The sequence below is a fragment of the Lycium barbarum genome, chromosome 2 (assembly GCF_019175385.1).
Source record: "Lycium barbarum isolate Lr01 chromosome 2, ASM1917538v2, whole genome shotgun sequence".
Taxonomy (NCBI): Eukaryota; Viridiplantae; Streptophyta; class Magnoliopsida; order Solanales; family Solanaceae; genus Lycium; species Lycium barbarum.
Window position 1 is genome coordinate 49,434,245 of NC_083338.1, and position 72,089 is coordinate 49,506,333.

Genomic DNA, 72,089 nt, shown 5'->3' on the forward strand with positions numbered 1-72,089 from the left:
CACCAAATTAGTGCATGTAATATATTTGGGAAGTTCATGGCCACAAAAGAAATATCTCACCATCTTGGTCATATCCTTGCCAATAATATCCCAGCATGCCTGAAAAAATCTATCAGTATATCCATCTGGGCCTCCAGCACTGTCAGCATTCAAACCAAAAATAGCCTTTTTAACCTCCTCTTCCTCTGGTGGTTCATGCATTTTTTCATTCTGAGCATCAGTGATCATTTTGGGTATGTGCTTAAGCATCTCAAAGCATCAAGAATATTTTCTTCACTGAATTGATTAGTGAAGAATCTAATGGCCTCTCCTGCTATATCATCCTCTGCTTCTAGCCATACTCCACCACTATCCTGAATTCTTTTAAGTTGTAATCTCCTCCTTTTTCCATTAACATGAGCATGAAAAAATTTGGTATTTCTATTCCCATCTTTAAACCATTGCATCCCTACCTTATGCTTCCAAAACTTCTCCTCAACAGCATAAAACCTTATCAAATCAGCCTGGACTTTCTGTAATTTCTTTCTATTCAAACTACTGGGATGTTGTTCAAATTCTTGGTCATGGATCTGGACCACCTCCTCCAATGTAGCAATTTGTTTGAAAATATCACCATAGGTTTCCTTGCTCCATATAGAAAGGGGGATGGAAGTTATAGAAGGGATCTGAGCTATATTTTAGAACCCAGTTATGCTTCACTACCTCCTGAAACTTGTGATGCTCCACCCAAAAATTCAAAAACCTGAAAGATTTTTTAATAGGCCTAGTGTCTTGATTTAGGTTAATCATGTTACACCTTGGAAAATTTCCCGTTAACATACGGTGAATAGGCTAGCGAAGTGCACGACGTATACGATGTTGTGATAAGAAAGAAATAGCATTTGATGATCCTAATCGAGATTCAAAGACATTTGACGTAAGGGAAGAAGGTTGTTAAGGAAAGTAAAGGATATGCTACGTGTCGGGTAAGAATTATGAGCGACAAGTTAACGACGGCTTAAAGATGTTTCAGAGACGAGTGATAACGTCCCTTAGATTGGCATTGAGGTGTTAAACAAGTATCAAGAAGGTTCCATAAGGATTGGAGATCAAACGAGTCAACGAGAATGAGTTCGGACAAACTGGGCATTATACGGACCAACATACTGGCCGTATAAATTATACTAGCCATATGTCTGGCCGTATAATCAGCCCAGAATGACACACTTCACTGGACCAGATCTACGGCCAGACATACGGCCCGTATAAAATGTACGGACCGTATGTTGGTTCGTATGTTCTGGTCGGGACAGAAATTAAAATGATATAAGGACCTCTCCCTCATTTAATTCATTTCATTTTCACTCCTCCACACTTCAAGAATTCTCTAGAATTCTCTCCACCCTTCCACCACAAGAAACCAAGAAAAATCTATGATCAACCATACCAAATCCACAAAATCAAGTGTAGAAAACATATTAAAGTTCATCTAAGCCAAGAAAACTCAAGGGAAGTGAGCTAGGGTTTTGGTGCAAGAAGAGAAGTTTCACTCAAGGATTATTCTCCCATCATCTAAGGTAAGTTTTATGATCATTCCATGTTGTTTGAAGTATTAGAAGGCTAAGACACTTGAATTGTAGAAAGATATAGAAAATGGGTCATAAATGTGGGAATAGTGACATTGTTGGGTAAAGGTTTGGATTGAGTCATGATTATTGGTATGTTGTGATAATAAGTACGCTATAAACGACATTTAGAACATGGAATAAGTATTATATGTGAGAAAATGCAATAATGAATTATGACCATGATTATGGAGAAATTGGAGTGAAATGGCGAAATGCGAATAATGTAGATGAATGATGATTGTTGCCTATGATATTGTGAATGTTGTTATCAATGTTTGGGAGTTGATATAGAATATGGGGAAAGTTGTATAAACAAAGGAAATGCTGCCCAATTTTATTTAGCTTTAGTAAGCACGTTTAAGTAATCAATTAGCTAATTTTCATGCGACTTCTTTTGAAGGTAGACACGTGGACATTGAAGGAGAACAAGCAAGCGATAGATTAGTTAAACGGAAAAGGTATGTGAGGATAGTCCTTTATTTCTAAGGCATGAATCCTGTGGCATGACTTTTCCTTCCTCTTCATGATTCTCCTACATTCCGGAAAAACTAAGAGTCTATGCTCATGAATAACCATGTGAGATAAGAGATATATTATGAGCCCAATAATGATGATGATGAGTTTAAGTCTAAAGATACTAGAGTTCATGAGATGATGTTCCTATATAGTTATGATGTTGTTCATTGCACACACTCACCTTATATACTATTTCCTTCAAGGTGAGGCAGAATGCTTATAAACGCTCCATAATGGAATTGAGGGTTCACGACCTTATGTCACCCCGATAGAGTATAACTGTCTTAAGTTTCTAGTCATGCATTATGGTAATAATATGATGAGAATATGATATGTACATGATGCTATTACACCGTGCCTACATGGCCGGGCAGACACCGCTAACGCGGGCAGCGTATACACTATGTCTAGATGGCATGGGCAGACACCACTAGTGGGCGGCATGAGATGATACCCCGGGCGCGGGAGGCCTGGACGCAGGCTAATGATTATCACACCATTCCGATATGGACGGGCAGCTTATACATTTATGCATACATGATATGATGATAACTATAAAGTAAGCCAGCATGCATTATTTCTTTATTAAGTGACAGTCAGATACAGTTGCTCCTTATTTGATGCTTCCTTTATCTCATTGACGTATTGTTATTATTTATGCCTCTCATACTCAGTACAATGTTCGTACTGATGTCTGTTTTCTTTGGACGCTGTGTTCATGCCCATAGGTAGACAGGAAGGTGATCTTGATCCAGATTCGTAGAAGCTAGTAGCTGATTTCAGAGCACTCCATTGTTCCAGAGGTGCCTTTGATTATTCTTTTGTGTACAGATGTATATTTTGGGCACGACGGGGTCCTGTCCCGTCCCTATGTCTAGCACTCTAGTAGAGGCTCGTAGATACGCAGATATGGGTTATATGGTCTCACGAAGTTGTTATTGTGTGTGTGTGTGTGTGTGTGTATATATATATATATATATATATATATATATATATATATATATATATATATATATATTATCATTTGGATAGCCGAAAGGCTTATGTATATTAAAGTATTTATGTTTTCAAATGAAAAATGATTTTCTTATGATTTGAGTATGATAAGTAATAGAACGAGTGGTGCTCGGTGGGTAGCCCCGGGTACCCGTCACGGCCCCTAGTCGGGTCGTGACAAATCAGCAATGGAGAATGATCTAAACCTTGCTTAATAAGGTGATCCACTTCTAGATTTGGATAAATGTTCTGCAGTGCTTGATTCCCTAAACACCTATCCAATCTTTTAAAAATGCAAGCCTCATCGGACCTTCCATTCCACCAAGTGAACATACTCCCAGTAAAACCAAGATCAGCTAGTTGACAAGAATTGATACAGTGCCTAAAATCTTCAGTCTCTGCAAACTGCACTGGAAGTCCACCATATTTTTCTGCAGCTTCAGTAATGACATTAAAATCTCCTCCTACCAGCCAAGGGAGATTTATATGAGTAGCAATATCATATAAATCCTCACACAATGCTTTTCTGGTATCTCTATCAGTACTAGCATAAATCACAGTCATTACAAAATCTTGTCCACCATCCAGTTGAGTAAGTTTGAAGGACAGTAGTTGGTCGGTGTCCTTCAAAATTTCCACTTGAATTCCAACTTCCACGAATATCCAAATCTTCCCATTTATATTGTAAGAAACAGTCTCCATATTAAACCATAGTCTATACATGTTAATGTGTCTAACATGCTGAAATGGTTCCATGCATGCTATCATATTGAATTGTTTTTGCCTATTTAATAAAACTACTCTTTCAAATTCCTGTTGAGTGTTAACAAACCTTATGTTCCAAATGGGAGAACAATTCATTGTGAAGTGGATTTGGCAAGTGTTTTCCTTGTTTGTACCCCTCCATTTGTCTTAGGGGGTACACTTTTATCTCTGTCTGTTATGCCTGTTTTCCTTTTTTGCCTTTGCATCTTGTCTTGGAAAATTATCAATTTTGAAAATTTCCTCAAGTATCTTATTTTCTTCCTCATCATCACCACCAATGTTCATCTCTTGTTCAGTTTCCTTTTCAAAGGATTCATATTGCCTGTTACTGCTCTCTCTACTGTTAGTGTTGTGATGACCTTCTTGAGAAACATTTTTTTCCCATCTGCCTTGTTTGTGGACTCTCCTGTGATTGCCACCTCTGCTCTTTCTTTGCTAATGTGATTATAACTGTTATTTTCCTTGCTAATAGCTGTATCAAATTGTACATCTTGGGTGTCTGCAATTGCTGATAAACCCATTAATATTGAGTTTGCAGGTGAACCAGTTTGACACCTCTGTGGTGCTGAAGTTTGATTATCATCAGGAGGTTTTTTAAGAGTCTGTTCTTCCACTGGGCTGCCACTTGCTTGTTCTCCACCAGTATCCACTTCATTTCCATATTGCAAGGAGTTCTTTTGAACCACTGAATCATTTTCCACCTATTGCTGCCTGTTGTATTGTATTGGACTTTCTTTGTCCAACATATTTCCTTCTTTTTCCTCCATATTGCTTTGTGTTTTTCTTTCTATATCTTATTGTTGCCCCTTGTTTATGTTTCCTTGCTGTTCAATTATGTTGGAACTATCACTCTTATCCTCGATGTTGCATTCTATGCCTTGATTGAACTTCACTGCATCTTCTTTACTGCCTTTTTCATGCATCTTGCCAAAAGCTTTCTCTACCCAAGGCTTGGTAGTCTTTTTAATCTCCCCACTGCTTCTGTTAAGTTTGTTAGAATCATCTTGCTTATCCTCTGTTAAATCCACCAGTGTGTCAAACTTGTTTGTGGTTGTTGGGTCCTTAGCATTGGTATTTCCTTCTTGTTGAACTGCTTCCTTGCCATTGCCCTTATTTTTCTTGTTTTGAACCACATTCCAATTCTCATACACCAACTTACCATTTATGTATACCCCATTCTGTGTTGGTTCAGTGATAGTTTGTTTCCCATTTGGTTTGCTGACTTCTCCCTTTGCTTTTCCTTTTTCTGCTTCTTTCTTTTCATCCTTGTGCTCCTCCTTTTTCGGCCTATGTTCTGGATGTAATACCCAAAATTCTTGTAAATCATGACCTTGCAACTTGTAATGCGTGCAATACTTCGGCAAATAGTCATATTGAATTTTTTGCCACTTTGATCTCACTTCCCTTGTCTCTTCATCCACACAATTAATTTGAATCCTTTTAGGTAGATCCTTTAGTAAATCAACTTCCACTTTAACCCTAGCACAACTAGGTCTTGTTCGATTGTGAGTGGCCTTATCAATTACTAAAGGTGTTCCAACTGCACTTGCTAAAGAAAACATTGATTCTTTATCAAATAAGTTCGTTGGCAATCCTGGGAATGAGATCCAAGCAATGGATATGGTTGTTTCCTCTTCGGGATTGAACTATGAATCCCACTTCAAGCATTTTACAGGAAAATATTTGTTTCTCACCCTTATTTCCCAAGCTTTAGACAATAAAGCAGCATAATCCTCCAACAATGAAAGTCTAAGCAATATGTGTCTCTCCTCTAAGTAGCCAATGGTGCAAGTTCCTTTGATCTTTAATTGAATCGGCAGTATCTTCCTTAATTCATTCAGATCTGGTCGTCCATAATAGAATTTTGCAACAATAGCAAATTGCAAGTTTTGTCTGACAGCAAGTTTCTCAAACTCTTTCTTTGTGTAAGTGATTGTTGGTTCTCCATGAAGAAAATAATAGTTTTCAGTCCAATTGGGTCCAAAACCTCTGGGTTCACTGCATTTTGTAACGCATTCGCATAGTTTCCAATAGTAGGATTGATGTTGGTGTTAGGTGCAGGCAACCCACCCCCCGTAGGAGGTTGGCCGCCGGCCGGCATAGCCATAACCGGCAAACGAATAGGTAAAGTTTTTAGGTTTTTCGTGAGTTTAGGAGTAAAGTTTATAACTTAATAACATCTCTAGTTATGAAATTGTGTAGTAGTAGACAGGAACCCAAATTAAAGAATCTTAATTCATAATCTCTGGGCTTCTTTTGTCATCATGTCCTATTAAAGTAAATTGTACTCCCTCGTGCTCAAAATAGGTGTATACTTAACCTTTTTGTTTTTGTTCAATATAAGTGCTCACTTACATAATTAAGTAGGAATTAATTTTATTTTTTTAGATTTGCCCTTATTTACTCAATGCAATTAATTAAGGGTAGTTTAGTCAAAACGTGTATATATTTTTTAGATGTTAGTATTTTTTTTAAGGGATGCGCTAAAGGCTAAATGAACACTGATTTTATACCGAAGGGAGAATAACTCGTTTATCAAGGTACCATTTATTATGACAGGTAATACGAGCCCCGAGTTGATCGATTCTTGTATCATTCATTGTGCAACTGAACGGAAATTGGGAGAGATACCTTAAATGGCAGTGTTGGAGAAAGTAACCAAAAAAAAAAAAAAAAGAGAAAACTTGAACATACTCCCTCCATCTCGTTTTGTCACGTTTCCATTTTGCACGCCTTTAAAGAAATTATAAATAAAAAGTGTTAGAAACTATAAATAAAAGGTGTTCTTTTTCCTAATTTACCTTAATTCTCTTCATAAATAAGGTTAAGGTAATTTTACTCATATTTGTAAGTTGTAATCATAACATCAATCAATAACACTTGTTTGACATCAACAACATATAGTCTGGTCTCACAACTGGGATTTGAGCAGGCTAGTTTATTTCTATCTTTGTGAGATAGAGAGATTATTTTAGACGGACTCTTGGCTAATCATAACGTCAACCGATAACACTTGTTTGAACTTTGCATAATTTATAATTTATATGTTATGTAACTGATATTGTTTACTTCAAGAATTATTAATGTTAAGGATAAATAAGAAATAAAATATTAATTCTATTTTTATTTTGTAAAATAATAATTATTTTAAAATAAATGCTTTTAATAACTTTTACAACTAATATGGGAAGAAGAGAGCACTAAAGAGTTTACAAGTTCCAAAATATTGCGTTGTTCAACAGCTACATGTCACTCCTACCCTCTTTTCCTCTCATGTCACGCCTCTTAATTTATTTACATGTACTCCCTCTACGTGTTTATCCACCGGAAAACTAAATTCAAACAAAACTTGAATAAGCGGCACATCACTCACACATATACACCTTTTTTTTAAAATAAAAAAAAATGTTTTTATTGCATAGGTTAGGGGAAGGGAAAATGGGAAAGGGGATTACAATGTGGGGATTACAATGTGGGGATTAGAACCCTCACCAACAAGGTGAAGGTTCATGTAGCCAACCAACTGAGCTACTAAGTCCCTATATATATATATATATATATATATATATATATATATATACACTTGCGTTTTTATTTAAGTGTTTTAATTTGATTAGACATGAAGTTTAAATAATATAAAAAAAGAAATCCTGTGATTCTAAATTAAAAATTTATATAATATATTAAAATATCTTTAAAATCTTAGGGTTATAAACTTGTCACGTAGATGATTGAATTTGTCAACTTAATAAATCTATAAGAACCATTCTTTTGAGACAAACCAAAAAGAAAAGCACACGCTTAAATTGGGACGGAGGAAGTATATATATATATATATATATATTAAAATATCTTTAAAATCATGGGGTTATAAACTTGTCACGTAGATGATTGAATTTGTCAACTTAGTAAATCAATAAGAACCATTCTTTTGAGACAAACCAAAAAGAAAAGCACACGCTTAAATTGGGACGGAGGAAGTGTATCTATATATATATATATATATATACGCATTCCTCCAACCTCCGCCCTTACGCTCCAAAATTAAATAACAATGGCCATCTCTAATCTTATTGTCAAGCCATTTCCTCTGTTTCAGCCCAAATTCACCATCCAAAGCAATAGGTATGATTACCATAGCAACAAACTAGCCTTGAGGTCTAATTTCCAATGCAACAACAGTCTAAAAACAAACGATATTAGTACTACTGCTTCACTTTTTAACCAACCTAGTCTTTTCAAAGATGAAGATTACAAGCTTTCCTGGCAGGAAGAGATCAAAAGAGCATACCCTTTTGAGATTTCCACTCAAAAATGGGATGATGATGATGAGAAATTCCAAGCATTGGTTGACAAGAGGTGTGTAGACAATGTGAGGATGTTGATAGTAGACTCAGTGCAATATGCAAAGGCAGGGCATGCTGGAATGGCTCTTGGGATGGCTGAGGTTGCATATTTCTTGTATGGGCATGCCATGAGATATAATCCAACAAGTCCAAAGTGGTTTAATAGAGATAGGTTTGTTTTGAGTGCTGGCCATGGAGGTCTTCTTCATTATGTTTGCCTTCATCTTGCTGGTTTCCAATCTGTTCAGGTATACACAAAATATACAATTTATTGACGTTAGGTTTCTCTTCTACTCCTTCTGGCTCAATTTATGTGGTGCAATTGGAACTCGAGACTCAAATTTCTTAATTTTGAGTTGAATTCTTACATAAAATCTTTAAATCTTTAAGAATAAAATTTACATAGTTCCCAAACTACATATATGTAACAACAAAACTTCCATAGATAAGGCCTAAAACCAGGACTTGTAGGCCAATCCACTCATATAATGGGGAGATGCATCTCAATTGTATCACTTGCCGTGTCAGTAGATGGCTGGTCTACCTAAATTGTGATATTGGAAAGTGTAAGCCCCCAACTCCGAGAGGACATGAATTTTACAAATCACACGCACCAAAAATCAAATAAGCTAAGTACAAATCTATAGAAATAGACTAGCAAATTGACGAGTTATGTTTGGCATTAGCATACTTCAACACCAGAAGAGGGCACCCTGTGACATTTCAGATCATTTCCTGTTTAACTAGTCAAATTACGCTTGATTTTTTCCTTACAAATATAGATGATTCCGATGGTAATAATTACCACTTGGATTCGAGTGTTGTTCTTTGTGCATGTAAGAGAGGATTCTTGCTTTACCTTTTGTCAGGATCAGTGAACAGTTTATTGGTCAAAATTACAAGTGAAGTATTGTGTCATTCAGATTGAAGACCTTAAATGCCTATGTAAGCTTGGAAGCCGGACACCCGGACATCCAGAGAATGTAGTGACCGAAGGCATCGAAGTCACAACCGGTATAACTAAATCCCAGTTTCCTTTCCATCTTTTTTGTGATAGAGCTAGAGCTATATTTTCAATTTGGTATAATCTCCATGATCATAATTTTGTCTCACAAGTAAGGAATTCTTTTATTCATGTTGAAGCAATGCACAAAAATCCCTTCACAGCAACTCATGTTAAAAACGTCCTTGAGTAACAACATTTTTGTAGCTTTTATCAGAATATATCTTACTCTTCTATTATCAATTAGTTGCTGTTAGAGTTTTGATTCACTGAGAAATGAAAGGCGGTTAATGGAAGACATACGTGGTGGTGCACTAGATTGTTAAGTTTCTTTTCCATCTTGCAAAAAATATGGGTACTCATATATTATCCGTCATTCAATCTGTAATTTATCTGTGCTCAGCATGAGCGGGTTGGGTGTTTATCTGTTTTTTGTCTAACCCATTTACAACCCGCTCATATTCGATCCGTCCTGCCCACTTGCTAGCACTAACGAAAGCGTAATACCACTAAACTAAAAGCCTCCTGGATAACAAGGAACATTTGTAGAAAGTTGTATGAACAGCCCTTCATAACTTGATATGAATATATTGGATTTTTCTTTGTAGGATATGACGATATTATTGTTTTCTCAGGAAACCTGATCAGCATGGTATCATAAGTTTCCAATTTTTGTGTTACACTACAGGCCCTTTGGGACAAGGTGTTGCGAATGCGGTTGGCCTTGCTTTAGCAGAAGCTCACTTAGGTGCTAGATTTAATAAGCTTGATGTTGCCGTTTTTGATCACAGAACGTAAGTTGGCTGATGACTTATCCTCTTTAATTTGTGGACGGGCCGAACAGCAATTCACTTTGATAATTTTATTCAGGTATTGCATCAGGGGTGATGGCTGTGCTATGGAAGGCATATCAAACGAGGCTGCGTCCTTGGCTGCTCATTGGAAGCTGCACAAGATTACATTGATATATGACGATAACCATAATACTATCGATGGTAGCACTGACCTTGCACTTTCAGAAGACATATCCGCACGATTTGAAGCTCTAGGATGGCACACTATCACTGTAGATAACTCGCAAGGGAATTTACAAGCGTTCAAAAACGCGTTAATCTCTGCGCATAGTGAGACCGGAAAACCAACTTTCATCTGCGTATGTATTGAGCCTAGACCACAATAGATATGTCAAGAAAATGTCTTCATTCTTCCAAGTTTCCAATTAATCCTTCCTACTGAAACTTTGTATTTTCAGGTGAAAACGACAATAGGGAAATTGTCAAAAAAGGAAGGAACATCAAAGCCTCACCATGGAACCTTTGATGATGATGATGTAAAGCAAATAAAACAGAAAGTTACATGGGATGATAGAGAACCTTTCCATGTCATTCCTATGGTTTACAGGTAACAATTTTAAGTGCTGCTGTTATGCACCTTATAATTAAAGACAAGGAAGATTGTGTTGTAAGATAGTTGTTATCAGGGAAATGCAAGCTCAAACAGATCTTGGTGTAAGGTTGGAGCAGGAGTGGCACTCTAAACTTTATTATTACGAAAACAAATACCCTGAGGAAGCAGCAGAATTCAAGCTTCTTCTTGCTGATGGGATGCTTCCCGGCTGGGAATAGCTCATTGCCGGTAAAATATGCATCCATCTAGTTGTATACCTCTTAGAAACTAATTCATCTGAAATGTGTTTGTGGTTGCATTCTCAAAGAAGACAAATACATATTCTCATTGGATGTTTGTGCTTGTTGTTTAAAACGTATCATAAGATATAGTATTAGTTATTTACTCTTCTTCAGTCGGAATACTTTATATCTAATATTTGGAACACTATCAACAGAAATTGTCCATGTCTGATCCCGTGGATGCCACCAGAGGATATTCAGGGAAGTGCTTGAATGCGCTTGCTAAAGTGCTTCCAGGGCTGATTGGGGGTAGTGCAGACCTTGCCAGCTCAAATCAAGCCTATCTCCATAATTGTGGAGACTTCAAGCAGCCCGATTCCCCATGGGGGAGAAACATTAGGTATGGAGTCCGAGAACATGCAATGGCTGGAATTTCCAATGGACTTGCATTGCACAGTGGAGGCCTTATACCATTTGCAGCAACTTTCCTTGTATTCTCAGATTACATGAAGAACTCCATCAGATTATCTGCTCTTAGCCACGCTGGAGTCCTCTACATTTTGACCCACGACTCGGTTGGAATAGGCGAGGATGGACCAACTCATCAACCAGTTGAGCACCTTTCTGGTCTTCGAGCTATTCCCCACTTGCTGCTCTTCCGACCTGCTGATGGCAAAGAGACTGCTGGAGCCTATAAGGTAGCAATTGAAAACCAAAATGTACCTAGCGTTCTTGCATTATCAAGGCAGAAGGTGGCAGCCAATGTGGAAGGAACATCGGCTGATGCAGTTGGGAAAGGCGGTTACATTGTTAGCGACAATTCTGAGGAGGAGCTACCGGAAATCATACTGATAGGAACTGGATCAGAGCTGTGCTTGTGCGAAACCAGCGCAAACGTGCTAAGAAAAGAAGGGAGGAGAGTTAGAGTCGTTTCACTCATGTGTTGGAGACTTTTTGATAGGCAGCCAAGGGATTACAAGGAGCTTGTGTTACCATCAAGCGTGTCCAAACGTGTTAGCGTGGAGGCAGGCTCACCGTTAGGGTGGAAGGAGTATGTAGGAGATGAAGGCATTGTGATTGGGATCGATGACTTTTGTTCTAGTGGAACTTATTCACAAGTATTCAAGAAGTATGGTTTCACAGAGGAAAGTGTGACCAAGACTGCCAAATCCTTGCTTACCAAGTGAAGCTCTATTACCACATGTATATAACTGTTAGAGGCGAAAACATACTTGGATGAGAGACAGGTGCAGTCTTTGACTCTTTTCGCTTAAATACTGGGAGAATTGGTGCTGGTCTTAATATGGTATAAGTACTTTACATACAACTATAGGAGTTTTTCCTGAATGCTTAGAAATGTTAAATAATATCAGCACAGCTCACCAGGCTCAATGTATATGAATGATCCACGTGTTTCGACATGTTATCCATCCTGAAGCGAGTCCACAAATCCAATCTTTTCCATATACTTTTTCTTGCTGAAGCGGATTTCACTTAAACGGGTACTGGTGGTCAGTCATATACGTGTCATATAGGATGTAAAGCTCATATTAAGTTGATGATGGCTGATTCAAGTGACAGAGGTTAAGCAGAATGGAAAAGAAAACATGGTATTACATATGTTAACGAGACAATAAAAAATAAAGAAAATATATTACTACTCCTTCTGCTGCAATTTGTTTATTTTATTTTCCTTTTTAGTATATTTCAAAAAGAATAGAATGTCACTTTCTATATTTAGTAATTTTTTACCTCCAATCTGATATGAAATATTTCAGACCGCAAATTCAAAATACATTTTGATATATCACACAAATCATATGTTTGAGACAAGATTCAAGAATTTTTTTTATTTTCTTATACTCTGTGTCGATTCAAATTAAGACACATAAATTGAAATGGAGGGAGTACTATTTATCTCGTAATACTAATTCAAAGTTACGATGTTGACAACTGAAGGAAAGCGTTAATCCAAGCAAATTGGATGATTAAGAGATTTCACTTCGAGTCCTGTTAGTATTTTGATTTTATCATGGAGATAGATTGGCATAAGCTTATTTTTTTTTTTCAACTCCTTTAAATAAAACAAATGCAAAAGGCTTGTTTTAATCATTATTTCCAGTAGACTTCTATCAATTCTTACACAACATCATATACAAAAGGTGTTTGTTACTTATGTGGCTGGCAATGCTTCTTTTGTATCTATAAGAAAAATAAGATTCAAGAATTGTGAGGTTGAAGGCTAATGGGAAGTCCTTCAACAGGGGTAGGCATTGGATCATATATAATTTTCTCATCAGGAATAAGTAATTTCCAATTATTGATGATGAGCTTCCTAGTAAAGAGAAAGTTACTGATATTCCAGAAGTTCAAAGGTGGCTGATAATAAGAGCAAGCAGACTGTAAAAGGGGCTCTCCGCCCTTTGACTCAGCTTTTCAAATCTAAACCTCCCTTTCCGCAAAGGTTGGTGAAGAAGAAGGAAGATGCTAAGTTCGAGAAATTTTATGATCAGCTGAAGCAGTTATCTCTGAACTTTCCATTTTTGGATGCTATCAAGGAGATACCTGGTTTTGGTAAGTACTTGAAAGACCTATTGACCAAGAAGAAGATGGTGCAACATGAAACCGTGAGTTTGACTCACACTGTGAGTTCTATTATTTCAATAACTACTATCTAGAAAAAGGGAGATCCTGGGGCGTTCATCATTCCTTGTTCTGTTGGGTACCATGATTTTGCTCGTGCTCTGTGTGATAACGGGGCGAGTATAAATTTGATGCCACTTGCTATCTACAAGAAATTAGGTTTGGGGATGCCAAGGCCGACCACTATGAGATTACAGATGGCTGATAGATCTATTAAGCGGTCGGTTGGCATGGTTGATGATGTTCTTGTACGTGTTGGTAAATTTATGTTGCCCGCTGATTTTGTGATCCTTGACTGTGTTGTTGATCAGGATATTCCTATTATCCTGGGGAGACCTTTCCTTGCTATGGGAAGAGCTCTTATGGATTCAGAAAAGAACAAAATAAAATTTCGAGTCAATGATGAGGAAGTTACTTTTCAGGCAAGTAAGGGGATAAAGTTACCAAGTGCTTACAAAAGCATTTCGATGATTGATTCTTTTGATGTTGTTGATGAAGCTGTGGAATTCAAGATGGAAGAAGAAAGTACTTGTCAATTTTGATGCTGAAAACACGAAGGGTTATGTGGAGATGCTTTATTTGCTTGTTTGGTTGGGCTCATATTCTTACCACCCAAAGAAGCTTAAACTTGATCTAGAAAATAGAACAACTCCTCCAGCAAAACCTTCTATCGTTGAGCCACCGAAGCTTGAGATTAAGCAACTCCCATCACATTTGAAGTATGAGTTCCTTGGTCCAAATAATACGATACTAGTGATTGTTTCAGCATTACTTACTGAGGAGAAGATCGAGAGGCTTGTGGAGATATTGCGTGAGTATAGGCGTGCTATTTGTTGGACCATAGCAGACATTCGGGGGATTCCTTCTGGGATCTGTAAGCATAAAATCTAACTAGAGGAGGATAGCAAGCCGAGTGTGGAGCATCAAAGGAGGCTGAATGAGAACATGCAAGAAGTCGTCAAGAAAGGAATCATCAAATGGTTAGACGCTGGAGTGGTTTACCCTATTACTGACAGTAAATGGGTGAGCCCAGTTCAATTTGTTCCGAAAAAGGGCAGCATCACAGTAGTGCCCAATGCAAAGAATGAGCTGATTCTGACGAGGACTGTGATAGGTTGGAGAGTTTGCATGGACTATCGCAAGCTTAACACTGCTACGTGCAAGGATCACTTCCCTATGCCTTTTATTAATCAAATATTTGATCAGCTAGCGGGGCGGTCTTACTATTGCTTCCTAGACAAGTATTCGGGCTACAATCAGATCAACATCGCCCTTGAGGATTAGAAGAAAATGACATTTACTTATCCTTATAGGACATTTGCTTTCAGCAGGATGCCTTTCGGTCTTTGCAATGCACCGGCTACCTTTCAACGGCATATGATGTCAATATTTTTTTATATGGTGGAAGACTTTGTTGAGGTCTTTATGAATGATTTCTCGGTGGTTGGTGATTCTTTTGATGATTGTCTTGACCATCTGGGTCGAGTGCTTAAACGTTGTGAGGAGACTAATCTGGTGCTAAATTGGAAGAAGTGCCACTTCATGGTGAAGGAAGGGATCTTCCTCAAGCATAAAATCTCTGAAAAGGGGATTAAGGTCGATCAGGCGAAGATTGATGTGATCTCAAAGCTTCTTCCACATATCTCAATTAAGAGTGTCCGGAGTTTCTTGGGACATGTTAGTTTCTATAGGCATTTCATCAAGGATTTCTCAAAAATTGCTAACCCGATGTGTAAGCTTCTTGAAAAAGAGGCTAAGTTCGAATTTGACGAGAAGTGTCGGAAGGCATTCGATGAATTGAAGGAGCGTTTGACCACAGCTTCTATTATTGTTTCTCCTGACTGGTCTCTGTTGTTCGAATCGATGTGTGATGCGAGCGATTTTGCTATCGGTGCTGTGCTTGGCCAGATACATAGTAAAATCATGCACCCTATATATTATGCCAGCAGAACATTGAATGCGACTCAGATGAATTACACAGTGACTGAGCAAGAGCTGCCTGCTATAGTTTTTGCTTTTGAAAAATTTCGAGCCTATCTGTTGGGGTCCAAAATTGTGGTATACACAGATCATGCTGCATTGAGGTACCTAATTGCAAAGAAGGAAGCTAAGCCACGATTGATTCGATGGGTGCTGTTGTTGCAAGAATTCAATTTCGAGGTGAAAGACCGCAAGGGAACTGAGAATCAGGTTGCTAACCATCTCTCTCTACTTGAAAAAGTCGGTAGACCTTCAGATGAGCTAGATAATGATGATGCATTTTCAAATAAGCGGGTGTTGGCGGTGTCAGTGGTGGTGGCACCATGGTATGCAGACATTGTCAACTACTTGGTAAAACGCATAATTCCAGAGGAGATCAAGTCATACCAAAAGAAGAAGTTCTTGCGGGATTCTCATCAATATTACTGGGACGAGCCCTACTTTTTTAGAACATGTGCTGATAACATCATTTGGCGTTGTGTTCCCGAGAGTAAAGTGATGGCGATTCTGAAAGCATGCCATGACTCTCTGGTTGGGGGTCATCATAGTGGTAACCGAACTGATGCTAAAGTTCTTGAATACGATTACTACTGCCCTACTCTCTTTCATGATGCAAATCTGTTGGTGCGGTCTTGTGATCAGTGCCAGAGACAAAGGAGTATAGGAAGGAGGCAAGAGATACCTATAAACTTTGTGATGGAAGTGGAGGTGTTCAATGTCTAGGTATTGATTTTATGGGGCCCTTTGTGAGCTCTTGTGGCATGAAGTATATCTTAGTTGTTGTGGACTATGTGTCGAAATGGGTAGAAACAGTGGCTTTACCTAATAATGAAGTCAAGAGTGTCATGGGGTTCCGAAAGAAAAACATATTTACTCGATTTGGTACCCGGAGGGCAATAATTAGTGATGGGAGTTCTCACTTTTGCAATAAAGCCTTCGCGGGATTGATGGAGAAGTATGGTGTGAAACATAGGGTGGAAGCTCCTTATCACCCTCAGACAAGTGGGAAAGTTGAAGTCTCAAACCGGGAAATCAAGAGTATTTTGGCCAAGACGGTCAATGCGAATAGAACTGACTGGTCCCGAAAGCTCAATGATGCTCTATGGGCTTACCGAACTGTGTACATGACCCCAATTGGGACTTCTCCTTTCAAGCTAGCTTTTGGCAAAGCTTGCCACCTGCCCGTTGAATTGGGGCACAAAGCCATATCGGCGTTGGAGAGGCTAAACATGGATTGGGAAGAAGCCACTAAGCTTCAGTTGTTTCAACTTAATGAGATGGATGAGTTCCGCTATCAGGCCTATGAGAGTGCAGCATTGTATAAAGAAAGGATGAAGCAGTATCATGACAAGAAGATCCTGAAGCGAGAATTCTACAAGGGTGATCCTGTCCTGCAATTTAATTCTAGATTGAAGCTGCTACCGGGAAAGTTAAAATCAAGATGGGTCGATTTTTTGAGGTGGTAAGTGTTTCACCCTATGGGACGATTGAATTGAAGTCCGGAGATGGAACTAGGACATTTAAGGTGAATAGGCAGAGGGTGAAACACTATCATGGTTGCATTGATGGGGATAGAATTGTTGATCGGTACGGGTTGAAACATCTCAGAACGAATGCTGACCCAGAGAATCCTGACCAAGAGTAAATTTGTGACACCATCCTGCCGCGACGTTAGATCAAGCGCTTCTTGGGAGGCAACCCATGTTTAATTTTTGTTGTTTTTTGAATTTTGTTAACTTAAATAGTGTGTGTGCAGGGTAACGTTTGTCTTGGGGCAGGATGACAAGTGTAGAAAAACTGGAGGAAACTTGACTTATACGGAGCGTATAACCCAGTCGTGGAAGGTAAGGAAATTAGCAAGGACACTGTTTGAGGACATCATTCAATACGATCATTTTCACGGACCGTGTAATTTTACACAGACCATATAAGTGATCGTATAAAAATGATGTACTCAAACAGTGAGAAGTGTGAGAACTTCAAGTTACACGGACCGTGTAATTTTATACGGCCCGTATAACTTCTAAAAATAAAAATAAAAGCCTAAAAAAAACGAACAGAGGGTTTTAAACAAAATCGCACCTGCCCGCCTTTTCTCCTCCCCACTTCTTTCATTAACTCCCACTCCTCTCCATTACTACATACGGCCACACTACATTAACCCACTATAATTCCACCTTAAATCTCCATAAATACATCCAAGTTTGTCACCAAAACCCATATTCACCATACCCGAAAACCCTCTGTTCAAGATTCACTAGTTTTTTCTTTGTTTTTCACTAATTTTTCCTCAAGGATACTTCTCAATATCATCAATACATAGGTATTTTAATGCTTCACTCTTTAATTTTGCTCATATGGGTGTAATTTAATTGTTGGGTGTTAATTTACCTATGGTACAAGTGAAATTTTCCATGGTTCATGATTTTTTTAAATGGGGATAAGTATAATAAGCTATTGTGAATTCGTGGGGTTGAGAAATAAACATTCTAATGGGTTGGAGGGAATTTCAATTGACAAATTTGAATTTTGGATTCCAATATTGTTATGCCCGCCAAAATTGCTCAAATTGGATACTAATGAACTGTCAAAATTTGAAAAATAGGTAAAGTCTGAGTAACCCAACTCCCGTAGGAATTAAAACCATGGAAGGAATGTATGTATGATGATTGGCTCTTACTGAAGTAAATTCATAAAAAAAATTGTGGTCGTGTAAGTATATGACCTAAAATATGAATTGTATAAAGTTATACGGACCATATTCTAGGTCGTATAAGATTGGTTAGATGGTAGGGGTTCTATTTTATAAGTATAAGCTGTTATACAGACCGTATAATTTTATACGATCCGTGAAAATGACTCGTACTTTGAAATGGAACCTATGTTGGTTCTATCTCACATAGTAATCACTTTATACGGACCGTATAATTTTATACAGTCCGTGAAAGACTTATACGACCTTAAAAAAAAAACCAAAAAGATGTTTATGTTTTCTTTTTTACTTTAATTTCTAAGATCCGTTATTAACAAAGTTGAATTTGCAGATATGGTTCAAAAACATAGTGTCAGAAGGGGTGCTGGGTCCCAAGATGGTAGGGGCCGAGGCCGAACCCAAGACGAACCAGAGAGAGATCATTACTTGAGAGATGAGACCTCCGACAATGAGGTCATACCAACAAAGAAGGTTCGGGGGGCTACAAATCCTCAACCCGAGACCATGACTGCTTCCACCTCGGCCCACTCCGAAGAGGGAGAAGAAGAGTCATTGTGTCACGACCCAAACCCCGTGGGCCGCGACTGGTACCCTAACTGGATACCCATACGTACCTATCTGATCGAATTCGAATCATACAAATTTTTTTTTTTTTTCGTTTCAAAACAGAAGTACGGAAATAGGCCGATACAAATACGGCACGCGCGCAACCATACGTATATATACATATATACCTGAACATACAGACATTTACAAGTAAGCCGATAAGGCTAACATACAGACGAAACCCGTAACCCACACATCTATCTACAGGCCTCTACAGACATACAAAATCATATGGCGGGACAGGGCCCCGCCGTACCCAGAATATACACACATACGGAGTACATAGAAGACAGAAAATATATACCAAAAGATATGCTCCGGGTCAAAGGAGCTCTTCAACAAGCAGAGTCGGAAACCTACGCGGGCGGCGTATCACCTGGTGCGTCTGTACCTGCGGGCATGTAGCGCAGCCCCCGAAGAACGGGGGTCAGTACGGAAAATGTACCGAGTATGTAAAGCAGAAACGTAACAGATATAAACATAGTCCGAACTAGAGTCACTGAAATATAACGGGCAAAATCATAAGTCAAACTAACGGACAGAGTTATGATCCAGACAGACATACAGAATCGTGTTACACACAAATGAACAGAATTATAGTTCGGACAGACAGACGGAATCATAATACGGACAGACGAGCAGAATCTGAATCCATACGGACATACAGAAGCAGAAGCCATACGGACATACAGAAATAGTCGTAACACACACGGACAGACAGTAGTATGACGGACAGAATTATGCATGCAGAATAGCACAGAGTCATACAAAATCATACAAAGGCGTGTGCTTTATAAATACAGATGGCACACGCATATATTCATACAGATCCCGGCCCTGTCTGGGGGCGCGGTAACAGAACCCGGCCCTCTTAGTACGGGACGCGGTGGACAGACAGAATCAAATCAGATCATATGCCATCCTGGCCGCCATCCCCATACACAGATCATACAGACATACAGATCCCGGCCCGTACGCCGAGGGACGCGGTGAACAATGCAGAGAATTATGCACGATAACAGAACCTGGCCCGAGTCGCAGTGAAAGAATGCATTGAGACAGACACGAATCGATAAATGAGAAACCACCTACCTACAGACTCAACATACAGACTCGATCAAATTGAAGGGTGCCAAACGGCGAGCCAAAATCAGAATATCCAGATAGTATGCATAGTACGCGCCTATATCCTAGTTGGGAAGGCACGACAGATTATTATCAGAATGGGATTCTCAACTGTTCAGAAATCATATTGTATAAATTACACAAAAATAGCCATAATATACATAAAACAATAGTTCAGAAGTTTTTGGAGAACATCGGACCAAAACAGATGTATTTTAAAATCGTACCGGGAGTATCGGGCCTTGTGGGCCCACCTCGGACCCACCCGAGACTACATACGTAAATTATTGATAATTGACCTTATGAGGTCACCCATACTCATTCGGAAGTGTTCCGACTCCGTTTGGGGAAATTTTTGTGCAAAATCTCACTTTAAGGACAATTTGTAAGAAAATAGGTTCAATTGAATTGAAGGAATTGGAGCGGTTTTCCGTCTCGAATTCCGGGGAACGGAGTCGGACTTAAGGCTCGCGGCCGAGCCTACCACATCCAGAACATGCCTAGGAACGTAGAGAAGTGCTTCACATACCTCGATGGCGCCTTATGCTCGCTCGGCGTCAATCCAAATTTCGTCCAAAATCTGGAAATGGTCAAGTTTACCATTTGGTTAGTTTCATTCTTTCAATACTCTAACTTTACACATAATTGCCTACCGAAATTTCGGCAGCATTTCCTCTGTATATACGACATCCCCGAGACTTAGCTCGGCTCAACTTAGCAACACAACAACCCAGAGGAGACATCCAAACAACAACAAACATCAATAAACACTAAATCATACGCTATGGCATTATTAGCCACCCTTCGACACGACGAATCATCTTTCGTTTCAAGCTTACATTTCCAACCAAAACTTATTATTTTCATATCCATTATCCATCAAAATCATTACGACACACATCGGAGGAATCCATAACATGTTCACATAATATTCACAAGATATTCATAAAATTCACAAACATTCAACTTTCCATCAAGTCACTACTTTTCCAATCCCTTCCTAACTTTCAACATGCAAACTCATCAACACATTTTTATATTCCAAGTTCATTGTCATAAGCATAATTTGCCTCTTAACACTTTCATTTTCACTTATACACAAATCATAACAAAGTTCAATAATTTCCTTCAACAACTTAATAACCAATCTTCCATAACAACACAATTAACATGCTAACAAGATTCAATTCACCTTAACTCAATTAGCATACAACCAAAATCAAATTCATATTTCATATCAAACCTAGCACCACACGGCCACCTCCCACACTTCCAATTTTTCACTAATTCATTCCACTTTCCTTTCTAATATAATTCCCATCATATTACAACTAGATTACAACAAGAATTCAAGCCATTAAAATCATGCAATTTCATGTACATATTCGGCCAACACACCCCTAGTTCCAACACACAAAATTTCCATGTTTTTCATTCATTCACACATACTACAACATACATATACCATTTATAACACAACAAAATCATGAAATTCTCACCTTTCTTCAAGCCCTTCACTTGGAGATAAAAATTGTTTTCTTGCCCCAATATTTATACCAACTTGAAGAGGGCCTTGCACTTAGTCATAATCTCACAAGGGATGAATTTTTGAACCAAAGAATTGGCTCCAAAAAAATTTTCTTTCTTTTTCTTTTCTCTTCTTTCTCACCCGAAATGGGTTCTTTCTTTTCCTCTCAATTTTTATGATCTTGAAACTTCTTGAATATTCTTAAGACTTATCCTTGATATATAATTTCCCATGGGATTTAATTAATCCATGGGCCTTGACATAGGGTGGCCGGTTGGGCCCTTTAAAGTTGGGCCTCATTTCATTAATTCTTGTTAAGCCCAATTTGGCTATGTTTTGCAATTCATAAGGCAAGTTTCCAAAATTCCAATTTTTCCCTTGGCCACCTTTCGTAATTCCACACCATTATATTCATAACTTACACATTCATACCAAGTAGTGTCCAATTGTGGCCTCATTCATTACAAGTCAATTTACCTTGAATTTTTCGAACAAGCGAAAATGTCGGATGTAACATCCTCCCCCCCCCCCCCCCCTTTAGAAACATTCGTCCTCGAATGTTAAATTGACCTTATGGGGCGTCATACTACTTCGGGAGGGTTCTCTTTACAATCGTCCTTTACCGACTTTCCGACATGGCTTCTCTGCCAACATTATGGGGTAATTTTTCACATCACTGATTTAAATGCCTTCATAATTTATTTTCTCATACCCCACATAATCATCGAACCATAAGCTATATTCTTGTAACAGACGAACGCTTTCCAGCCGTCATAGTCCATATCATTTCTTGTTACACTCCTGAGATTTCTACCACATCAATATAATCCCACTTCATACCAGACACTTCTTACCAACAGATTCAGGACTGGAACCGGATGCGTAGAAGCATATCGGACGGATTCGTAATCGGAAGCAGACATGCCAAACTATGGCGGATAGATTCATAATCAAAAGAAGAGATACGGAAGTATGTCAGACAGATCTGAGATCAGAGTCAGATGTATAAAAAGGTATCGGACGGATTTCGAAATCGGAATCAGGCTTACAGAAATGTATCATACAGAGTCACACTTAGAATCAGACATGCGGAGATGTATCAGACAGATGCGTGACCAAAATTAGACGTACGGAGGCACACCAGACGGATTTATATCCAGAGTCAGACATACAGAGGTGTGTCAGACAGATTCGTAATCAGGGTTAATCGTACAGAGACATGTCAGACAGGAACGTATTCAGAATGAATCATACAAATCGTCTTGGGTGTCGCTTATCGACTTTTTTCAAAGTTTCTGCTTACTCGCTCTACTTATCTCTCTCCTTCCCTACTATCCATACTCTCTTTCCTTTTACAACCATCGCCATACCAGACTAACTTATGATGTAATTGGGATTTTTCTATCCCCTGACAACATTCGGGTCGTCGCTGACTGTTATCCAGATTCGCTAAGTTTTCCGAGTGGTATCGCACCTTTCCTTTTTGCCCATTTAACCCGCGTCGGTCTGTGTGGTATCTGTAAAGGCGCTAATTACTCCATACATTCTCTTTTCCTTTAGATTACCCCAAGTTTTCATTTATATCGGTCATACCTACACTTGAGCAAAACTTTGCATTACTTCCCAGGGGGTCACCCATCCCAGAATTGCTATGGCCTGAGCACGCTTAACTCCGAAACTTTCATGCATTTCGACACGTTAGGGCTAATATAATTTCGTCGATTGCCCCTCTCGACCTTTGTCACGTAATTTTAGAGTAAATCGGGGTCTTCGCAGATTTTCTGAAAAATTTTGGTAGCGGGTCCCACCCCCGGCTAAGTCATACCATTACCATATTGCTTTTCTGAATCTCGGTATCCACCAAATTAACATTTATCTTACTATTTCCAATACCCAGAAGTATAAGATCACGTAATTCAGCAAAATACAAACTTATCCATACATACATTTCTCAAAAAGGATTGGCTGGCGTACCTGGGCGTGCACTCGAAGACGCTACTGGTCCTGCCGGCCGGTTAAAGCAAACACGCGGTTCGAAGGACCGCTGTAACCAGAAGCTGCACCACGTCCTCTGCCACGACCCGCTGGCGCTGGTGCGGGTGCTGGTGCTGGTGCTCCTCGCCCCGCAGGGCGCATGGCCGCTGAAGGAGAAGATGAGCCTGCAACGGACCCAGCAGGCCGGGCTGAACCCGAACTGCCCTTAAGTGGGCACTCTCTGACTCGATGGTCTGGGCTCCCACAAAAATAACAAGCGCCCGTAGCGCGGTAACACTCCCCCGGGTGGGGCCTCCCACAATAAGAACACGGGGGGTATGGGTGGCCTCGACTGACCGGGACCTCTGGAGCTCTGTCCTGCGAACTGTGGGGGCGTACTGTAGGCTGGCTGGGACGAATACCTATTTCTCTGCCGCTGGGAAGGCTCGCTCTGAAATCCCTCTGAATACCCAGCCGATCTGTCTCTCTTAGGCTGGCCCCTGTCGTAACCCCTATCAGGCCGACGTTCCCTACGTCGGTCCTCCATGCCCTGGGCGTGTGCCTGTACCCGGGCTTCATGCATCCCTGGCTGAGCAGCCACAGCTAAACAACCATCAATCAGATAAGAGTCCAGTCCCATCACATACCTGTGCACCCTGTCGGCCATCTCAGCTACTATGGTGGGTGCATACCTAGCCAATGAATCGAACTCTAGGTTGTACTCGCGAACACTTCTACCATTCTGTCTCAAGTTCAAGAACCGATCGACCCTAGCTCTTCGTAGCTCTGGTGGTAGAAAATGGTCAAGAAAGGCCTTAGTAAATTCTGCCCATACCGCTGGGGAGCATCGTCACCCCTGGAGAGCTGCCAAGACTCATACCAATTTGCTGCCACCTCATATAATCGATACGAAGCCAACTCCACAGACTCAGTCGGCGAAGCCTTAATCAGTCGTAGTGTGCTCTCCATCTTTCTAATGAACTCCTGGGGATCCTCCTCAGGTTTTGCCCCGGAGAATTCTGGAGGATTACATGTCAGAAACTCACGAGCCCTGGAGCTCTCGTACCTATCCGCACGACCACCCCCAAATCCATGCCTGCGAACCTGCTCCGCCATCAATGTGGTCAATAATTGAACCGCATCTCGCATGGCCCTACCCTCCGCCCCTGCCTGTGGAGCTGGAGGCTCGGGCACTGGAACCTCAGAGGCTTGCGGTGGAGCCGTCTCCCGATTAGCAGCTCCTGCTGCTCTGATATCCTCCGGCAAGGGGGGTGTAACAGATCCAGACGACGGGGGCACATCCTCAAGTGCAGGGTGCACACTGGCCCTGGTAACCCTCGGGGCCTGGCTGGTCTCTCCTGCCTCAATCCTGGCCTTGCCTTTCTGGGCAGCTGTTGCCTTCTTCGGAGGCATCACTGAAACATAGCAGATCGTTAGGAGAGGTTCATCCTACTAGTACAGTTCTATCGCACGATCTAAAGATCCAAAGAAGGGTAACATCCTAAATGCCCTGTAGCTTCCCGTTTATAGATGTGGTGCACAACACATCGATAAACAAGACTCTACTAGACACGGCCTGTAGACATTCCGAGGACTAACCGCTCTGATACCACTTTTGTCACGACCCAAACCCCGTGGGCCGCGACTGGTACCCTAACTGGATACCCATACGTACCTATCTGATCGAATTCGAATCATACAGATTTTTTATTTTATTTTTCGTTTCAAAACAGAAGTACGGAAATAGGCCGATACAAATACGGCACGCGCGCAACCATACGTATATATACATATATACCTGAACATACAGACATTTACAAGTAAGCCGATAAGGCTAACATACAGACGAAACCCGTAACCCACACATCTATCTACAGGCCTCTACAGACATACAAAATCATATGGCGGGACAGGGCCCCGCCGTACCCAGAATATACACACATACGGAGTACACAGAAGACAGAAAATATATACCAAAAGATATGCTCCGGGTCAAAGGAGCTCTTCAAAAAGCAGAGTCGGAAACCTACGCGGGCGGCGTATCACCTGGTGCGTCTGTACCTGCGGGCATGTAGCGCAGCCCCCGAAGAACGGGGGTCAGTACGGAAAATGTACCGAGTATGTAAAGCAGAAACGTAACAGATATAAACATAGTCCGAACTAGAGTCACTGAAATATAACGGGCAAAATCATAAGTCAAACTAACGGACAGAGTTATGATCCAGACAGACATACAGAATCGTGTTACACACAAATGAACAGAATTATAGTTCTGACAGACAGACGGAATCATAATACGGACAGACGAGCAGAATCTGAATCCATACGGACATACAGAAGCAGAAGCCATACGGACATACAGAAATAGTCGTAACACAGACGGACAGACAGTAGTATGACGGACAGAATTATGCATGCAGAGTAGCACAGAGTCATACAAAATCATACAAAGGCGTGTGCTTTATAAATACAGATGGCACACGCATATATTCATACAGATCCCGGCCCTGTCTGGGGGCGCGGTAACAGAACCCGGCCCTCTTAGTACGGGACGCGGTGGACAGACAGAATCAAATCAGATCATATGCCATCCTGGCCGCCATCCCCATACACAGATCATACAGACATACAGATCCCGGCCCGTACGCCGAGGGACGCGGTGAACAATGCAGAGAATTATGCACGATAACAGAACCTGGCCCGGGTCGCAGTGAAAGAATGCATTGAGACAGACACGAATCGATAAATGAGAAACCACCTACCTACAGACTCAACATACAGACTCGATCAAATTGAAGGGTGCCAAACGGCGAGCCAAAATCAGAATATCCAGATAGTATGCATAGTACGCGCCTATATCCTAGTTGGGAAGGCACGACAGATTATTATCAGAATGGGATTCTCAACTGTTCAGAAATCATATTGTATAAATTACACAAAAATAGCCATAATATACATAAAACAATAGTTCAGAAGTTTTTGGAGAACATCGGACCAAAACAGATGTATTTTAAAATCGTACCGGGAGTATCGGGCCTTGTGGGCCCACCTCGGACCCACCCGAGACTACATACGTAAATTATTGATAATTGACCTTATGAGGTCACCCATACTCATTCGGAAGTGTTCCGACTCCGTTTGGGGAAATTTTTGTGCAAAATCTCACTTTAAGGACAATTTGTAAGAAAATAGGTTCAATTGAATTGAAGGAATTGGAGCGGTTTTCCGTCTCGAATTCCGGGGAACGGAGTCGGACTTAAGGCTCGCGGCCGAGCCTACCACATCCAGAACATGCCTAGGAACGTAGAGAAGTGCTTCACATACCTCGATGGCGCCTTATGCTCGCTCGGCGTCAATCCAAATTTCGTCCAAAATCTGGAAATGGTCAAGTTTACCATTTGGTTAGTTTCATTCTTTCAATACTCTAACTTTACACATAATTGCCTACCGAAATTTCGGCAGCATTTCCTCTGTATATACGACATCCCCGAGACTTAGCTCGGCTCAACTTAGCAACACAACAACCCAGAGGAGACATCCAAACAACAACAAACATCAATAAACACTAAATCATACGCTATGGCATTATTAGCCACCCTTCGACACGACGAATCATCTTTCGTTTCAAGCTTACATTTCCAACCAAAACTTATTATTTTCATATCCATTATCCATCAAAATCATTACGACACACATCGGAGGAATCCATAACATGTTCACATAATATTCACAAGATATTCATAAAATTCACAAACATTCAACTTTCCATCAAGTCACTACTTTTCCAATCCCTTCCTAACTTTCAACATGCAAACTCATCAACACATTTTTATATTCCAAGTTCATTGTCATAAGCATAATTTGCCTCTTAACACTTTCATTTTCACTTATACACAAATCATAACAAAGTTCAATAATTTCCTTCAACAACTTAATAACCAATCTTCCATAACAACACAATTAACATGCTAACAAGATTCAATTCACCTTAACTCAATTAGCATACAACCAAAATCAAATTCATATTTCATATCAAACCTAGCACCACACGGCCACCTCCCACACTTCCAATTTTTCACTAATTCATTCCACTTTCCTTTCTAATATAATTCCCATCATATTACAACTAGATTACAACAAGAATTCAAGCCATTAAAATCATGCAATTTCATGTACATATTCGGCCAACACACCCCTAGTTCCAACACACAAAATTTCCATGTTTTTCATTCATTCACACATACTACAACATACATATACCATTTATAACACAACAAAATCATGAAATTCTCACCTTTCTTCAAGCCCTTCACTTGGAGATAAAAATTGTTTTCTTGCCCCAATATTTATACCAACTTGAAGAGGGCCTTGCACTTAGTCATAATCTCACAAGGGATGAATTTTTGAACCAAAGAATTGGCTCCAAAAAAATTTTCTTTCTTTTTCTTTTCTCTTCTTTCTCACCCGAAATGGGTTCTTTCTTTTCCTCTCAATTTTTATGATCTTGAAACTTCTTGAATATTCTTAAGACTTATCCTTGATATATAATTTCCCATGGGATTTAATTAATCCATGGGCCTTGACATAGGGTGGCCGGTTGGGCCCTTTAAAGTTGGGCCTCATTTCATTAATTCTTGTTAAGCCCAATTTGGCTATGTTTTGCAATTCATAAGGCAAGTTTCCAAAATTCCAATTTTTCCCTTGGCCACCTTTCGTAATTCCACACCATTATATTCATAACTTACACATTCATACCAAGTAGTGTCCAATTGTGGCCTCATTCATTACAAGTCAATTTACCTTGAATTTTTCGAACAAGCGAAAATGTCGGATGTAACACATTGGAAGCTGGGTCTGAGTGCAGAGGCCGCAAGCAGCGGGTCTGCGTCAGGTGAGCCCTCGGATAATAAGGGAGATATGAATGAGAGCGGCTCACCGGAGCCTACAGACACCCTAGCTCCAAATGTTGAGTGTTCCCCGTAGTCAATTCAAGGCAAGCGCAGGTTGGTTTTCAGGACTAAAACACTACCGGAGGACGCATTGCGGTTTGGGGTTGAAGGGTCCAAAAAGCTGTATGAGGATGGTATTTCTCTCACCAAGAGAAGGGAAGCCGAAGAGGAGTATATGGGAAGAGCGGCGACTCGTATTTGAGGGTCTCGAGGCTTATCCCAACACTGCCAAAACCCTCCAATTCTATAGGCTGGGGGTGTTCGCTGAGCCTCCTGGAGAGTATTGACTGGCCATTATACGAGAATTCTATGATAATTACGGGGCCGAGTTGTTGAAAATGAAGAAGCCCGGCCAAACAAATCCTTAGCTCCCGATGCTTGATGAAATCAAAGTGAGGAATGTAAAAGTAGACATCTCCGCCGCTGCTATCAACAAAATCTATTTCGGGGATGATTTTTAGGCGCCAGAAAATGAGAAAGAGTATTTAGACAAATTAGATCGCTGAATCATAGAACGGTGATTAGATGGGCAGCTGCGGTACTTGCCCATCCAGAGGTAGAATAGGCGATTAGTTCTAACCCGAAGATAGTCAAGGACACACTCAATAGGAAGGCCCAATTCTGGTGGCACCTGATGAGATATAGACTACTGGTGACTCAGAATGACAACACAATCACGGTTGCCCAGGCGATAGCTCTTGCCTCAATGATGAGTCGGTATCCGGTAAATGTGAGGCGACTGACAGCTGATGAGATTCGACAGAGAGCACCCCAGTCTCAGACCTTGTTGGTATTCCCGTGTCTTATCACGGAGTTGTGTAGAAGAGCCCAGGTAGTTGACATTCCAGACCGGGACCACTGCACAAAATTCACTCAGTTTGGGGATTGGCGGAAGGGGTGCGGCAGAGATATTTGTGACACCACCCACTGGAGATTTCGAGACTCAACACGAGTCGAATTTTAGGGCTACGGGAGATGCTACTACTACTGATCATACTGTATGCTACAGCTCAGGCCCATGCCATTGACTCTAGCGCTGTCACTGCTGCTGTTGCTGCCATTACTACTATACCACCACCACATGCTGCTGAACGCGCTACTTTTGCGGGTGCTACCACTTCATCTGTTCCACCACCGGCAGCACAGTCTGGGGTTGATCTATTGACATTCTCCCGAGCGAGTTACCGAGAAATAGACTTCAAAACATTAAAGGCTGAGAAGCAAATCAGGGTGATCTTGGCCCAGCTTAAGCCCCAGATAAACAAGCAAATCAACAATGCCAAAAAAGAGATTCGAGAGGAATATCAACAGTCTCACCAGGTCTTCCAGACTCGATTAAATGGATTTGAGATGAGATTGGCTGCTTTAGAGAGGACAGCACCCGGGGGTGGCTCAACATCACTGAGTGTTGAGTTAGCAAAGTTGAAGGCTGAGTTTGAAGTGTTGAAGGCACAAGAGCGAGTAGAGGAACCTGTTCTGGCACCACAAGCCAACTTAGATATTGAGATCCCTGTTGAGAACTCGCTCGACTCTGAGGAGGAAGAAAAAGAGATGGAGAAAACTCGGGAAAAACGACCACTAGCTGTCGTAGATCAGGTAGTTAAGGATCCGGGGGAGAGGAACAAGAGGATTAACCGTGGGGAGGCGGAGATGATTCAGGTTGCTGCACTGAACTCTCTACGTGAGAATTATCCAGATCTCATGGGTGCGTCGGGCAGCCAGCCCCGAGAGGCAACTTCTGATGTTGCTACGACTGAGGCAGCACAGTCCCGAGCTGATGAGCACAGCGCCTAGGGCGCCCAGGTATCCCTTACCCTTATTGTACTTACATTTGATGCATTGGGGACATTGCATGATTTTTCAGTTGGGGGTGGGGATTACTTGATTTTGTTGTAAGTGTAAACATGTGTTTAGGATCCTTGTCGGCTTTTCTTTGCCAAAGTTGTTTTCCTGAGGGGGGTTTATTTTGTTGAAATTGGCATGTATAGGATGCTGCTTAGATAGAATAGATTAGTTTTGACTTATTTGGCAGTGTTATGAAACTTATGGCATGTTTGATTTTGTTGGGAAGTATGGAGCCCTCGAAAAATTGAAAGATACATACTTAGAAACAACTACTAATTGACGCGATTGATTCTTTGTATGACATTATAATTATTGGAGTATTGTATGTGATGAATGATTTCTTAGGAGGTCACAGTTGTAAAAATAATCATCCTTTGCCGATGTGTGTGTGAGATGTTAGTTGTATTCATACTATGCATGTTTAATCTAGAACTTGCCTGGTTAGTCATGTTTGAATTCGGCAGATAGTTTGGTGGTGAAATGATCTTAGGCTTTCTTTGAATAGATAGTCACTTTGCCTTATAAGCCTGACCATGAAATGCAAATATCCCTATTTTTCCCTTTTTGAGCCTTTGACCTTTTTGTTGGCCAGCTGTAACAAACCCATACCCTTTTTGAATTGAATTCTAGTTTCACATCCGGTCCCTCCTTGATACTCCTAAAGTGGGGGTGAGACAAGTGTGAAGTAGAGGCTAAAAGCCTAAGTTGGGGGTGTTGTAAGTTGTGGTAGTTGACACTCAATGTGGTTGCCGCACATATTTAAAAAAAAAATCAGAAAATCAGAAATTCGTACCACAAAAAGAAGGTTAAGCTTTATTAGGAATAAACCACGTCGAGGTCAAAGATTTGAAAGAAAATAAAAGGAGAAAAGAAGAGGTGAATAAAGGTAAGGAGAAAGTGTAGTGTTCAAGGAGGGTGAGTCGCTAATACCAAAAGTATCTTACCCGTCGCTAAGCCTACATTACAAGCCAAAAACAAGTCCTAACGTGATCACAACTGAACTATCCAAGGATGAAAGCATAGAAAATAAGGGCAAGCCTATGGTATTGGCGTGTGTAGCTATGAAATTCTCTGTAAGAGTGAGTGTCTTTTTTTCTCTTTAGTCTTTTGTCCCTTTTTCATTGTATATATGTGTGTGGGACATTCTTTGGTCTATGTGAAGGCATAAGGATGGCAAATTGTGCAAAAGAAAGTGACTGCCTAAAGTGACGTTTGTGTGCATCATGATATGTTCAATAATGTAATGTCATAAATTGAAGCTTCCGTGTGAGTCATAGCATTCTTGAGCTGTGCATCGTATTTTGAGAGTGAAAGTGAGGTGGTCCTTAGTAGTAAAGCATACATGTCTGTAGTTCGGAGTCAAAAGAATTGTAGACATTATTAATCTATGATATCTAGGTGATAGTTGAGTCGTTGTGTTGTGATACTTGCTTGAGGACAAGCAAAGACTTTATGTTGGGGGTGTTGAAATGCCGTGAAATTGTGGCACATTCGATACCTTCTTACGAGAAGTTTTACTTGTTTTTAGGCAAGTATGTATTGTTTTGATGTATTTTTGTTGTGTTTCAGGTAAATCATAGAATTAAGGTTCAGAAACTAAAAGTTACTGAAATTGCACAGAAGTTGACTTTCACGGTCCGTACAATATTATACGGACCGTGTCTGTGGTCGTATTAAAGAAGGACAAGGCAACAAAATGTCAAAGTTGGAAGATGTTGATATACGAGCAACTTATACGGACCGTATAATATTATATGGGTCGTATAGTTGGCCGTGTCGAAGGATTTAAGACAAGACAGAGAGCTATGTTTGAAGAAGGAGTTTCACGATCAAGTTAGACAGGCTGTGTAAGTTTATACGGACCGTGTAATATCAGCTCGTTTTTTTCTCTGAAGAAGTAAAGATTGAAGGTCGTACAAGTTTATACGGGCCATGTAATGTTATACGGAGCGTATAAGTCACCGTCTGGGACTTAAGTGCAAATTTTGTAATTTTACGTTTTTGAAACCTAATAGTACAATGTAGGGTTTTATTTATTATCAGTTGATATACTTTGACTCTTGACTTAGAGCATTGAATATTCCTTTGTTTTGGAGCTTTCAAACATCAATCCAAGTATTATTAATTTCTCTTATCATCAAAAGTAAGCAATTATGAATTCTTTAATCTCTTATTTCTTGTTCTTTGTCATGAGTAGCTAAACACCTTTACTAAGGTTGTGAACCCAAAGCTGAGTGTTTTGTGATTGGGAATTGTAATTGATATATGCATAATGGATTGTTAGGGTTTATTTATTCTTCGTTCTTCATTCATGATTAATGGTTGCAAACATTGATTAAAGCCATAAACTTTATTTAACTTGGGAAAGTACTTAGGGTTTGGTAAGAATAAATAACATGAACTCAAGGCTTTAACTCTTGTTTAATAAATTCACTTAGGAATAAGAGGAATTTACTTGACATAATTAACCGTTCTTAATATCACCTTTCTTATATTTGGGAAAATCATAGAAACAATAATCTTTATTTATTGAGAAATAGTAGAGATTCACATAGAGGTTAAGTGCATTCATATAACGATCAATTAGAAGTATATCAAGATCAATGCCCATGATCATACACTTTATCTGACGGAGACACAACCTTGGTTTCTTTTACCATATATTATAATCCAAAGCAATTAGTTAGCAATTAGTCAGCAATTAGTCATAAACAACCAACTTTCTACACATTCATCGGAGTAAGACATTAGACCTAAATAAAACATTCTACGATTTTAGTAACCTTTTCATACCATATTCCCTGTGGGATTTGACCCCAACCTTGTTGGGTTACTATATTTGACATCGTCCGCTTTACGCTAATAAAAGGTGTAATTTGAGCATATCACTTACATCTATGTTGATGTTACAAATTGGGGTTTCTATACTTGAACCATATTTGAGTACTCATCTTGCATACAATATATATATATAGGCATATCTGACAGGGGGTGAGGATGTGGCCTATCTTGTGATATGTATAAGGCACATTTGACAAGGGGTGAGGATGTGACTTATTTGTGCACTCGTGATCCAAGGTCTGTTCAGGAGAAAGTGGGCTCGCGATCCGAGGTATGTTCCGGAGCGAGTGGTACATAGACACTATGGGTTCCCTGCGGGTCATCACTATCGTGCGAAAATGCCTTTAGCATATGTGTACAGGTTTGAGATATTTGGCCAGTGCATTGCATTACATATCATTACATTATATCCTGCATCATCATATGACTCTTTATTTCTGATTTGGTATGGTTTGTTTGTACCATTGTTGTGGCATGGATCTGATTATGGACTGGACCAGATTGTAGATTAATTAGTGATCTGCCTAGGTTCAGAACTTGGATTTGTGATTATCGATTTGAGATTATTGAGACTCAACAGACTTGTGGTTTAGAAGCTTCACCTAGGCTTATGACTTGGAAAGTGAGTTTCTGAATGACGTATGTGCGAGTGGAAGTCCTTGATTATTATGATATTGTGTTGTGTGAGTATGATTGATTGCCTATCTGCCTACTTGTTGATTTCTTTCTTAATATATGTGAACTAATTGTTGTCGGCCTATGATACCTACCAGTACTTGTTGTTTGTACTGATGCTACTCTTGTTGTACTCTTCCTTTGAGTGCAGTGTGTTTTACTAGTTTCCGTTCCTGTCCTCAAGAGTGATCTGAGTCTGCTTGACAGAGATTCCAGGGTGAGCTTTTGCTAGATCCGCAACTCGGAGACTCTTCTTTGCATTTAACTGTCTACTTTATATTCCTGAGACAGTATTGATATTTGAGATTTGTACTTTCTATCAGACTTCTATCTATGTAATAGTGGCTCTTGTACTAGTCCAGACCAGATTTTTGGGGTTATTATTACTTTCGCACTTATCATTTATATAATTTAAATCTGTTAGTTAAATCATTGTTTATTTCCGCATAATTCTTATAAATGACTAAAACGATTTGGGAATGGTTCGCCTACCTGGGGGGACAGTGTAGGTGCCATCACAATTCACAAATTGGGTCGTGACATGTTTCATAATTTAGGTTCGACGGATGGACGAGAGGAAGTTTATGGGTGTGTGATGGAGGCCCTATAACAATATCTAACAAGAAATACGTTTTAGTCCCAAATAAGTTGAGATCAGCTATAAAAATTTTGTTTATGTTGTCCCATTCAAGCTGGCTCAATCTAATACTATAAAAATAAAATAAAATAAAATTTTCTAGCATCAGAAGATAGTTAGATTTTCAACTAGCATATAAATCTCTAACAAAACTAAAGTACTGAATAATGCAAGTGTTACGTACCTTCCCAATAATTCTTAAAATGGTCGTGGGCAACAACTTCCATGGCTTTGATATATAGTCTTGAAAACGCATCAGGGCTAATAAAAGAAGAAATCATCTTCCTCATGAGCTTGGCTTCATCTCCAACGGTAGTAATCAAACAACTTCCTAGAATTTTCCTAATAGTTACAGGCCACCAAACTGTGACTTGCTTGTTTTCATTGCTAAATAAAAACTTATTCCCACTAGCACTACCCAATACCACCATTTTCTCACCCATTAATGAAGTCTTGAATATTTTAGACTTGTATTTCTCTATTCTGTCTTTGACGAATTTTTCTGGCTTGTCTTCTTTGTTTGCTGCTCGAAGAAAGTCCAGTGTTTCTCCAAGAAATGGCCATCCAAAACTTCCAGGAGGATAATTCAGTGTTTTTTTCTTCCTTCTAATTATCAGGATGAAAATTATGAAAATTATGACTAGTAATGCAGGAATTTCCATTGTAGCCATGTGTGAGAATGACTGTAGTCTGATTTTTCTTTTTTTTGGTTGTTGAATATAAATAGATGTTACTATAGTTTCTCTCTTTTGGAACACTTCTAATTTGTAAGAGCACGTTCTACAAAAGCTGCTAGCTCTTGGAATTCTGTGGTGTATATAAAAACACCTCTCCTATTTTGTTTTTTTATCACACACACTAATTCTGAACCAGAAAGAGAAATGATCTTTTCTCTTCTAACATCAATATTTGCGGAAGCCTAGTTCTCTTTGACAAAGACTCCATAATATTTTATGATATAAAATTTTGGCATAGTGGTTAATAGAGAGAGGGCCCGGGTGGGTGAAGGAGAAGAATTATAAAGTGCCTTCTTGTCTTTAATGTTCTTGACTATATATACCACTAAAAATAGATGATAAAATGTACTATTTCTTGCGTTTCAATTTATGTGTGGCACATTTTTTTTTTAGTCTGTATAAAAAAAAAGTTCACATTTTTATATTTAAAAATAATTTAATTTTATGAGATAATTTACAATCAAATAAATATCTAAGAGTCGCGCTTGGAATGACATTCACAAGTGTCTTCTAGCATTTCTTCGTGTGTTGCAAGAGATGTTGTTGGAGTCTCATTCCCTCGCTTAGTTTCGGGCTAGTTTCTTGTTGTTTTAGTTCCTTTTCAAAAAGAAAAAAAATCTAAGACTTATTTTGAAACACAAATTTCAAAAGTTTTTCTTTCTTAAATTTCGTGTCTATTCAAATGATATCACATAAATTAGGACCAAGGGGTAATATATTTTACCCTTAAAGTTTTTCCTAAAAAATCATTCTATATTTTGCGAGTAATAGCAGAAGTAACATTCTCCTAATGATGACGTGACAGAAAAATTGTACGCTATTCAATTGTACACTAGTCACTTTTTGTGAAGCGCATTAGAGGGTAAACAAGGCTAAAAGTAAACTAAAATCATCCATATGTCACTTCCAATTGAACTTAACACAACTAATTTCGTTTGAACTTAAAAAATTTCTTTTACTTTATATCTTTCCCTTTTCCGATTTTTCACCTTTTGTCTTTCTTCTTATATCGTCACCAGACAACTTTACGTGCAAAATTAGGCGTTTAACCTAATACTGCCAGCTACCTTGAATGATACGTCGATATCAAATATGTCAAGTTAGCAAGTTAATCAATACATAGAATAAGGACTACATCTCTTAATTAAGTTAACGAGGTGGCCAAACCTCATCGTGATTTTTCTTTTCTCGATCGAGGTGTGTTCCTTTTAATTATTTAATTGGCCAAATAGATATATGGCCCTTAAACTTAACAATGTCTTTCATGAGACCTCTTAACTAAGATTTATTTCTATTGAACACTTGATCTTTAATTTAAAGTGTGTCATTAGACATGAACTGCTGAAGTGACATGGCAAGTGTAATACACCTTCTTTGAGTGCGTGAAAAGCCAAGAGAATTACTATTAATTTTTATTTATTTATTTTTCTCTCTTCTCTCTCCCTAGCCTTTCCTTTCCTCTTACGGTACTTTCTCCTGCCATTGTCAATGCCACCCATTATAAACCTCTTCTGCTCCAAGAAAATTTCCTTGAGATGTTTCTAACTAAAAAAAATGTCTTCTGACTCCTTCTAGTTTAATTTACACCAATAAAAAATAAATTCACTTTGGAGAATGTCGGCTCATGCAATTGACAATGAAATCAAAGCAACACGAACCCAACCGATTCCAGTAAAATTGATAGGCATCTAGTTAAGTAATTCTGGAAAAGAGTGAAGAAACGAAGGTTTGAAAGTTCGGGAATACTGATCGGGGCCTTTTTCATATCTGGTCAGCGACCACCATAATCACCACCACCTTCTTCTTCTTTAGATTTTGCCGCTTCCACCACCTCCGCTTCCTTTATCACATCTCAGCTGGCACCACTTTTTTCTTCATCTTTGATTTATAAAAATTAAAAAAAGGGGGGCGAGGGTAGGAGACACACAACTCCTTTCTGCCGGAGTGCCGGTGATGGATTCCCGACCATCACCTACTTTCGTTTTCTCACACTCTGTTTGGATGGTTAGGTTTTTTTTTGGTCTCTCTTTCTTATTTAAATTTTATTTTACCTCTATTTCTTTTGGCTGACATGGAAATGTTTTATTTGTGGTAAAAAAAAAATGTTTTACGTGTCTAGGCTGCCACTTCAAAAGAGAGTGAGTTTCACATACCAATTTTGATTTGATTTGTTAAATTTGTGTTGGATAGGCACATTTCTTACGGAGATCAGGTGGTTAATAGTAGGGATGTACATGGACCGGGTTAGTTTGGATTTTTTAAACACTAAATTAAACTAATTGCATCGGGTTTTTAAATTTATACACCAAACCAAATCAATAAAATTTGGCTTTTTCAACCTCGGGTTTTCTCGGGTTATTCGATTTTCTCGGATTTTTCGGTTTTTTTTTTCGGAGTAATCTTGATACAATACATATAACTTTTACTTCAAATATTTCTGTCCTAGTAAGATACAACTATATAATTAAGGTGTTTTTTAAGAAAATAACACAAAGTGTGAGAAGAGTGATAACATTGTATTAAAATATTCAACAAAAACTAATAAAATCGGTTAAAATAAATATTGTTAATTAACAAGCCATAAAGAAAATGACCATAATCTAAAAATACTAAGTCATGCTAAAATAAGCACGGCTAATAAGTATTAGTTACATGAAAAAGAAAAAAAAAACTTAAGTTATGTATTTTCACTCTCTAAACTAATTATGCAAAACTAAAGAATAGATATCCAACATTATTGTCATTTCTAGTGGTAAATTGAATTTCTTTTGTTAGCGTTAGTGTTGAGCTGGTTTTGGTTTGAACTTTATTTGAGTTACAAATATCCATAGGATATAAAACTTATTAACATTCAAAATTCTAAGTTCAAGCTTGAATAATATGATAATAGATAAAAAAAAACTACGAAAAAATAAAAGAAATATCTATAAATTCCATTACAAATAAATATTTTTATGTGTAAAATATTTTAAAAATTGAATACATGTAATATCGGGTTGGTTTGGTTCGGTTCGGTTTGACTTTTTTTAGTTAAAACCAAACCAAACCTATTATGATCGGATTTTTTTTCTCAACACCAAACCAAGTCAAACCAAACCACTAATCGGGTTTTTTTCTCGATTTGACTCGGTTTATCAGTTTGGTGCGGTTTGTCGGTCTACTTTGTACACCCCTAGTTAATAGGAACAAACATTAGTTAAGGTGTCTAAATGGAAAATAGTGTCAAGTTTAAGGGGCTACTTATGTTTTTGGCCTATTTAATTCTATCCATCTTCTAAATCCATACTCCCTACGGTTCAAAAAGAGTGTTCATTTAACCATTTGCACACTCCTTAAGAAAATACTAACTTCAAAAAATAAGTAATTTGAATAAAATGCCCCTGATTAAATAGGTATTGAGATATGATCACTTAACACTTAATAAGTTTAAATTTGGAAAAGCAATGTTAATTCTTTCTTGATTTAGTAAGTGGACACTCTCGTGTAGAACAAAAGGCAATGACTACATTGGATAAGAACTCAATACAGACCATTTGCTTTCTTTCTCATGATATTATTTCTAACTATTTCTTTTCTTCTTTTTTTTCTTTTGAACCAAAAAGTAAAGGGAAAAAGACACAAATAGTCATCCAGGTGAAACTATTGACACCCGGTAGCCCAAGAATCTTAAAAGTCATTTTTTAGCATTTTCAAATATATAATTCCATTTGCTAGCCATTTTTCAACTAATTTCAGCATATGTATATAAACCGTAACATTGTTGTATATGTATCACTATTGTGTATATATAGAAAATGTATCATACATGTAGAAACTATATCATTATTGTATAGAATATGTATCACAACTATATATGTATAAAAATAATGTATCATACGTATAGGAAGTGTATCATTATCGTATAGAATATGTCTCCCTAAAGTTATATGTATAGAAATATATCATTGTTGTATAATTTGTGTATAATAAATGTATAATCAACGTATAATTAGAAAACGTATCATTGATGTATAATTTATGTTTAATAAATAAATAATTAATGTATACTTAATAATTATACACATATTATACATGTTTTGAATTATTTTTTTAAGGCTCAATATGAATTTTTTTCGTCGATCTTTAGTGGCGACTTTTTGATTTGTGGTGACTTTAATCGCCATAAATAGTGAATGGGTTGGGCTAGCGCTTGGCCTTAATTTGGGTGGAACGGTCAATTCGGATCATTTGTTTAAAATGGGGCCTTTTTGGGCCCTTTTTTTTTTCTAGTGGTCACACCATGTATTTTTCCAAAAAATACAGATTAAGTGGACATTCTTTTTTAACCGGATGAAGTATAATATAATATGAGGTTGTGACCTGTCAGAAGTTCAATGAGTTCTTGAGAGATCATGGACCTAAAACTTTACCACAGACTAGGATCCCATTTGGATTGGCTTATAAGTTGCTGAAAACAGCTTATAAGTTGTTTTCAGCTTTTTTGAGTGTTTGACTAGCCAGCTTATAAGCCATTTTGAGCTTAAAATAAGCCCAAAAAATAATTGAGTCCGTTTGACTTAGCTTATCTAAAGCAGCTTAGCTACCCCAATTTTTTTTTTTTTTTGGCTTATAAGCTAGTTTAAGCTTATAAGCTGTTTTTTTAAAACTCATCCAAACAGGCTCTAGATGATGATTGTTAAATTAAACACCTTGTAAGGTTGACATGCAATAACACTTGAGGTGTCGAGATTAGTTTATTTTTTTAACAATATTAGCAATAATTGTTCTGGAAAGAAAATTAAAATAAGAAGCAACCTTAACACTACTATAAGTCTTCAAATAGTTTTGTATCCTTTAAAAAAAAAAAGTTGTTTCAAATGTGCTATTGTTCTCCACCAGGGGATATTAAACTAATAATTACAGCCTAATATTTTGGGTAATTTAGTTTACAAAATAGCAAGCAAATGTATAGATTTTGTATATTTATACTTAAATATACATATGTTATACATATATTAGATGACGTATAATATACATATTATACTTATAATATACATGTCGATATATATATATATATATTTTATATATTTGGGCTACTGCCGGTAATTAAATTTGGCCGATGAAACATAAACAAAGAATCCCATTAAATTACTAAGTGAATAATACTTGAAACTTCAATCAATATGCTTCAGTAATATTTTATGAAATTAGTTCCATGTGTTATTATTCTCCACCAGAATATATCAGTGGCTCGCGCTCTTATCTCTGCAAAATTTAGTGATTGGTGAGTCCGCTACTGAACAAATTAGACATTTATTTGCAGACATTTTGTAATTGCAACTTGTGGTCAGCTTTACCTGGGATATGAATGCCATTTACACAAGGTAACCGACCAATAGGCATGGCAAATTTACTCCAAAATGTGTAATCTAAAGAAAACGACGTGAATAGTCCTTAACTATGAGGATAGGTTTTAAAATAGTCTTTAACTATGCAATTAACAGTTTTGGTCCATTAAGTTTGAATAAGTTAGCATAAATGGTTCCTTAACTATGAGGATAGGTTAAAATTAGTCCCTTAAGTATGCACTTAACAATTTTGGTCTTTAAAGTTCGCAAAAAGTTAGCACTTTTAGTCTCCAGCAAAATAGTTATTGTCATTGAACTATATTTGTTAGATTTGACGAGAACTGTGAAAAAAAAGGGAAATTAGCAAGAACTCATACTTAGAGGTACACATCACTAAAGATAAGGATAATTACCTCGGAAAAAAACCGATAGACATCCGCCGATTATAGGTAAACACCGAGGAAAAAACAACAGACTTGATAATGTCAGAAAATAGTGTCTCGGAACATTAAAATTGACGAACTTTGTCGGTTAAATCGAGGGAATACATCGGCTAAGTGAAGTACATCAGACTTTAGAAATAAATTAGAGATAGTAGAAACTACAAAAATTGTCACTACTAAAAACAAGCGAAAATGGGTGGACAAAAATTGACGGACAAAATCGAGGGTCACTATCGGAAAGCCAACGATTTTTTATATATTTTTTTTTTACGAAAACCGACGGACCTCCGCCGATTATTTTCGGGAAAAACTGCGCGGAAATTATTTTTAAGAACAATTCACTATAATGCAAGTATTTATTTTATACCGGGTTTTCAAAACAAAACAGTCTTAATGTATTTTACCTAGCCGATGGACTCCCTCGGTTTTAACTAACAGAGTCAGTTGGTTTTTGTGTTCCGAGATACTATTCTCTGACACTATCAAGTCTATTGGTTTTTCATCAGTTTTGCACTATAATCGACAGACGTCCGACTGTTATATCTCGATGTATTTGGCCCTTTTTACCTCTAAATGTGAATTCTCGCTAATTTTCTCTTTCTTTTCATAGTTCCCGTTAAATCTAATAACAAAGTTCGATGAATATTTTGCTGAAGACTGAAAGTGTTAACTTTTGGCTAACTTAAAGGACCAAAATTGTTAAGTGTATAATTAAGGGACTATTGTTAACATATCCTCAAAGTTAAGGAACCATATTTGTTAACTTGTGACAAACTTAAAGGACAAAAACGGTTAATTCCATAGTTAAGCGACTATTTTGAACCTTCCCTCATAATTAAGGGGCCATTTATGTCGTTTCCTCGTGTAACCTACTTAAACTTGTTCAAACTTGAATGATTGCAGTTGAAACATATTGAATGATAGTCAATTTAAACGGGTCATCTACAAAAATGACTTTGAAGGTGGGTGGGTCTTGAATTTTTTACATAATTTGTCTTATAGGCAGACCTTCAAGTATTAAATTATTACTTTTAAACTTGAAGGTTTGCCCGTAAAGTAATGGGGGTCAAAATTTCAAAATCACCCATTTTCAAGGTTACGAGGTGTAATTTGTTGAATTTGAACACAATTCAAATAAACCGATCTTGTTGTTTTGGTCAACTTGGTTTATCAAAACATTGTCAATTTTTTTTTCTGAAAAATAGTTTGTTTTGTAAGTATATATTTCTTTCCATGCTTTTACACGCTCTTTATAAATTTAAAAAGATTGTTGGGTGATTAGACAAATATGAAGTGACCAAAATGATTTTCAGCGAGGGCGCGTTACAATTATGAATTGTTTAGCACAAATTGGTCCGATTCTTACATCTTGAGTACTCGAGTAATTTTACACATTGTTTTCCTTTAAAACGATAACAATTAAATTTATATGTGATTTAAAGGATTAGTGATTTATGTAAAGCAATACGCGATAATAAGCAATATATTAGTGAATGAGAAAGAAAGTAGCTTAAGAAATCAAGATGTTCGTCTCTGTGAATTTGGTCAGGTTTGGAAAGAACCGCCACTATCCCGAGCCAAACTAATAGGAAGATTCAATATATAATTTTCAGATTACAAGTATGAGTGTGTATGAAAACTAGCCCTATAATGAAGGAGGTTCACCCCTATTTATAGAAAACAGTAGATGGGCCTTTGTACAACCATAAAAAGGCCCATTAAGAAAACCTTAAAATCCATAAAAATGGCGCTCTGTACGGATGTCAGAGATTTTGTACGGATGTCAGCGCAAATTATGGCTCAATTGGTGGCGCGTGACCTGGCTCGTAACAGATCCTTCGAACCTATGTCGAGTGTCTTTCCCTCGGGCTCGGAGTCTCTTCGCCTGTTAACATTCCTTCGGTTTTCGATGTCCAATTGAGCAGATCACCGATATCACGGACTCCGAATGTACCCTGAGGTATTAGCGATCTTGTTTTTACTCCGACTGTCCATCTAGAAACAACAACAATTTGCTTCGATTTTTATCGCGTACAGATAGTCCTCACACTTCCCGGTCCAAAGATTACCGAAGTAATGGGAAGTGGAATGATAAAGTCGGTGCCTTTCTTTGGAAGCTTTCCTTTGGAAAAAAGCGGGATAAGAGACGTCTTATCAGGCCACGTCCCTCTGACATCAGACACGTGTCTTCCCCTGTTTGGACGCCCCTTCGGTTGTCAAATCGTAACCGCCTCAAAATTTATTATCTCCTTTCTATAAAAGGCCGGTTATTTTCACTTTTCACTCGTTACTTTTCACCACTTGATTGTTTTACTCTCGGAATTTCTTGCTCTGTTATTGCTTCTCTTTAGATTTTCTTTCGACAATTCTGAATCTTCGAGATTTTTTGAGAAACTTCACCCGAGATTTCGAAGTCTTCTTAGTTTCCTAGAAAATTTTGTTCAAATTTTCATAGCTCCATATTTTGACCTTCAAAACTTCATAACTTCATACGCTGATCTTCAAAACTTCATACCTTCATACGCTGGTCTTCAAAACTTCGTAACTTCATAATCTTATCTTCAAAGCTTCAAAATGGCAAAAAAAACTGGCTCTACTTTAAAGGACGTTCCCTCCGCTTCTTCTCCATCTTCGAATGTCGAGGTCTTGGCCAGTCCTGAGGCCGTTGGTCAAGACAGTTCCTTCGAGCCTTAGGCTAAGGACATAATACCTTCGAGCTATCATTTCGATAACGAGTTTGTTGTCAAGACGGCCGTAAAAAAGGCTGACAGAGGTTATGACGTCAGGCGCTACCCTAAGTCGATTAAAGCGACAAACCTCCCTAGGGTCCAAACTAACTGTGGTTGGGACAACCCCCTTATAGAGATCATTGTACCCGGTGATGATGATAAAGTCACCGACTTCAAGGAAGGGTATTCAAATGTCTACACTTACCCTTTTACCTTTAAACTCAACCCTCTGATAGACCAAGTCATCCTCGATATGTGCCGGATGTATAATCTGTGCCTTGCACAAATTGGTCCGAATGTTTGGAGGATCGTGGCTTGCCTCCGCTTTCTGGAAAACAATGTGAAAGTGGAATTCACTCTGCACAATTTGATCCGACTATACTACCTGAGGCTTTTTCGTGGCGGAGTAATTAAGCTCTTCAAATGAGGGAAGAACCCTATACTTTTCATCGTTGACGAGAATAGAGATCGAGGCTGGTATGAGCGTTTTGTTCGAGTTAGAACCGTAGATATCATACCAGTGGCGTTTATGCCTTTCCCCAAGCAGTGGAACGACAAACGTAAGTTTCTTAGAGCTCATTTTTATTTTCATACGCTTCAGACCTTTCCTCTAACTATTTCGATATTCCAGCCGTTGCTTAGGTTCCGGACGCAATACCTCATTTCCACAATTAGGTGGAGAGCATTATAAATCAATACCCGCACCAGCAGCGGACATGGAAAGATCTATCTCGAGATAGGTGGGTGGCACAAAACCATGGTAAGCATTTTTCTCTCTCCCTATGCTTAACATTCTTCCTTATGTTCATCTCCCTTCCTTACTAATAGTATTCATTTTCAGGTTTGGCGAGGGGTTCCTCAATCCCTAGGCCCGAACCAGAAGATGCTTCCGTTGCACTGGAGCCTGATTGGACCCTTCGATCTCTGCTCGGGTCATTGCCCAATCAGAAAAGAAGAAATGGAAAGCCCAATCTTCTAAACCCGCGAAACCATCATCAGCGGGCCCTAAAAGAAAGAGAAGCTCTAAGGGTGCTGCGAGCGTATCTAGCGTTCGGGGATTAAAAGATCTTCCCGAAGATGATATTTGGGTCGCGAGAGTTAGCTCGGACCCTGCTATTGCCGCTGCTACTGCGGAAGGAACCACTTCGATGGAGGTCCCGGAAGGAAACGTCACAGCCGGTCTCGCCGCAGACGAGGGAGCTGAGAACCCTTCAGCCCCTTTAACAGATTTTCCTCATACTTCGATCCCTTTAAGGGCTGTTGAGATGATCGAGGTTGGGGATGAAACCTCCCCCCTGGGTGGATCCTACGGCCAAGAGGGCCAAGCAAACTGAAACAACATCCTCTCCCCCTCTTTCTCAAGCTTCGGAGCAAAAGAGTTTTGAGCATATGTTCCCCGAGGATGGGGCTGCTGATATCCCTGCTGCAATGGCAGATGCCTCCGGGTTCGGCCACCTTTCCATTCGGCAGGTATCGAGAAGGGCTACTCGGATCGTAGAATCCGATTCGAGATCCCGTCTTATAGACATCTTCCTAGCCCCACGCGTAGACCCGAGGAAGACTAGGTCGGTAACCATCATCGTACCCGAAGATTGCGACTTTCTATCCAGCCCCGTAGGGATAGCCAGCTATCTTCGTCCTCTTGTGTCGAAATTCGACAAAGAAAATATAGTCGGGCTCTCTGTCACGACCCAGCTAGGGCCGCGGCGGGTATCCGGGGCTAACCATTGAGCACCGCTCGTTCTATTACTTATCATGCTCATTAACATTCTTTTATCACATTCATACCCAAATTATAAGAAAATCATTTTTCATTTCAAACATAATACTTTTACATACATAAGCCTTTAGGCTATCAAAATAATATACATAAAGGCAACCTCGTGAAACCCCATAACCCACACAGCGTATCTACGAGCCTCTACTAGAGTACTAGACATATAGACGGGACAGGACCCCGTCGTGCCCAACATATACAAATGTACACAAAAGCATAATCAAGCACCTTCGGAACAAAGGAGTGCTTTCAATCAGCTGACAGCTCCTACGAGTCTGGATCGAGCTCACCTCTTTGTCTACCTGTGGGTACGAACACACCGTCCAAAGAAAACAGACGTCAGTACGAACATTGTACTGAGTATGTAAGACAAGAATGAAATAAATATAATAGAGGGATCGTGAGCCATAAGAGAAAGATATAACCTGCATGAGTGTCGTAGGCAAATACATTTCTTACATATATCATCTTTTACATAATCATGGTACACATGTCATCACATCACATATATCATTACATCGTAATTCTCATCGTTAACCCGCGTCCGGGTATCCGTCATATGCCGCCCACTAGTGGTGATCATGCCTGGCCCTTTAGGCTCGGTGTAAACATACCAGCCCACCTTAGCGGTGACATGCTCGGCTATCTAGGCACGGTGGAATCATATGCAGCTCGCATTAGCGGTGACATGTCCGGCCATATTGGCGCGGTGGAATCATATCGTCATATAGTCAATTATAACCCATCATTATTACACATCTCATGAACATATCATAATCTTATCATAGCTCGGCATTTTCATACATAACATAGGCATATTATAAACTAGCATTATTGACCATCTTATAGACATATCATGACTTAGCATCATTTCACATTTATCATTAGGAGCATACATTAGGCTTTGAAGGAAACTATGGCTATGTCGGGGTGACGTAAGGTCGTGAACCCCCGATTATGTTATGAACATTCATGAGTATTCTGCCTCACCTTGAAGGAAATAGTGTATAAGGTGAGTGTTAACAATAATGATATCATCAACGTTATAGGATCATCATATCATGAACAATCGAGTCTCTATACTTTAACTCATCATCATCATTATCATGCTCATATGTAGTTTAGTATCTTTAAGGACTCATAAGCTTCATCATATAGGAGGATCATAGAAATCTTGAAGGATTCATGCCTTTGAAGGAAGGGATAAGCCTTACATACCTTTGTCGTTTAACTAGTCTATCGCTTGTTTGTTCTCCTTTAATGCCCACGTTCTACCTTCAAGAGAATTCGTATCGACATTAGCTAACAATTATAAGAACGGACTTACTAACGCTAGGGAAAATTGGGCAAAATTTCCTTTGTTTATAATACTTTTCCCATGTTCTATATCAGCTCCCAAACGTTCATATCAACATTCACAATATCGCACACGACAATCATCATTTATCTACATTTGCCACAAACCATTTCTCTTCAATTTCTCCATAATCATGGTTATAGCTCATTATCGTGTTTCCTCATATATAACACCTATTTCATGGTCTAAATGTCATTTATAACGTATTCACAATCACAACATACCAACTTTCATGATTCATCCCAACTACTATTCAACAATGACACTATTCACCCATTTATGACCCATATTCTATGTCTTTCTACAATTCAAGTGTCTTAGCCTTCCAATAACTTAAACAACATGGTATGGTCATGAAATTTACCTTAGATGATGGATGAACAAGCCTTGGATGGAAATACTCTTCTAGCACCAAAACCCTATTTCACTTCCCTTGAGTTTTCTTGGTACAGATGAGCTTTGGCTAGGTTTCATACACTTGTTTTCATGGATTTGGTGTTATTGATCATGGATTTCCTTTGATTTTCTTGTGGATGAATGTTGGAGAGTGTTATAGAGGTTTCTTGACTTGTGGAGTGAAAATGATATGAAAATGAAATGAGAGAGGTCCCTTATATTAAATGTTGAACCTATCCCGACCAAGTTATACGGACCAACATACGGTCCGTATATTTTTCACTGACCGTATGTTGGACCGTATGTTTGGTCCAGAATGTGATGTCCCTCTTGACCAATTATACGGCCCAACATACGGCCAGTATAATTTATACGGTCCGTATGTTGGGCCGTATAATGTCCAGTGGTTCCGTTTTCATTCTCGTCGACTCGTTTGATCTCCGATCCTTATGAAACCTTCTTGACACTTGTTTAGCACCTCAATACCAATATAAGGGACGTTATCACTCGTCTTCAAGACATCATTATGCCATCATTAACTCGTCGCTCGTAATTCTTACCTGACACGCAACATACCCTTTACTTTCTTTACCAAACTTCTTCCTTTTGGTCAAATGTCTTTGAATCTCGATTAAGATCATCAAATGCTATTTATTACTTATCCAAATCACCGTATACCTCGTACTCTTATCTATCCTATTCACTGTACACTAACGGGGAATTTTCCAAGGTGTAACATTCTTCCCCCCTTTTTGGAACATTCGTCCTCGAATGTTAAACACTCGGGATTCTACGAAAATTTTGCCATAGTTTCCCCTGTAATATGGCACTACCATCCTGTCACAACAACTCATAATATCATTGCCTCACAGGGCCATAACATAATAGCAACATATCTATGGCCATACACGACCAAAAGCATGAAAAGTAAGCGTACATACCTCATAGTGTTAGTGTTTCATCTTGAATCTCTTTTGGGGGTTGGAATAGATGTGGGTACTTGGACTTCATACTCTTTTCCGTTTCCCAAGTCATTTCCTCCCGGTTGTTGTTTCGCCATAAGACCTTGACTGATGCTACCTCTTTATTTCGAAGTCTTCACACTTGCCTGTCTAGAATGGCAATAGGTACTTCTTCATATGCTAGCTTTTCTGTCACGTCGACATCATCAATCGGAACAATTCTCATGGGATCTCCAACACACTTGCGGAGCATCGAAACATGGAAGACTGGATGGACTGATTCAAGCTCTGAAGGCAAGTCCAATTCATAGGCTGCGTGACCCACCTTGCAGATAATTTTATAGGGTCCAATGTATCTAGGACTTAACTTCCCTTTATTGCCAAATCTCATCACCCCTTTCATTAGCGATACTTTCAAAAATACCCAATCATCAACCTGAAATTCCAAGTCTAGTCGGCGATTGTCCGCATAAGACTTTTGGCGACTTTGGGCTGTCAACAATCGACCTCGGATCACCTTAACTTTTTCTACTGCTTGCTGAACCAATTCAGGGCCTATTAGCTTTACTTCTCCTATTTCAAACCATCCAATTGGAGATCTACACTTCCTTCCATATAATGCTTCATACGGAGCCATCTGGATACTGGAATGATAACTATTGTTGTATGCAAATTCGATTAGCGGAAAATGATCATCCCAACTACCATCGGAATCCAGTACACATGCTCGTAGCATATCTTCCAAGGTCTGAATAGTACGCTCGGCTTGTCCTCGGTCTGCGGATGAAATGCCGTGCTAAGCTTCACTTGGGTGCCTAGACCTTCTTGAAAGGACTTCCAGAACTTGGCTGTAAACTGTGCTCCTCTATCTGTGATAATGGATAGTGGAATACCATGAAGTCGCACAATATCTTTGAGATACAATCTCGCATAATCTCCTGCTGAGTAGGTAGTTCTAACTGGAAGAAAATGAGCTTCTTTCGTGAGTCTGTCCACAATCACCTATATGGAATCATACTTGCCTCGGGAACGGGGTAACCCCATAATAAAATCCATATTGATCACCTCCCATTTCCAAGTAAGGATTTCCATTGCTTGCAATAAGCCTCCCGGCTTTTGATGTTCGACTTTTAGTTGTTGGCAATTTGGACACTGAGCTAAAAATTCTGCTATGTCTCTCTTCATGCCATCCCACCAATATATTAGTTTAAGATCATGATACATCTTGGTGGCACCTGGGTGAATAGAATACCGAGAATAATGGGCTTCTTCTAGAATTCGACGGCGCAATTCTGCGACATTTGGAACACATAGCCTGCCTCGGTATCTAAGAATTCCATCCATAGAAACATCAAATGGAGACTTCCCTTTTCTATGAGATATGTCTGTGTAATGGCACAGTTTAGGATCTTCATACTGATGCTCTTTCACTTCCATGTTCAAGGACGAGACTGTGGGATCATTAATGCCTATCCCTGCACTACCCGAATCAATTACACGTACTCCAAGATTAGCTAATTGATGGAGCTCGTGAACCATTTCCTTCTTTTCTGGATGAACTTCGTATAAATTGCCCATTGATCGGTGGCTAAGCGCATCAACTACTACATTCGCTTTTCCGGGGTGGTACAAAATGTTCACATCATAATCTTTCAATAATTCTAACCACCGCCTCTGCCGTAGATTTAACTCCTTCTGTTTGAAAATATACTGAAGACTCTTGTGATCTGTATAGATATCAATATGCACACCATACAAGTAATGTCTCCACATTTTTAATGCATGAATGACTGCGGCTAACTCAAGGTCACGAGTTGGATAGTTCTTTTCATGTTTCCGTAGCTGTCTCGAAGCATATGCAATGACTCTGCCATGCTGCATCAACACGCACCCCAACCCAACGCCAGAAGCATCATAGTATACGACATAACTATCTGGCGCTTCTGGGAGTGTCAAGACTGGAGCTGAGGTCAATCTGTCCTTCAACTCTTGGAAGCTGCGTCCACAAACATCATTCCACTGAAATCTAGCTGACTTCTGGGTTAGCTTCATCAATGGGACTAAAATAGATGAGAAGCCCTCTACGAATCTCCCATAATAACTGCCAAACCCAGAAAACTACGGACTTCCGTAGGCATTGTAGGCCTTGGCCAAGTCTTCACAGCTTCAATTTTTCTGAGTGTCGACTCGAATGCCATCACCTGAAATAACATGGCCCAGAAATATTACAGAATTTAGCCAAAACTCGCACTTTGAAAATTTTGCATATAATTCTCGAGCTCGAAGAATTCCAAGTACGATACGTAAATGATCTGCATGTTCTGATTCTGTGCGAGAATATACCAAGATGTCATCAATGAACACTATCACGCATAAATCCAAGAGTGGCCTGAATACATTATTCATCAGATTCATGAACACTGCCGGAGCGTTAGTCAACCCAAACGACACCCGGAATTCATAGTGGCTATATCTCGTTCTGAAAGCTGTTTTGGGAATATATGCTTCTCTAACCCTCACTTGGTGATAACCCGACCTCAAGTCTATTTTTGAGAACCACTTGGCGCCCTGTAGTTGATCAAATAAGTCATCAATCCTTGGGAGAGGATATTTGTTATTTATCGTCACCTTGTTCAGCTGCCTATAATCGATGCACATTTGTAGGGATCCGTCTTTCTTTCTCACGAACAAGACTGGTGCTCCCCACGGTAATGAACTGGGTCTAATAAACCCCTTCTCAAGCAAATATTTCAACTGTGCCTTTAGCTCTTTCAATTCTGCCGGAGCCATTCGACAAGGAGGAATAGAAATAGGCTTAGTGTCCGGCAACACATCAATGGCGAAGTCAATCTCTCTTTCTGGAGGAAGACCTGGAAGCTCATCTGGAAATACATCTGGGAATTCATTCACTACCGGGACTGATTGGAAGGTTGGCGACTTTGCTTCGGTGTCATGAACCCGAACTAGATGATAAATATAGCCCTTGGCTATTATCTTTCTTGCCTTAAGGTAGGAAATAAACCTACCTTTTGGAGATGCTGCATTACCCTTCCATTCAAGCACGGGCTCTCCCGGAAATTGGAATCGAACCACTTTCATTCGGCAATCAACATTAGCATAACATGATGCCAACCAATCCATACCCATAATTACATCGAAATCTAACATTTCCAGCTCAATCAAATCAGTTTTGGTCTGACGATCACATATCACAATTATACAATTTTTATACACTTGTCTAGCTATCACGGGATCACCAATCGGAGTAGATACCTCAAAAGGTTTGATTGGCTCAGGTTTCACCCCAATACAACCAGCAACATATGGAGTAATATAAGAGAAAGTAGAACCCGGATCTATCAATGCATACACATCACGGGAAAATATAGACAATGTACCTGTAACCACATTTGGGGAAGACTCAAGATCCTATCGTCCGGCTAAAGCATATACACGGGGCTGAGTGGCACCTGAAGTAGATGCTACCCCTCTGCCAGTACCTTAACCTGCGGATATCTGAGGAGTCTGCCCTACCGGGCGCACTGACGATGAACCAGCCACTGATACTGTAGGATGAACCCCAACTCTACCACTCATCGACGGACAATCTCTCATCATGTGCCCAACCTAGCCACAAGCATACCAAGCATCCGAACCCTGGCGACACTGTCCGGAATGTAATCTACCGCACTGGCTGCATCGGGTACTGGGGGTCTCCTCTGACTATAATCTTCCCTGAACTGGGAATCTGAGGCCCTCAAACTCTGGCCCTGTCCTAAACGGAAGGGGCGATCGAATCTCCTACCTGTGAATCGAGGAGGTGGACTAGTCACCGACTGGCCTGCGTACCTAAAATGTGTCTGCTTTGATCCCCCTCTATAATCACTGCCTGCTCTCATAGATCTGGCCCTCTTACTTTGCCTTCTATCAATATCACGATCACTTCTTTGTGGTTGTTGTCGCCCCTCTAAATTCTGGGCATGGGCTTGTATTCGAGAAATATCCATCCCGTCTTGCAATGAAGCCGTCAAACAGTCTTTAAATAAATGTGGTCCCAAACCACTCACAAATCTATGTACCCGATCTCCCATGTCGGCCACCATGGTCGGGGCATATCTAGCCAATGAATTAAATTGAAGGCTATATTCCCGAGCACTCATGTTTCCCTGCTTCAAATTTAGAAATCTATCCACTCTAGATCGGCGGACCTCGGGTGGCAAGTAATGACGAATGAAAGCATCAACGAATTCTTGCCAAACCGGAGGAGGCGTATTTTCTTTTCTCGATGTTATCCAATTGTTATACCATAATACCGCCACATCTCGGAGTCTATAAGATGCCAACTCCACGGATTCAGTTTCGCAGGCATGGACAATGCTCAATGTTCTTAGCATCTCATCAATAAAATCTTGCGGGTCTTCATCCGACTTTGACCCGAAAAACTCCAGATAATTTAGGCTCATAAAATCACGGGCCCTGGTACTAGTTGCCCAATCACTTGAACTCACATTTTTCCGCTGTGCCTGTGCGGCAACCAATTGTGTCAATAATTGAATGGCCTCGGTCACTTGTTGACCCGAAGCAACCGGTGGAGGATTTGGAGCTGAAGCTCCTCCTTGTTCCTCCACATTAGGCGGGGTGGAGGAAGTATTAGATGGAGCCTCATTATGTGACTCGCCCTCTTCTACATTCATGGGCGGCTCTCTTTCTACTCGCCTCTTTGTCGCAGTCTTGCCCTTCTGGGAGGCTGTAGCATTTCCCTTTGGCGGCATTCTGAAATCACAACACACTATTAGGGAGGATAAAATCTTATACACAGCTCTATCGCACGATCTCATAAGAAGAAAGATGGTCATTTTTTCCCTAAATGCCCTGTAGCCACTTGTTTATTAGCGTGGTGGGCAACACACCATAAATAAGACTCTACTTGACACGGCTCGTAGACACTTCCTAAGACTGAACTGCTCTGATACCACTTTTTTCACGACCCTGCTAGGGCCGCGACGGGTACCCGGGGCTAACCACCGAGCACCGCTCGTTCTATTACTTATCATGCTCATTAACATTCTTTTATCACATTCATACCCAAATTATAAGAAAATCATTTTTTATTTCAAGCATAATACTTTTACATACATAAGCCTTTAGGCTATCAAAATAATATACATAAAGGCAACCTCGTGAAACCCCATAACCCACAATGCGTATCTACGAGCCTCTACTCGAGTACTAGACATATGGACGGGATAGGAACCCGTCGTGCCCAACATATACAAATGTACACAAAAGAATAATCAAGCACCTCCGGAACAAAGGAGTGCTTTCAATCAGCTGACAGCTCCTACGAGTCTGGATCGAGCTCACCTCACTGTCTACCTGTGGGTATGAACACAACGTCCAAAGAAAACGGACGTCAGTACGAACATTGTACTGAGTATGTAAGACAAGAATGAAATAAATATAATAGAGGGATCGTGAGCCATAAGAGAAAGATATAACCTGCATGAGTGTCGTAGGCAAAATACATTTCTTACATATATCATCTTTTACATAATCATGGTACACATGTCATCACATCACATATCATCACATCGTAATCCTCATTGTTAACCCGCGTCCGGGTATCCATCATATGCCGCCCACTAGTGGTGATCATGCCTGACCCCCTAGTCTCGGTGTAAACATAGCAGCCCGCCTTAGCGGTGACATGCTCGGCTATCTAGGCACGGTGGAATCATATGCAGCCCACATTAGCGGTGACATGTCCGGCCATATTGGCGCGGTGGAATCATATCGTCATATAGTCAATTATAACCCATCATTATTACACATCTCATGAACATATCATAATCTTATCATAGCTCGGCATTTTCATACATAACATAGGCATATTATAAGCTAGCGTTATTGATCATCTTATAGACATATCATGACTTAGCATCATTTCACATTTATCATTAGGAGTATACATTAGGCTTTGAAGGAAACTATGGCTATGTCGGGGTGACGTAAGGTCGTGAACCCCCGATTATGTTATGAACATTCATGAGTATTCTGCCTCACCTTGAAGGAAATAGTGTATAAGGTGAGTGTTAACAATAATGATATCATCAACGTTATAGGATCATCATATCATGAACAATCGAATCTCTATACTTTAACTCATCATCATCATTATCATGCTCGTATGTAGTTTAGTATCTTTAAGGACTCATAAGCTTCATCATATAGGAGGATCATAGAAATCTTGAAGGATTCATTCCTTTGAAGGAAGGGATAAGCCTTACATACCTTTGTCGTTTAACTAGTCTATCGCTTGTTTGTTCTCCTTTAATGCCCACGTTCTACCTTCAAGAGAATTCGTATTGACATTAGCTAACAATTATAAGAACGGACTGACTAACGCTAGGGAAAATTGGGCAACATTTCCTTTGTTTATAATACTTTTCCCATGTTCTATATCAGCTCCCAAACGTTCATATCAACATTCACAATATCGCACACGACAATCATCATTTATCTACATTTGCCACAATTCACCATTTCTCTTCAATTTCTCCATAATTATGGTTATAGCTCATTATCGCGTTTCCTCATATATAACACCTATTTCATGGTCTAAATGTCATTTATAACGTATTCACAATCACAGCATACCAACTTTCATGATTCATCCCAACCACTATTCAACAATGACACTATTCATCCATTTATGACTCATATTCTATGTCTTTCTACAATTCAAGTGTCTTAGCCTTCCAATACCTTAAACAACATGGTATGGTCATGAAACTTACCTTAGATGATGGATGAACAAGCCTTGGATGGAAATACTCTTCTAGCACCAAAACCCTATTTCACTTCCCCTGAGTTTTCTTGGTACAGATGAGCTTTAGCTAGGTTTCATACACTTGTTTTCATGGATTTGGTGTTATTGATCATGGATTTCCTTTGATTTTCTTGTGGATGAATGTTGGAGAGTGTTCTAGAGGTTTCTTGACTTGTGGAGTGAAAATGATATGAAAATGCAATGAGAGAGGTCCCTTATATTAAATGTTGAACCTATCCCGACCAAGTTATACGGACCAACATACGGTCCGTATATTTTTCACTGACCGTATGTTGGACCGTATGTTTGGTCCAGAATGTGATGTCCCTCTTGACCAATTATACGTCCTAACATACGGCCAGTATAATTTATACGGTCCGTATGTTGGGCCGTATAATGTCCAGTGGTTCCGTTTTCATTCTCGTCGACTCGTTTGATCTCCGATCCTTATGGAACCTTCTTGACACTTTTTTAGCACCTCAATACCAATCTAAGGGACGTTATCACTCGTCTCCAAGACATCATTATGCCATCATTAACTCGTCGTCGTAATTCTTACCCGACACGTGACATACCCTTTACTTTCTTTACCAAACTTCTTCCTTTTGGTCAAATGTCTTTGAATGTCGATTAAGATCATCAAATGCTATTTCTTACTTATTCAAATCACCGTATACTTCGTACTCTTCGCTAGCCTATTCACTGTACGTTGACGGGGAATTTTCTAAGGTGTAACACTCTCGTGGCAATGTCTTCTTAACAAGAGCATGCATGCTTCCAATCAGGCAAATATTCTTCCCTTCCAAAGAGTGAGTTTTATTTAGAGTGATCTTCAACATTTGTTGCTTCCTAACTTTGTTTTATCCTTCACAGGTTGTCGTGCTCGAGAATGAGGGTTTTCTCCTAGCCCAACGAGAGGTGGATCACCTACGGGCCCAATTGGATGCCCAGAGCCGGGAACAGAGAAGTTCAAACTTCTCTTTCAGCAGAAGGAAGAATAGCTGATCCAAATTGTCGATCCTTCGAACCTCCGAACTGAACTTCAAGAGGCCAAGGAGGAGAAACTCCGGTTGAAAAATGACTTCGCAGACTTGGCCGAGAAGAATAAGGCCCTGGAGGAGGACAAAAGGCAGCTCACCCGTGAGAACTCTGATATCATTATGAAGTTCGGGGAGCTAGAGGCCACCATTTTGAGGTCGGAATTGGACTCCATTAAGGGTGAGGCCGAAAACATGAAGGAGCAGTTCACTCGGCTCGAGTCTGAAAGGGCCGTCGAGAAGGAAACCTTGAAGGTTGCCTAAGAAAAAGCCGAAAGTCGGCCTAGGCTAATGAGAAACTCCAGAGTGAGCTTGATGTTTCTATTCGAGATAATGTGGGACTTCAGTCCAAACTCTAAGCTTCTAACCATGTTCTCAATACTCTGAGTGAAATGAAGGCCGAGCTGGAGGTTAGACTGAAAAAGGCTCAGGCCGATCTGAGTCGAGCCCATGACGAAGTTGAGGCTACTGAGGCTCGGTCCGTTCTTCAATTAGAGTATGAGAAGTGGAAGTCTCGGAGGTTTACTCTAGAAGAGGCTCGACGTAGCATTGAGGATATTTCTTTGGGATTAATGAGGCGAGGGAACTCTAGATAAAAGCCAAATGAATACTTGATGATAGTTCCGAGGATGCTCTCGAAGAATCCGATTCTGGAGACTCGGACTCTTCTTCGGAGGACTAGATAGGGTTAGGGAGCCTTTGTATTTTCTTTTGGCTTTTGTAAATCAAGTTCGGGTCTTCGGTATTTTGTAGCAGTTCTATATTTTTTCCGATTCGCATTTGCACTTGCCTCATTTAAAAAGGAAAGTGTCCCGGAAAAGTACGGTTGTCAATCATACCGGGAAAAAAAATATACCTCTACGTAATGGTACTCTAAATGGATAATGTTTTAGAGTCGCCACTTAATATTTAGGAAATTAGGAAAACTAATTCGAAAAGGGTTCGTTTAAAATGGTTAAATTTGAAAAGAAACATAATTTAACCAAAGTATGGGTAAGGGTTCTGGTGATCCCCCGGGGAAGGTGTTAGGCGCCCCAGTATTAAGGATCCATAAAATACGGTTGACCTAAGGGTTCTAATAGTATGCATTTGTAGATATAAATTGCTTGTGATAAAAACAGTTTTTGTTTTATATTTCCGCAAATAGAAATTAGTCATTCATGCCAAAAACACTCCTTTTCAAGAAATGAAAAATGGTAGAGTTTTGCCCAAAATTGGAAGTTTTTTGGATTTTGGACTAGAACACCTAGGTTAAAACCCAAAGGCATTAACCCAAATAGAACACTACGTAAGCCCACCCGAGTTTAGAAAAAGGATTTTTAGAAAAAATATTTTTAAGTATAGAAAATAGTTTTTGAAAATAGTTTTTATAGGCATACTAATATACTCCATAGGTTAGCCATATTTTTAGAACTTTTATCCCATTCTTGGTTTTAATCTTTACAAAAGTCTCAAAGTTAACTCATTAGCCTTTTTAATAGTCAAAACAGTTCACCCAAAATGATAATCCAAGTTTACAAAATATCTTTTCCAACTCAAGTTTCAAATCAATCATAGTAGTCCTAAAGTTTGCCTATAAGTTCAAAATCATATCAAAGGTATTCAAAATCCTCAAAATTACCCACAATCCTAAATTTGCCTAAACAGATTTTTTTTTTTTAATTTTTAAAATCAATTTTAGCAACTCTTAGGCGTGATAATCTCATCCAGGGTTCCAATTTTTATACAAGCATACATATATATAATCAAGTAAATAATATAAAGAGTAGGGAATTGGGCCGACCAAGCCAAATATAAAAATGCATAAATAAATATTTGCGCTCCAAATTATGCTCTAATGCCTTAGTCCTTCCATGGTAGGGGTTGACTCGATCTAGAAATGTTAGTGGGCCTCGAAAGATCCACAACAAATTGGGGAGGTCACAAAAGATAGGTGTACAAAACATTAGTAATAGACTGAGGTCAATTATTTAATTTACAAATCAAAAAAAATGAATTACGATACTTTTAAACCAAGCCCATAGTTATCATACTTGTAAATAAAAGGAAAATTTATGCAAAAGGCCCAATAGTTGCTATGAATTAGTGACAAACTCACAAGAACTAAGTTTTTATTTTTTTTATTTTTTATTATATATATATATATATATATATATATATATCAAAAGCTAACAAGAATGAATAAATCACACTAAACTTATAGCACAATGTCAAAATTCTAACTTAAGCTACTATTTTTCTTATTTTTATCAATTTTAATTAACCTAAAATCACTTAACATTGTCAAAAATAGTAATAAATCCATAGGATACTCACTTAATCATGTAAACAAAGTTAGGCTAGCACATAGTCCTTTTCAACTACATAAGCATCATAAATAACATATAATCATAACTTAAAATGAAATAAGGGATGAAATCTCTTTTTCTTATTTTTATCAATTTAACTAACCTAAAATCACTTAACATTGTCTAAATCAAACTTCTAATTTATTTTCATTTTTTCAAATGGTATCAAATTTACATAGTAACCACTTAATCGTCAAGCAAGACTAAGCTAGCAAAGAATTATTTTTAACTAACACAAGTATCATAATAAATATATAATTATAACTAGAAATGAAATAAAGGATATCAATTTAACTAACCTAAAATCACTTAACATTTTCTAAATCAAACTTCTAATTTATTTTCATTTTTTCAAATGGTATCAAATTCACATAATATCCACTTAATCATCAAACAAGACTAAGCTAGCAAAGAATTATTTTTAACTAACACAAGTATCATAATAAATATATAATCATAACTAGAAATGAAATAAAAGATAGAAAGAGAGGTTACCTTTTGACGGGTAACCTAAAGATCAAAATGAGGATTGGTTCAATCTACTTCAAGCACCAAACACTTCACAAATCTTTAAACCCCTTTTTCTTTTAAAAAATTTCCCCCCTCTGTTTCTATATGTATATCTTATAGTTGTATCTTTTGTTGCTAAGCTTTGAATATATAAATCAAACTTTAGCTTTTAGGATGCCAAATTTGAACTTTTTTTTTCTCTCTTTTTCCCAAAAATAGAAAAAGAAAATTCCTCTTTTTTTTTCCTCTCAAAAACGTTCCCCCCCCCCCACGCCCCCCCCCCCCCCTAAAAAAATGTAATCTCCCCAAAAAAATAATCCCCTTTTCTTAATGTTCATCCCTTCTATTTGTAGGCAAGTCAATTTAGAATTCCATGGACAAAAATAGGCCATGTGGCCATAGCTTTTTCCCCCAAAATCCTTATTCAAATTTTCAAAAATCATCCAACTAAGCAATTAGAATTCTATGGACAAAAATAGGCCATTTGACCGTACTTTTCCCCCCAAAATCCTTATTCATATTTCCAAAATCATCCAACTAAGCATTTAGAATTCTACAGACAAAAATAGACCACTTGGTCGTACTTTTCCCCCCAAAATCCTTATTCAAATTTTCAAAATCATCCAACTAAACATTTAGAATTCTATGGACAAAAATAGGCCACTTAGCCGTAGTTTCCCTAAAAAAAAGACCTTATCCAAATAGTACCAACAAAGGTACAAATGGATAAAATTCTCTTCTTATTTTTTATAAAAATATAGCATAGTTTTTATATAGTTTTAGGTAAATTAGTCTAATACGCCCCTCGTAAAATAATATTTTGATGAAATAAAAATTATAATACGTCGTTTTAAAATACGAGCTTCAAAACGAGCCCAATAATGATATACTTCCGAGCAACATTTAAAAATGTGAAAAAATGCGGTCAAAATGAGCCGTAATTCATACGTCATTTTTAATTAACAATTTTTCCGAGTTAGACGGAGCGGGATATGTATCTTCTTTTCAAATCACATTTGTGAAAGTAAATAACTCGTAATTTCTTGTAATTGTTAATTTTTATGAAAATAATAATTAAACGTCAATTTTTGCGATTTTCTCGGGATTTTTAAATTTGTAATTTTTTTAAGGGCATCCTTACTCCGTCTTGGAATCGGGAAATTTGAAAATCAAAATACGCGTTTTATGAGGTGAAAACTAGGTGTCAACACCTTTTATGCTATAAAATTTGTTTTTGGCTTTCTTTTGTCTGCGCTCCTTCTATCATTTTCAATACTTAGCCATAAGAGACTTAAGAACAGATCCTTGAATCATATAATGTTCTTGACATTATTTTGTTTGAAAATGAATTATACTTGACCTTTAGTCCTTAACGATTCATCTTATCAGACGAGTAATTAATAACTTCATTTTTAATGAAAAATCGAGCCAACGTAACTTAGAAGTTTTAGACTCTATTTATACCGGTTCTTTTTCATCCGATATCTTTAATGAGGGCTCGTATGTGGGAGCCTTTTTATGCTTGTCAATTCGGACGTTTTTGATCACTTCGGGCATATGGGTCGAGGTCTTAATTACTCAACCCTTTTTCGAATGTTTGAAGTCTTTGCAAATTTGGCCCGGTTTATTATTAACTTGGTGCCTTCGTCTGTTTTGTGATGGCAGTCCCCAGTTGAGGGTAGCCCATGGGCCTTAAAGATCAGCTATTCGAGCATTTCCATAAGAGTGTAACCGATACATATTTTTTCCGAAATACTCTTCTTATTTCAAATATTTGTTCATACAGAAAGCTAACGTTATATCCGACACTCGACTCATTCTGCTTTTTGTCGTAGCAAAACTATCCAGGGATGATTCATTCGATCTTTTGACCCTTACATAAAATCCTAATGCAGAAAGTTCGGTAAGTACAAAAATAAAAATGTCTCGACTTCTTAAATCTTTCTCGGCGTTTCCATCTTGATGAGGGTATGATAGTCCTTAGTGTTTGTATGCGAAGCATGAGTAGAGAAACACTATAAAAAACAGCATCGAGGAGTCCCTAGTTCTCAGCCTAGGTTTTTAATGAGAAAATTACACGTTGTACGATGTTGCCTCATTAAAAACCTTGCCGGAAAACTCACTTCGGGATAAAATCGAGCTAAGAAAAAAAGAGTGCAACATGTGTTTTCAGACCTAATTCTACTTTCTTTGAAAAAAAATTTCCGATTTGAACCTGTAAGGGAAAAGGGTGACAACTTCTTAAATTCACAAAGGGTTAGAGTTTCGTACCTTAGCAATGATATTTTTTCAAGTGTGCCACATTCCAGTTGTTGTGCAGCTACTAGCCGTCTATAGTTTCCAGTTGATACGACCCTTTGCCGGTTATTTCGGTTATCTTATATGGTCCTTCCCAATTTGGGCCCAATTTCCCATCATTGGGATTCTTAGTGTGTAGGGTAATTTTCGTAGCACTAAGTTCCCAACTTGGAAATGTCGAAGATTCGTTCTTCGATTGCAATATCATCCCATTTGTTGTTTTTGAGCTGCTAAATGGACCAACGTATTCTCGCGAAGTTCATCCGTCAAGTCAAGTTTTACGGCCATAGCCTCTTCATGTGACTCGTTTGTCGCATACCGGAATCTTAGGCTCGTTTCTCTGATTTTGCACAGGGATTAATGCTTCTGCACCATAAACTAGAGAAAACGGTGTTTCTCCAGCACCTGACTTCGATGTCGTTCTGTATGCCCATAGTACCTCCGGTAAACTTCCTTCCACTTTTGCTTCGACTCCTCCAGTCGCTTCCTCAAATTTTGAATCATGGTTTTATTTGTTGACTCCGCTTGTCCGTTTGCGTTTGGGTGATACGGAGTCGATAGAATCTTTTTGATTTTCAATCCTTCGAGGAAGTCATTGACCTTACTACCAATGAACTGTCGACCATTGTCGCAAGTTATCTCGGAAAGAATGCCGAACTGACAAATGATGTGGTCCCAAATGAAGTTGATGACTTCCTTCCCCCTGACTTTCTTGAAGGCCTGTGCTTCAACCCATTTAGAAAAATAGTTAGTCATAAACAAAATGAACCGAACCTTACCAGGAGCCCAGGGAAAAGGCCTGACAATGTCTATTCCCTATTTCATGAATAACCATGAAGGTAGAACCGGATGCAGCAATTCCCCCAGAGGTGGATCATCAGTGCGTGCCTTTGGCACCCGTTGCATTTTCGGACAAAATTTTTCGCGTCCTTCTCCATCTGGTTCCAGTAGTATCCTGCTCCAATTATCTTTCGAACCAAAGCTTTAGCTCCTGAATGGTTGCTGCAAGTCCCTTCGTGGACTTCTCGCATCACATAATCTGTTTCTCCGGGCCCCAAGCATTTAGCCAAAGGCTCGTAAAAAGATCGGCGATACAACTGGCCATCAACCAAGCAGAATATCGTTGCTTTGGTTCGAAGAGACCTTGACTCCTTAGAATCCGCTAGGAGTTTCCCATCTCGCAAATAGTCTATGTACTTATTGCGCCAGTCCCATGTCAAGCTCATTGCATTTATCTCGGCGTGACCATTTTCCACTGCCGAATTCATCAACTGAACGACCGTGCTAGAGTTGAATTCCTCCACTCGGACTGATGAACCTAAGTTGGCCAATGCATCTGCCTCATTGTTCTGTTCCTTTGGTACATGCTGCATAGTCCATTCTTTGAATTAGTGTAAAACTACTTGGATTTTTTCCAAGTATCTCTGCATTCGTTCATCTTTGACTTCGAAAACACCATTGACGTGATTCACAACAAGAAGAAAGTCCCACTTTGGTTCGGACTTCAGCCCCTAAGCTTCGAGCCAATTCTTAACCTGCAATCCTAGCCTCATACTCGACTTCATTGTTAGTCAATTTTAATGTCCTGATTGATTGTCGAATAATATCGCCTGCTGGGGCCTTAAGAACTATTCCCAGTCCAGACCCTTTCACGTTCGATGCTCCGTCCGTGTGGAGGGTCCAGATCCCCGAGGTTTATCCCGAGGTTAATAAAAACTCTTTTTTCCACCTCGGGAATCATTGCGGGTGTAAAATCTGCTACGAAGTCAGCTAAAATTTGGTATTTAATAGCCGTCCTGGGTTTATATTCGATATCATAACCACTTATTTCTACAGCCCATTTTGCCAATCTACCTGACAGTTTCGGTTTATACATGATATTTTTAATGGGTACGTGGTTACCACACATATATGATGACATTGGAAATAAGGTTTCAGTTTTCTAGAAGCACTTATCAAAGCTAGAGCCAATTTTTCTAGTGAGGATAGCGTGTCTCTGTATCTCCTAATGTTCTACTCACATAATAGATAGTGAATTGCGTACCTTCTTCTTCTCAGACCAAAACACCACTTACCGCAACTTCGGATACTGCCAGATATAAGAACAGCTGCTCATCTTCCTTCGGTATGTGTAGCAAAGGTGGACTTGACAAGTATCGTTTTAAGTCTTCTAAAGCTCTTTGACATTCTGGTGTCCATACGAAGTCATTCTTCTTCCTCAGCAGTGAAAAAAATTGGTGATTTTTATTCGAAGACTGGGAGATGAATCTGCTAAGAGTTGCGATCCTTCCGGTTAACCTTTGCACCGCTTTCACATTATTAACAACTTTGATGTCTTCAATGGCCTTAATTTTGTCCGGGTTGATTCTAATTCCTCGGTTTGACACCATGAAACCCAAGAACTTAACCGATCTAACTCCAAAGGCACACTTCTCCAGGTTCATCTTCATGTTGTATTTGCGAAGTATGTCGAAGGTTCCCTGCAAATGCTTCAAATGGTCCTCTGTTTCCATGGACTTAACTAGTATATCATTAATATAAACCTCCATTGTTTACCTATCTGTTCTTCGAACATTTGGTTAACTAGGTGTTAGTAAGTTGCACCGGCGTTTTTTAATCCAAATGGCATTACATTATAGCAATGAGTCCCATATCTGGTTACAAAAGAAGTTTTCTCTTGATCCTTCGGGTCCATCCGAATCTGGTTGTACCCAGAGTAGGCATCAAGAAAACTTAACATCTCATGTCCGGCCGTCGCATCGATCATTCAATCAATGTGAGGCATATGGAATGAATCCTTCGGGCATGCTTTGTTCAAATCCTTATAATCGACGCACATTCTGAATTTATTACCTTTCTTTGGCACGACCACGACATTAGCTAACCAATCTGGGTATTTGACCTCCCGGGTGGAACCTGTTTTTAAAAGCTTTGTTACCTCTTGTTTGATGAAAGCATGCTTGATTTCTCCCATCGGTCTCCTTTTCTGTTTCACCGGGGAAATTTTTTGATCGAGGCTTAACCTGTGTGTCGTTACCTTCGATGGGACACCTGTCAAGTCTAAATGGGACCAGCAAAAACAATCGGTGTTAGCTTGAAGAAATTTAATTAATTTACGCCTGAGCTCTGGGGTTAATCCCGTGCTTAGGTATACCTTTCTGTCCGGCAGATGCACGAATAAGATAATTCGTTCCAGTTCTTCTACAGTTGACTTGGTTGCGTCTGAATCATCAGGCAACACGAACGACCTGGGTACACCGAATCGTCTTCTTCGAAGTTCAGGCTCGTGTGTTCCTTTTCTTCTCTTGTGCTGACCAGGCCACCATCCTGTAATTGCTATTTGGTATCTTTGCCTTTGGCAGGTTCAACAGCCTTTAGGGACGGTTCCCTTTGAGTGGGAGGTGCTTTCCCTTTGAGTGGGAGGTGCTTTTTCGACTACGAACATCTCCCTTGCAGTGGGTTGCTCTCCACGGCCCATTTTTATCCCTTCCGAGGTCAAAAAACTCAATATTTGATGTAATGTCGAGGGTACCACCCTCATGCTATGAATCCATGGTCTGCCGAGCAATGCGTTGTATTTCATCTCACCTTCGATAACATAGAACACCGTTTGTTGAATAGTCTCGGCGATGTTTACTGGCAAAGAGATTTCTCCATTAGTAGTTTCACTTGCCATGTTGAATCCGCTGAGGACCCGAGTTGCTGGCACAATTTGGTCTAACAGCCGAAGTTGTTCCACCACTCTCTATCGGATAATATTGGACGAACTACCTGGATCAATCAAAATACGTTTAACTTGAGATTTAAAAATAAGGATAGAAATTATTAAAGCATCATTGTGGGCTGAATGATGCCCTCTACATCCTCATCGTTGAAGGAAACAGATCCTTCGGGTACATAATCCCTGGTTCTTTTCTCACAAACAACTAAGACCTTCGTTCTTGTCATCATCAGACCTCGTGGCATTTCTGTTCCACCGATTATCATATTGATCACGTGCTGAGGCTTCATGGGCTTAACCTGCTTGTGACTTTCCTTGCCTTTGTAATTTTCTTTGGCTCGGTCACTTAAGAACTCACGAAGGTGACCATTTTTCAATAATCAAGCCACCTCCTCTCTCAGTTGATGACAATCCTCTGTCCTATGACTATGAGTACCGTGATATTCACACATCACACTTGGATCTTTTTGAGTAGGGTCAGATCTTAGTGGCCTCGGTCATCTTGCATCCTTAATATGGCCAATGGCCAAGATAAGATCTGTGACGTCAATATTGAAGTTGTACTCGGATAACCTCGGGCTGTCCCCATTGTTAGCCGACCCGCTGGCATCACCTCTAAACTACAAACCTCGACTGCTCGGACCACGATCAATTCGCCTATTGCTCCTTCTCGAATGAGGACTGGGACCGTTTTTCCCTCTATCCGACCTAAGATGGATTTCTTGGGTTGAACATAATGTCGGTATCTCTCCTTCAACGACCTTGTCTCTGCTTCGAACATCCTTCTTGACCTTTCTGAATTCTTGCTTCCGCCTATCGGACCTGGGGGAAGCTCAAGTTGATCATCCTCTACCCAAATTTTGGATTCATACCTGTTATGGACATCGGCCCAAGTCACTGCCTCGTACTCTAATAGATTTTCTTTCAACTTAAATGAGGCAGTGGAGCTTCGGGGGTTGAGACCCTTGCTAAAGGCTTGGGCAGCCCATTCTTCCAGGACCGGGAATAATTCCATTTGTTCCTTTTGGAACTTACTCACAAATTCTCGAAGTAATTCGTTGTCTCTTTGGGCGATTCTGAAGATGTCTGTTTCCTTGCCTGCACTTTTTTCGCTCCGGTGTGGGCTTCAATGAACGCATCCGCGGGCATCTCAAAAGAAGTGATGGAATGCTCAGGCAGATGGTCGTACCAAGTTAGTGCCCCTTTAGACAGCGTTTCACCGAACCTTTTTAGTAGCACTGATTCGATTTCATCTTCTTCAACATAATTGACATTTATGGCACAAATATACGAAGTTACATGCTCCTGTGGGTCCGTCGTTCCATCATACTTTGGAATATCAGGCATTTTGAACCTCTTCGGGATCAACTTTAAGGCCGTGCTCGGAGGAAAAGGCCTTTGAATATATTTTTTTGAGTCTGACCCTTTCAAGGTCGGAGGGGCCCCCGGGATCTGATCCACTCGAGAGTTGTACATTTCTACCTTTTTCTCATTAGATTCAATCCGTTTAGCCAACGCTTCGAGCATTTTCAGGACCTCGGCAGATGCACCAGACCCCGATTTGTTACCAGTATCAGCAACCCGATCTTCCTCTCGGTTTGGCTCAATAGCTCGACTTGGCTTTGCCGTGTCTGTTTTGCTGCCTTTTTTTTGGATCTGAGCTATAGCCACCTGTTGTTCCTGCAACATATCATATATCAAACGTAAGTTAATTTCCTCTACGGTGTCGCCTGGTGTCTTTCGAGCTGGCGCCCGAGGTAAAATTGCTGAATTATCGCTATTAAAAGGATCCGTGGCCTGAATGCCGCCAGTGTTCTGGTTGATAGCATCGGTCGAGTTGACAGCATTTGGATCGACGGGATCAGCAGGTGGAGCGTTGTGGTTTGGCACCCCGCTATTGTTGTTTTCGTCGTGGTGATTCATCAGTTCGTTGTTGTTCATGTGCACCGATTGATTGTTGTTTGCCATCTCAAAATTATCTGAAATCACAAGCTTTCAAAAAATAAGTGAAAAATAGAGTTGTAAATCAATCACCACTATTATCCTCAGCCCCACGGTGGGCGCCAAACTGTTTTCCTTTAAAATGGTAACAATTAAATTTATATGTGGTTTAAAGGATATGTGGTTTGATTAGTGATTTATGTAAAGCAATACGTGATAATAAGCAATATATTAGTGAATGAGAAAGAAAGTAGCTTGAGAAATCAAGATGTTCGTCTCTGTGAATTTGGTCCGGTTTGGAAAGAAATGCCTCTGTCCCGAGCCAAACTAATAGGAAGCTTCGATATATAATTTTCAGTTTACAAGTATGAGTGTGTATGAAAACTAGCCCTAAAATGAAAGAGGTTCACCCCTATTTATAGCAAACAATAGATGGGCCTTTGTACAACCCTAAAAAGGCCCTTTAAGAAAACCCTAAAATTCACAAAAACGACGCTCCTATCAGAGATTTCGTATGGATGTCAGCGCAAATTATGGCGCGATTGGTGGCGCGTGACTTGGCTCATAATGGATCCTTCGAACTTGTGTCGAGTGTCTTTCCCTTGGGCTCGGAGTTTCTCCGCCTATTAACATTCCTTCGGTTTTCGATGTCCAATTGAGCATATCACCGATATCACGGACTCCGACTCCTCCGACTATACCCCGAGGTTTTAGCTATCTCGTTTTTACTCCGACTGTACCCCGAGGTTTTAGCCATCTCATTTTTACTCCGACTGCCTTTCTAGAAACAACAACAATTTGCTTCGGTTTTTACCGTATACACACATGTATTACTCAACCGACATGGACCAATTCAAATTTATCTCAACTCACCCATTTAGCATTCCTATAGTGTAGAAGTGAAACTGTCCTAGTTTCACTACTTCCACTAGTGTTTTAAGATAATATTGTAGGATAGAAAATCGGATAAAAATATCAAATGAGGTAGATATCTTTCAGTAAGAGAATTGAGAGGATATAACATCAACCGTTGTGTGGATTCTAATCTATATACATATTTCCTATTGTTAATATGAGAATTTGACTAAATTTGCACATGAGTCTCGTCAAAGAGATTGAGCCTTTAGAAAGTTGACTATGATGGCCTAGCTAGATAAGTCAACACCTAGGCCATCAAGAAAACATAAGACAATTCAAGACAAGACCACATAGGTTGAGTATTGTTGCACAACTCAAGAAATGGATCAACTTACAGCCTATCTTAATTTTCTGTTTTGATTCTCTCTTAGTAGGCATGGGCAAAATGGGAATTGCCATGGTGGAAAAAACATCACTTTTAACCAGGTAAATGCTTTAAAATCGGAAGAATCAATCAATAATAAATTTTTTATTAATTAAGCCCCATGAATTTTGAACATTAACTTAAGCTCACGAGATATTCAAACAGAAAACGATTCACAAAGCAAGCGTTGAAAGAAACATCGTAAAATATAACACGGAAGAAAGACTGTCGGCTGAGTACCATGGGAAGTGCATTTAGTTCTGAACATGACATGCCAGCAGCTAGAGCTAGGAACTGAGGGGCAAAACGAGCGCGAGGAGGCAGCACTGTGCCACCTAAACGGTGACCAAGGCCAGGCATGATGGCCACTGTGTCACGTCAGTCAACGCTTGGAGGGTATGTTTAAGTATGAAAGGAAATTGGGTAGAGAGAAACTAGTCCCGATTACAAGAACAAGGACTTCTCTGACACCCACTAACCCCTGTGTCGAGCGAACCTTAATAATATAAACTCAAGTCGATAACAAGTAGAAATAGATGGCACCATTCTTTTTTGCTCTGGGGAGTGGGACAATACTTCTTTGAAAATAATGATGCAATGCCTTGAAGATTATGCAAATGTATGTGGTCATCCGATTAATTAAAATAAGTCTCACTTATGCTACATCCTACTGTTGATGACACACATAGTGAGAGGCATTTAAAAGGTCGTTAAGGCGTTTAAGGCATTAAACTGAGAGGTGGATCCACAGGAAAGGGGAGAGGTTGTTTTTCAAAGAGAACTGGGTTTGGCTCGTTGCCTTTGATTTCTTACCCATAGCACCCATAGCATAAGTTAAAAGCGTGTGTGCTTCAATTTAAGTTTCACACAATGAATCTCCTGCTGATAAGGATAAGCTGCGATATTTGATGGACTGACAGGTCAGCCACGTAATTTATCCCTCAAGCTGAACGAACTTGGCCTGCTTCTTTAGTTTAAAGCTATAGAGTTTACTTGCTACAAAATTAAAAAGACGTTATAGGATGACAATCCTTCACTCCGGAAGGGTAGGTTCCATACCTACCTTGGAGCCTTCACATATAGGGAAATGCATTCGGTTTTTCAGTTTGGTTTCGCATCATTCTCTGTGTTTTAGTAGAGGGCAGTAGCTCCCTCATCTTTTTAAAGGGGTGTCCTATTTCACCCACTTCGTATTATATGAGAAGGTCAGGCTTGTAATACCCTCGATGTATTTTTCTACTAGATTTTAATATACCAGTAGGGAACTCAACTCCTACACTGATGGAAATATTATTTAAGATAAACAAGAATAATATGAACATAAAGTGTGTGGAAAAAGGAGGAGCTAAACCTGTAAACCTATACCAAAAGCTTCATTTGCATATGAACTCAACGAGCACCTTAAGCCTTCTTTTTGATCTAATCATCTTGATTCATGCTTTTACCCTTATCATTTGATTCATTTCTGCATCCCACTCCTATTGTTAGGTTGGAGATGGAAGTTTGCAGAAAAGGGATCCCTAAAAAGAAGGCTACTAAAAAAGGCAAGGCAGCCCGGTGCACAAAGCACCTGAGTTAGCAGGGTCGGGGGGAAAGACCGAACTCAAGGGGTGTGATGTAGACAGCCTATCCTAATGCAAGCATTAGTGGCTGCTTCCCCGACTCGAATAGGTGACCCTATAGTAGCCGCTTCCATGGCTCGGACAGATGACCTATAGGTCACATGGAGGCAACTTCACCATTACTCCAAAGCTCCCCTTCATAGATAAAAAGAACACTACTCTTTCATAAAAATAGAACCAAAGCAGTCTTTTGAAGTAAGGCATGGAAGACAATACTATAAACAAATGAATGAATGTAATTGGTGACTACAAAAGAATTCTTCCTGCAACCATCCAGGCATAATTATACACCTTCAAAATTGATTATTTCTACAGAAACATGTTCCTCTTCCCCATACCTTTCACAATAACACAGGGAAGGTGGAGTGGAAGGAAAGGCATTACCAGAAATATACAAATTTAGTTCCTTTAGAGAAAAATGTGCTTTAGAACCTTTGAAATAGATGAAATTTCAAGAAGAGGGTAACATGTACTCAAAATCGTCTATTCATCTATTAAGATGAGCGACAAATATACCACCTCCTTTCGAGCCTCAAAACTTGTGGATACTGGCTGCCTATGAAGGCAAATTTAAGGCATCTCTTCGCCTACTTATTACTCCACATAAAGTACACGATCCATCTGGAAAAACAAAATATTAGGTTGGATGGAAATTTGGCAAAACAATCCCTACAAAGTCCAGGAAGAAAACACTTTTTTGCAGTTTAAACAACTTAAATGCTGATGCAAGATTTGGATAATCTCATCATACCTACAACTTATTTTTTAAGACTATTGCATGAGAGGACCTTTTTCCCATAAGGACTGGTGCGTAGAACAGGAACATGGGCTCTCACGACCTCCTCTAGGGCATTATGCAGAGCCCCCTACAAGTCGAGAAATTGTCAAGATCAAATATTTCAAGTGCGAGAGGCAATGACACGTCCAATTTAAAGATTACAAAGACATTAGAACAGTGGTAAACTAACAAACCTTTGAGATATTTAGAGCAGCTTGGATAACATAATTGCCATATGGGTCTTGCATGATCTGGTCTACTCGAGGATCACTTAAGAGCTCCTCAATGATATATGAAGAACGTTCTTCGTCCACATGTTTTAGGCATTTCTCGACCACATTGCTGCTGTATTTTTGCATAGAAAGGTCACTGAATTTACCCCGCAACTGGTCAAAAATATTTGCTGTTGCCCAGGCAAGACGAATGTCAAAAATATATTGCACAACATAATTCCTGCAAAACAGAAAATAATGAGAGACTTACTAAAGAGAAATCCATAGTTCTGTATTCGAAAGACGGAATGAAATCTGACACTTGAACTTGACTAGCATGAGCCACATTTCAAATTTCTACACAAAATCTTTTGAGCTTTCATATTTCTCATCAATAAGTTTCATAAAAAGTATTTATACTGTTGCATTTATGAGACAAATAACAGACTAAACATGGTGTCTGGATATGTGAGCACCTAGGAGAAATTTTAGTCTCCAACCAGATATTACAGAGTCATGCTGCAAGTATATGGTTAGGTATATGACCCACTCTTTCTCCTAATGTTCTAAAAGAACTGAAGAAAGTCCTAAAAGTAATATCAAAAAGTTTACCTGAGAAAATTTAAAAAGAATTGACATACCCGAATGGATCTTGGGAAAGGACCAATGCATTAAAAGTGATTTCATAGATTAGTCGATGTCTTTGTCCACCATCAGATTGACTAAGACATTTCTGAAGCACACAACAACCATGACGATCTGTTGCGAGTTCGACACAATTGATAATAGCAGCTTCAAACAGGAACTGCAAAAGAATGAAATTTGCGTCATAAGAAGATGAATCAACTTTTATGGCATGCAACACTAAGCAATGGAGGAAACCTCAAATGGCTAGGTATGTGTAAACTAAATGAACCTCCCCAGTATTTTCTAGCCAAAATTAAGTGACAAACAATAGAAACATAAGAAAGCTTATAAAGAAATCACTTTAACAGGATGGAACAATATACCCTACAAGGTCAGACAGAGACCTCGGTAATAGAAAGAATGCGATTAGTTTCGTTAAAATAAGAAATCCTCTTTTCTGCTACCTTAAGTTTCATCAGTTTGAATATGGAGTTCGGAAATAAATATAAGTAACACTAAGAATATACTACTTCGTTGGTTTCATTTCCCTACACAGAAGCATATGAATGGTTTCGCATAACAAACATTACAGTTACAGGATATCCTTAAAAGGACATGGTAGAAACATATTAAGGTTGGCATAATCAAATATCATAAAACAATCTGCCCCCACACAATGAACCAATTTCCTTGAAGTTTAGAATTACCAGTCACTGATGAATTGACATCAACACAACAAATAAAAAGGACAATACAGATATTAATCAATCTCCTGAATC

At 39.2% G+C, this 72,089-nt stretch overlaps 3 protein-coding genes and 1 pseudogene across 19 annotated transcripts in view; 1 reads left to right on the forward strand and 3 right to left on the reverse strand.

The window, feature by feature from the left end:
- Window positions 1-224: 224 nt before the first annotated feature.
- LOC132628554 (uncharacterized) lies at window positions 225-3,821 on the reverse strand. Its single transcript, XM_060344329.1, has 2 exons — window positions 3,326-3,821; window positions 225-670 (listed from the first exon to the last, which is right to left on the reverse strand). Exons 1-2 carry the CDS (start codon window positions 3,819-3,821, stop codon window positions 225-227), a joined length of 942 nt encoding a protein of 313 aa, XP_060200312.1.
- Window positions 3,822-7,765: 3,944 nt separating this feature from the next.
- LOC132626482 (transketolase 10-like) lies at window positions 7,766-12,282 on the forward strand (annotated as a pseudogene).
- Window positions 8,333-35,379, reverse strand: LOC132626483 (beta-amyrin 28-monooxygenase-like). 13 transcript variants are annotated; one of them, XR_009577335.1, is made up of 5 exons: window positions 34,562-35,379; window positions 26,755-26,805; window positions 25,405-25,491; window positions 23,431-24,845; window positions 12,420-19,194 (listed from the first exon to the last, which is right to left on the reverse strand). XR_009577335.1 is itself a non-coding variant. In XM_060341386.1 (2 exons), the coding sequence occupies exons 1-2, from the start codon at window positions 35,046-35,048 to the stop codon at window positions 8,451-8,453; spliced, it is 507 nt and encodes a 168-aa protein (XP_060197369.1). In that variant the 5' UTR covers window positions 35,049-35,301; the 3' UTR covers window positions 8,333-8,450. The 13 variants fall into 13 exon arrangements, 5 of the variants coding, with proteins under 5 accessions (XP_060197369.1, XP_060197370.1, XP_060197368.1 ...); XR_009577334.1 differs by lacking the exon at window positions 23,431-24,845 and adding an exon at window positions 20,458-20,508 and having other exon boundaries at window positions 18,851-19,194; window positions 34,562-35,330; XR_009577336.1 differs by lacking the exon at window positions 26,755-26,805 and having other exon boundaries at window positions 34,562-35,377.
- Window positions 35,380-69,881: 34,502 nt separating this feature from the next.
- Window positions 69,882-72,089, reverse strand: part of LOC132626485 (pumilio homolog 12) — a 6,231-nt gene continuing 4,023 nt past the window's right edge. For all 5 annotated transcript variants that reach the window (XM_060341389.1, XM_060341390.1, XM_060341393.1 and 2 more), the window contains exons 4-7: window positions 71,325-71,488; window positions 70,666-70,924; window positions 70,445-70,559; window positions 69,882-70,314 (exon numbers count right to left, since the gene is read on the reverse strand). In XM_060341389.1, the coding sequence (XP_060197372.1) occupies window positions 70,452-70,559; window positions 70,666-70,924; window positions 71,325-71,488 (531 nt within the window). In that variant the 3' untranslated portion in view covers window positions 69,882-70,314; window positions 70,445-70,451. The remainder of the gene's footprint in view (window positions 70,315-70,444; window positions 70,560-70,665; window positions 70,925-71,324; window positions 71,489-72,089) is intronic.

What these genes read in the sequence shown, in the direction of transcription:
- LOC132628554 (XM_060344329.1), bottom strand. Translation starts at nt 3,821, where the DNA reads ATGGAGACTGTTTCTTACAATATAAATGGGAAGATTTGGATATTCGTG. An exon ending in GGATCACCTTATTAAGCAAG is followed by an intron (nt 671 to 3,325) that starts GTTTAGATCATT and finishes TCTAAAATATAG; the next exon opens with CTCAGATCCCTTCTATAACT.
- LOC132626483 (XM_060341383.1), bottom strand. Translation starts at nt 35,048, where the DNA reads ATGGCTACAATGGAAATTCCTGCATTACTAGTCATAATTTTCATAATT. An exon ending in TTTTAAGAATTATTGGGAAG is followed by an intron (nt 34,345 to 34,561) that starts GTACGTAACACT and finishes ATATTGTTATAG; the next exon opens with GGCCTCCATCACACACCCAT.